General features: G+C 35.5%; 2 protein-coding genes across 25 annotated transcripts; both read left to right on the top strand.

The window, feature by feature from the left end:
• The first annotated feature begins 16,685 nt into the window (after positions 1–16,685).
• On the top strand, positions 16,686–19,784 carry LOC131158166 (pentatricopeptide repeat-containing protein At2g36240). The gene has a single exon (XM_058112832.1). The coding sequence runs from the start codon at positions 16,809–16,811 to the stop codon at positions 18,237–18,239; it is 1,431 nt and encodes a 476-aa protein (XP_057968815.1). The 5' UTR covers positions 16,686–16,808; the 3' UTR covers positions 18,240–19,784.
• A 22,320-nt stretch (positions 19,785–42,104) lies between these two features.
• Positions 42,105–48,111, top strand: LOC131157950 (E3 ubiquitin-protein ligase At1g63170-like). 24 transcript variants are annotated; one of them, XR_009137364.1, is made up of 8 exons: positions 42,160–42,253; positions 42,721–42,751; positions 43,242–44,032; positions 45,336–45,461; positions 45,552–45,849; positions 46,398–46,519; positions 46,990–47,268; positions 47,537–48,111. XR_009137364.1 is itself a non-coding variant. In XM_058112426.1 (6 exons), exons 3-6 carry the CDS (start codon positions 43,353–43,355, stop codon positions 46,452–46,454), a joined length of 1,296 nt encoding a protein of 431 aa, XP_057968409.1. In that variant the 5' UTR covers positions 42,139–42,253; positions 42,721–42,751; positions 43,151–43,352; the 3' UTR covers positions 46,455–46,749. The 24 variants fall into 24 exon arrangements, 14 of the variants coding, with proteins under 14 accessions (XP_057968404.1, XP_057968411.1, XP_057968401.1 ...); XR_009137356.1 differs by having other exon boundaries at positions 42,180–42,253; positions 46,263–46,519; XR_009137360.1 differs by having other exon boundaries at positions 42,195–42,253; positions 43,151–44,032; positions 46,263–46,519.
• The last annotated feature ends 23,978 nt before the right edge of the window (positions 48,112–72,089 follow it).

Raw genomic sequence — 72,089 nt, 5'->3', positions numbered from 1 at the left:
ATCAAATGACTGTGGCAAATTAACACATTTCAAATTATAATTTTCAATAAGAACATTACATTTAAGCACATGCCATACATAATTCAAAACAGATCTAAGCCAAAAGAAAGAGTGTCGGAGAGCATAACAAGGTAGGATTTAATTTTGGATGCTCCCCTTATCGATTTGAATTCATGCTTAGATACAGTGAACTACTTATACTAAACAAAAACTAATTTCATTAAGTATGCCAAGTAGTATAAGGAATCTTTTTTTTAAGTCTTTTAAAACGAATATACTGGATTAAGATTTATTTATTTTACCATTCGACCAATATAATCATCCTTATAGGTCACACATGCATCAGAAAATATATATTAAGGCATGAAATAAAGCACATAACCAAGAACAATCCATATCAAAACATAGCGCTTTAAAAGCGGGATATGATGTTTAGGGTTCTTAGAAGAGCCTCAATATTCAAAAAAATAAAGCATGATGCATATGAGTTCTTTATACTCTTTCTCTAGGGATGGAGCTAAGCTCCTCTAGCTATTCGATGATTATGTTAGGATGAAATTTAATATTCAATTAGTTTTCACCCATCCTTTCAAAAATGTTTTTATCATTTTATTTTAACATAATCATCTTTATACAAGGTTTTACTTTGGGAAAAAAATCCTGTCAAAATTTCGGCAGCATGCTGTCTGTAAATCAAACATTTTCCCATAAAACCTATATCTAATAGTTGATTGTTCTTAATAGAATGTTTATATAAATTATGCAACAACCTAAAATCTACTACCGGCATTTAATTCACATCAACTGCATCCGTCATGTAGGAGGCATTTTAGATTAAGCATGCAATCAAGTAGCAATCAACAAATGATACAAAAGATAAACTATCCATTAGAAAATATAATCATTTAATGCATAATGAATAGTTGGAATTCAGTGCTTTTCTTATGAAGGCATATGGGCATATAAGATAAAATCATGAGAGCATTTAATATAAATAGTCATGAAATAGTAAGACTCCCCCTGAGTTATGCACTTAATCATTTTATGTATTTTTCATATTTTTTTCAAATTCTTTAGCCAAGTGATCTAAGATTTTCAATGATTTAATCTTGGCTTTGAGTTCTTAGGCTTATTGAACCAAAAAGTCACAATGAATATTCGTTAAGATGATAAGCCTATGTCTACCTCTTTTCTTATGAATCTTAAACGTACGAGACACTAGATGGAATGACTTTCGATATTAATAACATGTGCATAGGTCACTTTGAGATATACGCATTCATCAAGATTAGGACCTAGAAAACCAATTTATCCATTCAACTCAATTTGAAGAAAATGAAGCTCTAATAGATTTGACTTAAAGTTTAAGAGCCTATGAAAGGAATTTGATCAAATTTATGTTAAGTTTGGTTGACCTAACTAGGTTTTTTAATCTTATTTTAATCTTATTTTGATGTTTGTCATGGAAGCAAGCTGGAAATCAAAGAAAAATCAAGTGAAAGCTTCTCCGAGTATAAAAGCATTAAAAGACAAATGAAAAAGCTTAAAGACCTAGGGGACTTGAAGTCAAGATGAAGATCAAAAGACTTGAAGATTTAGTACTTAAAAGTCATATTTAGTAAATTTGTTTGTGAGTACTCCAATTCAAATATAATTTAGAAATATGACACTTTTTAGGAGAAATACATGGACTTAGAGACCTATTTTAAAACCTCAAAAAATATGAAAGATCAAAGCAATAGAGAAAAACTAAATTTGAAAACCAAAAATGAAAAACCAGAAAGAGGACTGGTCAGCTAAACGACCAGAAATAAAATGGGTTTACTCAGTTAGCTAATAGGAAATCAACAGCTAAGTTAACCGCCCAGGCGACTGACCCTTTTTGAACTGTGTCGAGCTAGCCGACTGACAATTATTTAGGTTAATTTTTGGCAGACAAAAGGGTGTCAGCCACCTGTCCAGTCGACTAACCTTGTGGAAATATACTACTCAGTCGCCTGTCCAACCAACTGATTCCACGGATATTGATTTTTTAAACTCCAACGAGAAAATTTCAAAAATTGGCTTTTCAATTATGAACATTATAAAAACTTGGTGGACACTCCAAGTCACTTGGGGAACAAGGAAACTAATCCTAAAATGATTATAAATACTCCTTTAATCCCAAGAATTTAATTACCAAGTAATCACACAACACTCTTGCATTCAAGCTTACAATCTCTCTCAAAGTTCTCTATTGCTCACACTCCATCTAGGAGATAACTTCTGAAATTGCTGCTGAAACATCAAACTACTGTTCTAACACTGAGTTTTCTCAATCACTTAACGAACTTTTGGTGATCTCTATACTTGAGCTTCATACTTTCTTTACTATTATTTGATTGAAGTATATTCTGTGCTCTAACGTGTACAACTCTACTCTATATTGAGAGTTTCTTTGTACTCAGATTCTAGAAGCCTTCTCATTATATTATTAACGGTTCAAGGCTAATTTGGATCGTTGTACCAAGCGGGGGTTGATTTCTTGGAGAAGTTTCTCTTCCTGAAAAAATGAAATATTGTAAAAGGCTTGCTCCACCCGAAAAAGGAGCATATTTAGTGGAATCCGTTGGTGGAATTGACCAAAGGCGTAAACGTAGGTTGGGATAAGCCAAATCTCGTAAATCTCAGTGTTCTTCTCATCCCTACTCTTTCTATGTTCTGCACCATATATTCTTGTGTATGCTAAGTGCAGGTTGCAGGGCTTAAAATCAAAATTCAAAGAAGACTCTTGATTTTAGAAAGTACGTTTCAATTAACTGTTTGTGGAAACCCACAAGGGAGTACATTGGATAATTTTCGAAAATCTTGATTAAAAGAAACGCAATAAAATTCCATCCAAAGTAGGGTTTCCAAATAACTGCAGGGCTGCTACCAAAAAGCGTAAAATTCTTGAATGATTGATTGTTTTTTATATTTTGGTTTGTTGGATTGTGTTTTTAATTTTTTAGTACTTTGTGGTGTGATTTGGTTGTGATCATAAGTTGATTGATTTACTTTCTTGTTGTTGCATTAAAACAAGTATGAAGTTGAAAAGAAATTAAAATTTTTAATTAATCCAATTCACCCCCCTCTTAGGAACTCTATTCTAATTTCAAGTTCGAAGAGTATTCATTATGAGTGGACATGATTCAAGATATTTGCATTGAATAGAATATGTCCAACCGCTTAGGTAAAGAGCATTTATGAGTATATGAATTTTTAAACACTGCTCTTTGGTGATTGGAAAGTATCCTTAAGACATGATCACGATTTAAAAAAAAGGATACACCCCAAGGAATAGAGAAAATCTTTACCTGATGTGATCATAGAGAGGTAAAGATTTCTTGTCGATGAGATAAACCAAAACTAGAGGATTTATGATTTAAACTCAAAGGGAAAAATTTAATGATATCTATATGAAGACTTGATTCCCTAGTGGATGCCCCTAATTTGGTTGAGAATGGATGTCTCCTAATAAGCACTCAATTCATTTGTCATTTATAATCTATAGTGCTATAAGCCTAGAGTGATGACTGAGATTTTGATCAAGGCTTTTATGACAAACAAGTGAGTTTAGGATTAAATGATATATAGCATAAGATAGACCCCCTAAACCGCAAACTTGTGTGATGGACAAAATGTACTTAACTTAAGATATCCCTATTTAGATATTGGTTAAGCATTAAGAATTATTCACCTAGAAAAGATGTCGTGTCCATTTGGAAGTGGATGCGTATACTAGGTTTTTACATTTTAAACCTAAACCACTTCCTAAGCCTTTTAGTTACCTCTAACCCTAACCCCAAGAACTAAGGAAGAATTTAAAAACATTTATTTAATTCCTATAGAGATTCGATCTTCCTTTGGTAATATAGGATTCGGCATCATCATAACCCCTAACCCTAAGATTTAATGATGGATTAAATGAATATGTAATTTAAATTTGAATCCATTCATCTTTTGGTTCTGAGAGGTTTGCCTTTAGGATTACCCACATCATTTTCTTATTTAAGCCTTTGACACTTCTACATTTACAAGAAGATTTGATGTGCCCTTTTTATTTTTTTGTAATACAAGCAAGTATTATATGCATGTGAAGAATTTTGCTTACATCTCTTATTTTCATTTGACGAGGCAGTTGAATGACTATGGGCATTATGAATCAAGCCTGAACCCTTTTTAAAGTGATTTTTCCATTTGATTCCTAAGGGTTTATTATGAATCTTCTTTTAACTTCCTTTCAAGCAAACAATTTTCAATATCTTCTCAATCTTTTTCTTTTCTAAGACAACACGATATTCTTTCATTTTTTGAACTGTATTGTGAGCTTCTTATTTCCGTTCTTAAAACGATTTTTCTGCTTAGACACACGAACTAGAAACTTGTGCATTTTAAATGAGGTCTTTTCTAGTTCTACGGAGGAAGGCATGCTTTCAATAGCAAATTCAATAGATGATTCATTATGACATATATCAAAATAAATGACACATGAATCATTGCATGCCTTGTTAACAATATCATCACAAGATTCAATAAATGATGTATTACAATATTCAACACAAGAAACATCGCAGCATTCTCAATAGAACTATCATGATTTTCAATAGATTATTCATCATGTAATATATCACAGAATTCAGCATAAAAATCATCTATAGAGGCTGAGTAAGGATCATATACCTCTTTGTCTGTTAGTTCAACTACCCTGTCATTTACCAATTCCTGAGTGGTGGTCTCATTCTCTTGGGATTCTCCATATTTCCTTTCAAGTTCATCCCAAATATGCTTTGCACTTGTACATACCATAATCTCAGGAAAAATATTAGTATCTGAAGCGCAAAACAGTAGATCCAGGCCATGTGAATTAGCATACGTCAAATTAATATCATTTTCTATTAGCATACAAATTCCCTTGACGATCACCTGCTAGGCCCTCCAATCCATTGATTTTATAAAAACGCTCATTCTAATTTTCCAGGTGGTGTAATCAACACCACAAAATAATGGAGGACTAGAAGGTGATCGTCCCTCTTCGAATGGGGATACACAAACGTGAGTCATTGTGATCTTTTACAAAAAAAAATTTAAGTCAAGGCAATGAGGCTCTAATACCAATTGTTGGAATTGGTGTATTCCTAAAAGGGGGGTGAATTGGGTTTTTAAAATTTTCTTCCTAGGTTAATTCAAATTCCAGTAGCAGTATTATACAAGCCTAAGGTCTTTCTATACAATCATAAACTTAATCAAGAATTAAATGCAAACATTCAAGTGTTGAAATTTAAATTGTAGAAATTAAAAGTAGGCACAAGAAATGTTATCGAAATTCGGCCAAAACTGCCTACGTCCCTGCCTCAAACTCCAAAGTAAGAGGATTCCACTAAGGCTCGCTTAACGGGTGGAGCGGCACCTAATACAACACCTTAATAGGATAGTGCACCTAACTTTCCTAACCAGGTCAAAGTCAATCCGGGACTTTTCACAGGGCAAGTCTACCTCTTCCGACCACATGTCAAGAACACAACATATAATCAAATTTGTGTACAAACAAATATGTTTCTTACACTAAGCAGATACGTACCATTATGCTCAATCAATTAATGCACTCACATATGATAGAATATTAAGCTCAAGTGAGATTATTTTAACCAATGTGTTAACTCTCAACAATATGTATGTCAATGTGTATATGTGAGAGTGAGACTTTTGATATCAAGCTAATATGTTTGTAATGTGAATAGTCAAAAAGTCTCTACAACCCCAAACAAATATCACCATAATATTTCTCAAATGTAAAGCACAATAGATATTAGGGTTTGAGCTTGCTAAAAATATTTTTGTCAAAGCATAAAGCAAGCTTATGAACCTTGCAATGAGGATGCAAGATCTTAAGCCAAGTAAGAGTTTTTCCCAATCAAATATTTATGAATGAAATATTATGGGAAAAACCTTAAGCTACTCTCCAAAAATCAATACACAATCAAATAAAAGTGAGGGAGAGTTTGAGCTTGTAGGATGAATATGAAAAACCAATCTCACTCAAAATAAATGGCTAGATGAGTATAGGAGGTAGAATTAGGCAATATATTTGAAAAGATATGGCAGTATGAATGATTTTGGCCAAAAAACTTTTTAGAGAAATTTGGCTAATCTAAAACCCTAATCATGACTTAATTGTGACAAATGAGGAGCTATTTATAAATTTGGGAAAAATTATAGTTGTTACGGACACGCTGGGTATTTTGGAAAAAAGATTAATTGATTTTAATTAAAAATAACTTAGTTTAACCTCAGTAAAAATTGAACAACTCGAGGGTTTCAGTCGACCATATTTAAGGTTCGATTGATTAGATTACTTAGTTCAGACGACTAGGGCATTTTTGAATTGAGGTTTCGGTCGACCAGATATGAGGTGATTTTGGACCTCCAAGGTTCGTTGACTAGGTTAAGTTTTGTTGAATAAATTTCATAGGTTCGATCGACCAGGTCATATTATAACTGGAGGTTTGGTTGACCAGAGCGTTGGGATTTCCCATGTGCCAGTTCAGTCAACCAAAGCGTTGAAGTTCATTTTAAACTTGGTTGACCAAATGGTCAACTGTTGACCCTGGCGAGGTTCGATTGACCGAAGGTCTATGTGTGTTCTAGTTCGATCGATCAAATGCACAAAGATTGTGTATTTAAGTTCTAATTCCCTTTTGAAGTCACCCCTATTCATATGATTATTACTTCTAAGATATAAGAGACTTTTTGTAAGGTGTTTGGGGACCTAAAGTCAATCTATGGCCTAAGCTTTTAAATTAAGCCCAAAAATCCAGCATCAATCAACCGAATCCCTAAGGTCAATCTATATTCTTGAGTTTATAAATTTTTATATGCATGATATGCAAATTATTACAGACCGGTAATTGATTACGCGTCAACATTGCGTAATTGGGCATTGTTATCCAGGCTTTACGGTTTATATTTTTAATTAAATGTCCAAAATTATTCAATATTTTAATAAAGTGCCAAAATCATCATTCTTGAATTTTATTGCACTATTTATGAAGTTTTGGTAGGTATTTTTTTTGTTGCAGGAAAATTCCCGGGAACCAAAACTGACACCTATTCGTATTTCATGCATAACTTTTCCGTCCGAGCTCTGATCGAGACGATTCAAATTTTTGAAGAAATAGGAAAGGATTATCTACAACTTTTGTGTTTTTAGTTTTGTGAGATACGGGCTCCAGAAGAGTCAGATTTTCGATGAACAAAGAACAAATAAAACGAGAAAATAAAAAAAATATATTTATGAATGGGTATTTGATGTGACTCGGCCATGCATGGCCGGGTCGAGTTGGCTAAACCGGGTAGGGTTCAATTTTTACCTCTTTATAATCATCTTCCCCGCACAGCTACAAGGAGAAGAAAAAAAAAATCCTTTTTTCTTTTTGCTCCCATTCACTCCTCTTCTCTTCTCCTTCTTCTTCTTCTCTTCTTCTTCTCTTTCCCTTTGATCCTTTTTCTTTTCTCTCTGGCTCTCTTCTTCTCCTCTCTTTGTTTTTCTTGTCTCTGTTTTTCTCTCCTTCCCCAAACTCCTCTCTTCTCTATCCCCTGTTCTTTCCTGCACATAGCAATCTCCAAACACCATTACAGCAGCAGCAGCTTCACGGCACAGCAGCAATACCAGCCAAGCACTCTGCTGCTGCCATAGCAGCAGTCCCATACCAGCACCCACAGCAGCAGCCCGTGCACCAGCTTCCCCTGCTCCAGCTCTCCTCCAGCAGAGTAGCAACACAGCAGCTCCAAACTCCCACACAGCAGCAGCAGATCCTCCAGCAAGCTTTGCAACTTGCTGCAATTTTCCGGCCACAGCACTGCCTCGGCCATAGCACAGCCCCTGCTTTCTCTTTCTCTTATTTCGTTTCTATTATTTGTTTAGTTTTCTTTTCTTTCCAATTTGTTTTTAGTATTGAATAATTATTAAACTTTGTTTTGTGAATTTTAATTAAAGCATCAATTTTTAATTCCCTCTCTTGGTTGTTATTATTTAAATTAAATTGCATTTATCCTTATCTTATTTTAAGAGTATTAAAGTTGTTGTTAGTTTGTTTTTTTTTAGAGTTTGGTTCGGTTTCTCGAAAAGAAAAAAAAATGTTTTTGTTTAAGGAAATTAAGTTAGTTGCTTTTTCAAAATTTAGTCTTTTTATTGAAGCATGGTTTAGTTAGGGTCGGTTTGATAAAAAAAAAAAATTCAAGTTTTTATCATATTTTGTCATTGTTTGCGTGTTTTAAATTCTCGTTGAGTTTGTGTTTGCGTTTAAAATATGATGTTTAATTTAATTTTCGTAGTTTTGTTAAAGGTTCGATTTTAGCATGTGCGTTTGTGTCTAATTGAGTTTCCATTCTTGCATGTTCTAGTTCCATGTTCTAGGTTTCCAGTTTTTATTAACGCGTGTCCCAATGTTTCCTTAAGTAGACGTAGGGTTTCTATTCTTGTTTTCTTTTATTTAGTGCATGTTAATTTTAGGGTTTAAATTGCGTGTCATTTAATTTGTCAAAAGTGAAATTGAACCATCTTGAAAAACCCAAATCTGAACTGAGTTCAGTACAATTTTGTTTTCGATTGGACGAAAGTAAATTTTGAGATTAAACGCATTCCCTGAGGAGACGATCTAGCCCTTGGGCTTAATATTACACGACGTAACTCCTATACTTGGGATAGCTTCCGAACTGCTCATTTTTCGAGTGAATCAGTAATATTACAGACCCAATGAATTGAATATGAATTACAAAGAAATTAGACACTTTGGGTCTTCTTTTTCTTCAAGCCACTGTGTGGCGCCATATGATTTTACCAATTTGATCCTGCACACAAACTCAGCAAACATTAAATATCTTGTATTGTCATTATCAAAAACAGGATAGGACTCAAAAAGTCAACATCCAGTTTGTGGTGCCGCATCTAGAGGGTAGCTCACACTTAGTGCGCAAGTTGATTATATGACTGTCGCGCTGGTCACGGCTGTGTAGATCCTGTTGACCTTATAGGTCATACCCGATTTTGATTATGACAAATACTCTGGTATTTAATGTCTACCAAATTTGTATACAGGTTCATATTAGTAAGATCATTTGATGGCACATGTTAACTTGAAGCAAAACAAGACTCAGAAGATTCATTTTATTGTAATCTATATTATGTTTAATTCGCGTCTGTATTAGTAATATAGGAAATATTTGTAATAATATGCATATTATGCATGATACGAACTTATAAGGTCAAGACCATAGATTGACCTTTGGGTAAGTCGTCTGATGCTAGATTTTTTCGGCCGACTCAAAAGACCTTAGGTCCTTGCACATACATATAAGATAGTCCCCAATATCACATATATTATTGGGGGAATTAATTGAATTAACTCAGGACTTAAAGGGCTAAAATAGTGAGGTTTCAGGCGACCGAACTGTGGTGTTCAAAACACCTTGGGCAACCGAACCTTGACCAGTCAACGGATTGACCTGACTTCAGGCAATTGAATCCAAAAGGACTTCACTGTCCATGGTTGACCGAACTTGTATCTTGTACTTTTCCATCATCCTCGGGCGCCTAAACTTATAGTTCATTTTACCCTTAGGCGACCAAACTTGACAGTTTGATAAGATGATCTATGGTTCATATGATCGAACATCAGATAGAATGGAAATCGCCTTTGGTCAGCAAATCGAACCTAAATTCAGGACTCGAACTTCAAAAATCACTTATTCTGTTGTTTCTGTTCAGGCTATCGAACCAAGGGTCAAGCGTCCGAAACTCTCAGGTTGCTTAATTTTTAACCGCGGGAACTCGGGTTAATTAAGGATAAATTAGTTTTAAAATTAATTAAACAAATTTAATAATACCATTTATGTCCTAACGGTCATATTTTTGTTGAAAGTTATACATATACCTTCATTTGCAAAAATTAAAAAGAGATTAGGGATTTGATTAGCCAAAAATTTCCTTTGAAATTTCCTAAACCCTATTTCTTTATACACATTTTATACACTCATATACTATCATTCTCTTGAGAAATCAAAGCCTTGCGAGTGTTTATTAATTGTTCTAGTGTGCTAAAAACCCTCATTGATTTATTGCATATTTGATTTTCGGATTGAGGGTTTAGCTAGGTTTTTCCACCGATTTTATTTAATAAATATGTGTGTGGGAAAACCTTATAGTTAAGTGAGTCTTTGCATTATTATTACAAGACTTATTGGACTTGTATTTTTGGTTGTGCAAACATATTTTTACAAGCTTATATTTGAATATCTCTTTGTGTCTATATATTGAGAAAATAATTTTTGAGATATTCTAAATTTTTCTTGGTAGAAATCTTTGAAACCCTAGAACCGTGATTGAGATTTATCTTTATATAGTTTCAAAGATTAGCTTATAGAAACACTCTTGTGCTTAAATTTGAGATAATCATTACTTTGAGTGTTGATTGCACATATACACCATTGAGCTTATAATTCTCACATTATTGGTGTGCATTGATTATACTATGCTAAATCGGTACATAGTCTGCTTTTTTGAGAAGCATATTTCCGTGTATACAAAAATTACATTATTTGTTGTATTCCAGGCGTGGGCTTGAAGAGGGAGACTAGCCCTGTTGAATAGTCCTGGATTGGCTTAAACTAGGTAAAGAAAGTTAGGTGCACCATCTTGGTAAGGTGTGGTTATAGGTTGAGGTCAGCCCCATTAATTGACTTGGTTGTAATCGGTGCCGCTCCACCCATTAAGTGAGCATTAGTGGAATCATCAGGCTTGTGAGCTAGAGGTAGGGACATAGGTAGTATTGGCCGAACCTCGATAACATATCATGTGTGCGCTTTACATTTCCACAATTTATTTACTGCACATGTATGTTATGTTATGAATGTTACGCATGATTTAATTTCCACATCTTACCTTTATCTGCGTATTTTGATTTATGAGTATATAGACAGACCCTAGGTTGAGAATTACTGTTGCTAATTCTAACATACGTAGGAATAAATTTTAAATATCCAATTCACCCCCCTCTTGGGAATACACCAAAGTCAACAAATTCGAATGATGGTTGTCAGGGTCATAACCTGTCTGAGCTGGATGAGGGATCTGCTGCCTTAACCCAAACTGCCGCAATACACGGTCTGGTAAGTACCACTCCATGATATGAAAGAAGATCATAAGAGTGCGAGCAAGCCAAACTTCTACGCCTATTGTAGAGACCCGAGAAATTTAATTGATAAAAGAAATGAAGAGGAGTAAAAAGGGAATTTTTGAAAGGGAGAGAAAACAAGGCTTTGTCGACGAACACAGGATTTTCATCAAAAAATGTTCCATACATTTCGATGGCAAGATACACGTGTCTCATCGTCGAGAGATTACCGAGAGAGTTTTTGGGACTTTCAGGTTTGTCGACAAAATAGACCCCACGCCGACGAAGTGCCTTCATGGGTTCGTCGACAAACCACTTGAATTCATTGATGAACGCCGGGCTATAAAGGCTGGAAACCCTCATTTTCAGCAGACAAAACACATGCAAACACTTTCTCTCTATAAAAATTCGTCTCCCTCACCTTCTCTCTTCGATTCTAGCTTCGATTCTCACTGAATCGATGATCAGGAGGTACCATGTTATTCCTGAGAAGATTCTCTACAACATAGGCGGAGTAGATTTCTAGTTTGGAGTTCTGGGGCTCATCCCGAAATCAAGGTAAGTAAGAGATTTAAGGGTATTATGAGTTGTTTGGAGTATTTGAAATGTAGGTAGTATTATACTGAAATTATTGTGGGAAATGAGTTGATTGATTTGGTAAAAATATAATTTTTAGGCTTTTGAGTTGGGGAACACCGAGGATTGTCAAAATTGGGTGTTGTTTTGGGCATCTCAGTAAGCTAGGTAAGGGGAATAAATTATAGCAGCATTTTTATGGAAAATATGGGTTGAGAAATACGTGAAAATGGTATATGATATTTTACCCAAAATTTATTTATGATATAAATACCAGATGAAATTTGTGTGGCATATGAAATATGTTGAGAAATGTTTAAATTGGGTTAAATGAATTACTCTATGAAATATGGGATATTGAAATGTGCTAAGATATAAGAATTGAATTGTGGGGAAATGATGAAAGTGAAATATGCAGGGAATGTATTTTCTGAGAAAATGAAGAAATGTGAAATATGTGAATGTGTTTTGAGAAATACTGAATATTTGTGAAATGAGATATATATATAGTGATGAAATGAATCAAGAACTGAGGAAGTATCATTGAAATGATAAAATGTGTTGAGAATACTGATTTTGAAATGTATATATATTGCAATGCAAAAATTCTGCAATATGAATATGAGGAGATATTTGAAATATGATGATAAGAAATGTGAATATGGGAAATGAAAATATTGCAATGTTAATTTTGCAATATGAAAATATGAAATATGATTATGGGAAATGTAAATATGTGAAATGTGAATATTGTACCGTTAATTCTACAATATGAATACTAAATTGTGAGAAATGAAATGTGGAATTCCGCAAGGTGAATACAGACATGTGATTGATGAAATGCTAATACCACATAATGATTGTTGGTATGTGGCAGTGAAAACCCTGATGGATGCATATGGAAACCCTAATGATAGGTTGTGATATTGAAAGCATGGTATCGTTGCTAGTGGAGCAGTGCAACCACACGGGCTCATGGAGTGTGTGGCGTGATAGTAGGTTGAACCATATAGTAGAGTTGTTGTGCCCCTTGAGTCCGGATCAGGGCTTTGGCCAACCAGTTATACTACAAACATGAGATATATGATGACATTTGACCTAACTGGGTTGGCCAGCCAAGGTTAGGTTCAGCCTTCGGGCCGCACAACCCTATTCTTGGGGAAAAGCATGATGTGGAGCGAGATCCTCAAGGCAACCATGTGTATAGACATGTATACTTCAATATGGTGACACTCATGAGCTAGATATGGAAATGGAAATGAAAAGGGAATGGAAAATGAAAATGAAAATGGAAAATGGAAATGAAATGAGAATGGAAATGAACATGAAAATGGGAATAATAATGAAATGAGAAATGAATAGCATGAGTTAATAAATAATTAAAGTGAAGTAAAACATACCGCTTGAGGACTTGCTGAGTAAGGTGAGTGCTCTGATAAGTATCAGTTATAGCTGAACCCGAGTTAATCGAGGTAGACTGCAAACGATATCAGGGTAGAGGGAAGCTACTTGTATGGACAGGTAAGCTTCCCTAAACTTCGTTGGTAAATTTGGGTTATATTGAATTATTTTGAAAATGAAAGTAAAATCTTTTAAAAGCTTATCTTGTATATCTGTTTGATGATAAATGTGAAAAGGTATATTTTCTCAGAAAATACTAACATTGGTATGCGTATATGTTATGATATAATGAATCTCATTTTGCCACACACTATAGATAATTTATTCTGTCTTACTGAGATGTGTCTCACCCAATCATTTAAATATTTCAAGAAATCGAGATAGACCCGATGATAGAGCTCCAAGATAGAGGGGAGCAGATACCCTGAGTAGTCAGGGTGAGTATTTAGAGCTAGGGAGGTTTGGTTTCCCTAGATATTTTGTATTAGACTTGTATTTATGGATGGTTTTGTACTCTGGTATATGTATGCGCTGTGAGATGTATATATGAATATGAAATGACTTCCACTCTTAGGATTATGTATGTGTATATGATGTATACCCGGTCCCCTCTTGCAGGTCTGGTTATGTATTTTGATATCAATGATTGACGTGGCCGATATGTGGATATATGTATTGTTAAAAAAAATTGTTATGAAAATCGAGATGTTACAATTTGGTATTAGAGCCCAGGTTTGCTAGGTTCTGCAAACTTTAGTAAATAGAGGAATACAATACCGGAGTATAGGAATGGATATTGATGAGAAATAAGTCAGATGTTGTTAGAGGATGATATTAGAATTTAGGGTTTTGTCTTGCGACCTGGAGGCAGGAGTTCCGTGGTTGTGTCTATGTTTTTCCTAGGGTGATGACTACTGTAAAACCATAGATACTATCACTGGATCGTGTTTCTATGTGGTAGGATTGAATCTTAAATGGGGATAGAGAAATGTGTATAGTGGAATAATTTGTGGATTTTGGTATGCTGGGTGTGATAGTGAGTTATGATGATAAAGTTCTAAAATGGTTTTATATCCTCTATAGGATGGATCCAGGGAGTAGTAGTGCACAGGCTGGAGGTGATGATGCAGGGCTTTTCAGTATAGGTGGAGGAGACCTAGATGTTGTACTACGTAGTGTCACCCAACAGGTGATGGCCGAGATGGCTAAAGGTTCAGGGGAGCAGAGTTGCATGATTAAGCAGTTCACGCGGACGAAACCCCCATCATTTTCTAGAGGAGCTGACCCACTAGTAGGTGAGAACTGGTTCCAGGACATAGAGGATATGTTGGCAGTGTTGATGTACAGATGAGCAAAAAGTTTAATTTGCAACGTTTAAACTTACAGGGGAGGCAAAGCGTTGGTGGAGATCAGCAAGGTTGTTGGAGGACCAGAGACCGGACCCTGTAGCGGTGACGTGGAGCCGCTTCAGGGAGATATTTTTTGAGAGGTACTTTCCCACTATTGTTAGGAGTGCAAAGGTAGCGGAGTTTCTGCTTCTGACGCAGGGACTGATGACAATACAGTAGTATATGGCAAGATTTATCGAGTTGTCTCGGTTTGCTCCATATCTAGTACTTGATGAGAAGAGGAAGGCGAGAAAATTTGAGGAGGGTTTGAGGCAGAATCTATTCGAGCAGGTTATAGGCTTTCGGGCTCAGAAATTTGCAAAGGTGGTAGACAGAGCTGTCGTGATTGAGGGTGGCCTTTAGAGAGGCATCGTAGCCCAAAGTCAGGGAAAGAGGCATGCATCTTATTGAATGATTCAAATGAAATAAATACGGTATTACGTAGTCCTCACACATCATATCAATGTCATATCAATATGACTACAGAGTATGCTAAGGGACGTGCGCGGCATGAAATGAAGCTCGCCATACCACAAGTGGGAACGGGCCATTGTCAAGATCAACAGGTAGATGTGGCAAGCCAACTCTAATTGGAGCAAGAAAGGGCATGCACTCCTATGCCCAAACCAACATGAGGAATAGCGCACCTCCAACTGATTGTGCCTGCACACGACCAACCTAACACATCTTTCTGTACAACCATGCATGTGCAATGCTACCCCAGTTATATGTCGACGCCCTCTCTAAGTCACTCAACAGAGGGAGGAACATCAGCGACGCATAGTATTGCGACTTATTCACGAACAATAAGTAGCACATGAGACGTAGTATGTACCCTCGAGCGTACAGCAATACGACCTCCTTAGATGCTTCATCAGTAAGATCAGGTAAGTTCCTGTCCATCCATGTCATAGGCAAGGACACCTCGTTTCGTCCACTCCGGCCTGTGGGGGTTTGCATCCAAGTAGGCTTTGACACAACATCTCCTAGATTTGATGCATCGTGCTCGTAATAGCGTCGTCATTAACAGGTAATCCTGTGATTATTGTGACATATTGTAACATTATCGTCACCTCGCTGTAAGGAAAATGAAATGTGTGCATCCCAGGCCTCCAATGCTCCAGCAATGCACTAATTAAATAATGGTCTAAATGAATGTACCGAATATGGTACAATGGATAGAATCCTGCTCATTGAATCCGCAACATACTTTGGAGATGGGCATGCCACATAGTTTCTAATGTGCAGGCACACTGACACCCTTTAAATGAGTCAAAATGATCCTCCTCCCATGCCCTATAAGAAGGATGTATGGTCCCCAATGTCAATACAAATGGATCAATTGGACCAAACTCCATGTTTATCGAAGTATTAATTCTAGTGGGGAGTATAGACAGAAGAAATATTTTAGACAAAAAGCTAATATAAGCAATGCAACTGTAGAAGTTAGAGTGGATGAGTGATACTGGAGGATGAGAAATGTACATATAGAAAAAAAATTTACCAAACTGATTTTTCAAAAGTCGATTTTTATTTTTTATTTTTTACATACAAATCATGCAAAAATGGACAAAATAAAACCTCCAAACCAACTTTCCAAAAGTCGGTTTGGTCATTAAAAATTAAAAACATCCCATATATATATATATATATATATATATATATATATCTCTCTCTCTCTCTCTCTCTTGCGTCAGGCGAGCCCCCCTCCTTTTCTCTTTCTCCTCTCCCCCTCCTGACACCTGTCCCCTCACCTTTTTTTTTTTTCTTGCAAGCAGAGGTGACCCCCTTGCCAATTGACACAACCCCCCCCCCCCTCCTTCCTCGGCGAGCTAACACACCCCTGTCCCTCCTCGACAAGCAGCACCCCCCTTTCTTTGTTTTAATTGTTGCTGACAATGAGACTAATGACGATGCTGATATTTTTTTTTAAGAAAAAGCCCCAACCGACTTTTGGAAAGTCAGTTGGGTATATTTTCATAAAATTTCCCCATTTTATCTATTTGTGTGTGTGTGTGTGCTTTTTTTTTTTTTTAATATATATTTTGGTAAAAAACTCCTTTTGATCATCGGTTCATTGGCGACGCGGCCGCATTCTGCCACCAAAAGGTCCAAAACACACAAAGCAGTCGCGGGTAAAAGGAGACCGCTTCTTGGACGCTGCCCACCTAATTCCCCGACGCTGTATTGGTCATCCTTGTCGTTTTTCATTGACCACAGCACCAGCCCAGAGCTCCTCCTGCAATGGCAGAAAATGACCTTTAGAAAAAAACCCTTTCGACCTCCGTCAGCTCCGCCACCATCCCCAATCCCACCTGAACCATCAACCCCTGCTCCTCTCCCTACTCTGAGTACTCTCTCTCTTTCCCACGCCTCTCATCCCCAACTCTTCCGACTGCTCAAAACCCACCTAAAGCCCACGTTCACGCCTCAAGCCCTCCTAGCCTTCCTCAAGAACAAGCTCCATCACCACCCCAACTTCTCCCACTTTGACCTGCACATCTTCCGATGGGCTTCTCGCGTCGACTCCTTCCGCCACGACCATTTCACCTTCGACTGGATGGTCCGCACCCTCGCCGTCTCCGATCGGTTCGACGGCCTCCGTTCCGTCCTCGAAGGTATGGTCTCGAATCCCTGTCCGTGCTCCGACGGGATTTTCTCCTGTCCACAGACCGAACCCATTTTTAGATTCGCCATTAACTCGTATTGTAGGGTTGGGAGATTGGACGATGCGTTGTTTGCTTTTGAGAATATGCGCAAATCGATTGATGGGAAACCTAGTGTGGCCGTGTATAATATTTTGATTCATGGGTTTGTGAAATTCAGGGAACATGCGAAAGCTTTGGAGTTGTATAATAAGATGCTCAAGGAAAGAGTTAAACCGGATGTGTTTACGTTTAATATTTTGATTAGTAGTTATTGTAGGAATTTGCAGTTTGACTTGGCTCTAGAAGTGTTTAAATTGATGAGGGACAGGGGTTGCAGTCCGAATGTGGTTAGTTTCAACACTTTGATCAAGGGGTTCTTTAGGGAGAGGAAGTTGGAGGAGGGAATTGGGATGGCATACGAGATGATTGAGCTGGGGTGCGAGTTTTCAAGTGTTACTTGGGAAATTTTGATTGGGGGCCTTTGTGTAGAAGGAAAGGTTTTGGAAGCTTGTGATCTCTTGATTGACTTGGCGAGGAAAGGAGCGTCGCCAAGTAGGTTCGACTATTTTAATCTCATTGAGGGGCTTTGTGTGGAAGGAAATGTTGATAGAGCACTGGAGGTGGTGGATGAGTTGTGGAATATGGGAAATGCTCCAAGCTTGATTGCATGCACTACTCTAATAGAGGGTCTGAGGAGATTCTACAAGACAGAAGAAGCATTTAGATTTACTGAAAGAATGCTCAAAGAGAGTATTGTCCCAGATAGTGTGACTTTTAATTGTCTTCTTCAAGCTCTCTGCAATGTGGGAAAAACTGCAGAAGCTGATAGGCTGAAGCATTTGGCTTCTAGTAAGGGTCTGGAGTTGGATGGCATGACCTTTAATATTTTGGTTTCTGGCTATACAAGAGAAGGTAAAAGAAAGGAGGGGGAGCGTGTTATTGATGAGATGTTGGACGGGGGATTTATACCTGATATTGCTACATATAATAGATTGATGGAGGGGCTTTCCAATCAAAGAAGCTCTCTTCGCCGGTAAGAAATTATTAGATATGAATAGAATGGGAACATTTTCTGGTTCTTGTAGAACGACAATACTATAATTGATTTTGGACCAATGGCTGTATCTTAATTTGAGGAGCTAGATATTCTTTGGAAACTTCAGTGGAGGGCTAATGGCTTGATCTTGAGTGAAAAAATTGCCGCCTCACTCAAACAAAGGTTTACCAGTCGTTTGGGGATGCGGGAATGATCTTTGTGGAAAGTTGGCTTGATTACATCAAAAAAAGGTTTTGATTTGATGAGAACTGTGTCACTGATTGAAATTTGAATTGGGATAAGCACCAGGTCTTCAGGTTGTTGAAGAAAACTAGAGCTTCAGAGTTTTCTCCCTTAAATATCATTTGAGGCATTAATTTGTAGGGCTTTGCTGCTTCTCAAAAAAATTCTCCAGAAGTCTTCAAGGCACCTCTATTTATAGAGGAATGGAGAGCGGAGTCCTGCTTTGGTTTGACTTCATCAGATGACATGTGGCCAACTCTTCTTGAAGAGTGGAAAAGGGATGGCAATGGTGAGGATGTTGTGCCTGCCCCTGAGCAGACTATGGGAACACGGAGCTGTTATAGATGCCAGCAATGACAGCTTCATGTCTGCTCAAATCGCTACTATGGCATCAGGCCTATATTGTGACAGATGAATGGTCGTGTCATTGATTGCGATGTGCCTGAGAAGGCATATTGTCAACAGGAAATGAGAGATGAGCCACATGAATTACTGAGAAATGCTTTCTTTGTTCTTGTTCATTTTCTTTTCTAAACATGCCTTTTGAGTTCAATCTGCTTTTTATCCCAAATATGATATTCGTGTAGGTTGGAGGCATCTATGTAAGACTATTCTTGAAAGACACCAAGTTTTCCGTTGGGAATCCAAAGAGATTCTTACAAGGACTAATGTACCAGTATCTTTCATCCATTATTGCAACACACTATGGTGTGCAATCCAATGACACTGAGCTTCCTTTGCCTCTGCCTGCTGCATTGGTGTCATTATGCAAGTTCATCCTGCCCTTGCTGATCATGCTGGATATATTGGATACTTGCCCCGACTTGTAGCTGCAGTTGCTTTTGCCGTAAGACGAGAAACAATGGCCTCAGAGGACGTGAAAACCAGCAATTATGCGGATGGACATGTGAAACTGGGTACGGATCAGCACAGCAGTATACCAACACAACAGAAATGTGTTCAGCTCAGTTGTTTGTGTCCATCAGCTTGCGTCTAGCATCACATGTGCTGAGGCTACTGCAGCAACTAGTGTAGGAACACCTCAAGTATGTTTGCAGTTATTTGTTCTTTCATGGATTCTTGAGCAGACAATTTTGCCTCAGCATTGATGGAAGCTTTTGGTTACTGTACCCTCAGAATTTTAATTTTCTTAAAACCTTCTAAATTGTGATTTAGCATCCTGGGAGGCCGTTAAATTTGCATTCAAGTGTTGCTTCCTTGTGACCTCAGGTGGTTGTGTATTAGTGTCTGGATGCTTCTATTTTACAATGACCTACAAATTTCTGGTTGGCTGTTTCTTTAAGCCTGGAATTATCTTCTTTGTTCAGTTTGCTGCTTGCTGATGAGAATTGTTTTGCACAATTTTTAACAATTAAAATGATTTCATGTTGTTAAAGTAACTCTCTGATAATGGGTTTTCTTTCAATCCTAGAAAGTCGGTTCTTCTAATTGAGTCTGGCTTGTAGTAAGAAATATATATTTTACTATATTTAAATTTAAATCCAAGGTCCAATTACATGTTCATTAACTTACAATGCATTTTTATTTTTCAAATTAACTTCATCTTTTTAAAATTCAGTGAGGTTCATGAAGATTTTAATGGACACTAAGAAATGACAAATTTACATGAGAAATGTTGGCATCGTTTTCCCAAAAGTTTGTCCAAAGATGAAATTTGGAAGACCAATATTTGCTTTTTGGAAGAATATTTTTAATCAAGGGAGGAAAATATGAAAGTGGAGGATGTTAGGCACTATTTAATATTTTTTAAAAAAAAATTATGAAAATAAAAATTAAGAACTAGAAATAAAAAAAATTTTCAATGTTGACGACCTATTTGATTAATATTTTTAAAATTAAAACAAATTTAAAATTTGATTAAATAAATTTTTTATTTTTTTTTCCCTTGAATCAATTATTAGTAGAAAAAATATGATGAAAATAATAAAACTAGAAAATAACATAAATTAAAAATATTGTAGTAAAAATAAAAAAAATATTATAATTATTGTACTTAATTATTATATTTAAAAATTCAACTGACAAAAACAATCTTATTGTACATGAAAAATTTTTTAAAAAAAAAAAAGTTAAAATCTTTAGCAAATTAATTTTATTATTTTTAATTTTTTTTTGAAAATTTATGAACATTTTTTTTTTATTAAATTCATATGATAATTTTATTTTGATATTAGTTAAAAGTATGTACAAAATGAATAATTTAATTTTTAAAAAAAATTTTAAGTTTGGACATTAATATTATAAGCAGTCAAATTTTTATTATTATTTTTTTTGCGGGGTAAAAAACTAACAATAAAAATAGAAAAATAACAATGTAAATATTTTCATAATTTGTTTCTTCATTGTACAAAAATTACAAATGATGCTAGCTAGGCCTCTAGCTTTTCCTATTGAGCTGATCTTTGTAACCCCCATTTGGTTTGTAGAATTAGGCTTAGCATGGAATCAAATTTTAAGAATAGAATTGTATTTCTACATTTGGTTTGCAAAATCAAGGAGAGAATCGTATTCTAACTATAAAATACAATTCCTGCGAATTGGAGAACCCTAATGTCGGTTTAGATGAGCAAGGATTGATCTTCATTTAAGAGAATCTGACTCATTTTAAAATTAAAAAATATTTTTAAAACAACAGGAAATACTAATAATACATATTATTATCAATATTATAATAAAAATAATAACAACTAATAATAATTACAATAACAATAATATTTTTATTATTATGAAAATAATAATAACAAACAGAACAATATTAATAGTAAAAAAGGCTAAAATAATGATAATTATTTTGGGGATAATAATTGTTATGAAAAAATGAAAAATAATAACAACTAGTAATAATTTCAATAAGAATAATATTTATTATTGTAATATAATAATAAAAACAAGAACAATAATAATAATAAAAGGCAAAAACAATAATAGTAAGTATTATAAGGAGAATAATTACGATAAAAAATAAAAAATAGTAATAACAACAATAAAATAATAATAATTGCACTAATAATAATCACTATTATGACTAATAGAAAAGATAATCAAACATAAATAACAAAAAATAATAATATTAATTATTATTATTATAAAAATAATAACTAATAATTATTACAATAACAATAATAACAACGAATAATAATAATATCTATCACTATTAAAATAATAATAAAAAAAAGAGCAGTAATAATAATAAATAATAATAATAATAATCATTATTATTATTATTATTTTAAGGACTAATTATTCTAAAAAAAATAGAAAATAGTAATATCTACCAATAATAATTAGAATGGCAATAATACTGATTATTTTAAAAATAATAAGAACAAAAAGAACATTAATAATAATAGAAAGGAAAAAAATAATATAATTATTATTATTTTAAGGACTAATTATTCTAAAAATAATAGAAAATAGTAATATCTACCAATAATAATTAGAATGGCAATAATACTGATTATTTTAAAAATAATAAGAACAAAAAGAACATTAATAATAATAGAAAGGAAAAAAATAATAATTATTATTTTAAGGATAATAATGACTAGTAAAAAATAATAATGATAACAACAATAAAAATAACATTAATACTAATAAAAATCACAATCATAAAATGAAAAAAATAATAATAAATTAAATAATTGTGCCTTAAAGGTTTTTATAAAAAAATGACTTCTTTTTCATTTAATTATAGAAGTCATTGAATAATATTAAATGTTGTAAAGAAATTAAAATTGAATTCTTACTATCATTTTATGTTATTAATTAAAATACTAATATAAGAAAACACTTATCTAAAAGAAGTTTGATATTATTTATTATAAGTATTTTTTAAAAATAAATACAATTTTTTTAAAAAAATTTACTTTCTCAAAAATGCTTATTTTTCTTAAAAAAATAGTTTGGAAAAGTGCTTTTTGAAATAAATATTTATTCAAGTGTTAACCAAACACTACTTATTGACACAAGTACCAACAAAAAAATGCTTTTATGAAAATGTACTTACTTTTTAAGACGTTCCAAAAGGTGGTTGAGAGCAAAACCGATGATGAAACTTTAGCTTGGAGCCGTAAAAATCTAGTTGGAATTCAAATCAAATGATATTTTTAGTTTCTTTTAAGGAGACACTACTCATTTTCCCACTCTTTTAGGACCGTGCAACTGACTTATTAAAATTTGAGAGGTAGTTTTGCATTCGAATTCAAGAACTAAAGGGAAGAGGGTTTAGGGTTTAGGGTTTAGGGTCGTATCTTTATCTTTATTTTAATTTTTATTTTTTTAGATCAGTTAATGGTAAATAATATTGATCAAAATGGATATGTACAATATACACTAGGCACCCCCAGGCAAGGGGAAGCCAAGGTCCCAATCAGAAGATCAAATCAAAACCAAACAATGGCAAGATACAGATCAACCTAGGCACACCTAGGGGCCAAGAGGTCTATTGACTCTATGAGTCCAATCCGGTTTTGAAAATGACAAATCACCTGGTATTTGATCTGTGCACTGAGATTGTGAACAGGAACACTATTTAGCATGCACGGAAAGATAACAAGTCATGGAAGCCTTGAAGATTAAAGCATACACATCTTGGCAGAATTCATGGAATTAAAAGAGTTGAAGAATGAAGATGCAAGCGAAAAATTCAAGAACGTCATGGGAATGGTTATTTATAACTGAATGTATTCACATTTCAGATGATTTAATTTGAGACTCAACATACTCTAGAATGACCTTAGGACTTATGCATCTCATGAACATCATTAGGTGACATTCATGGACTTAGAGATATTTTTAAAATCCCAAAAAATGTTTTATAAAAGAACCAAGAAAGAGAGCAAAATAGATTTTTCAAGTTAAAAAGAAAAATCCAGGAATTGGTCAGTTCAGCAGACTAAACTTCAAGTTCAGTCGTCTGAAGATTGCACTTTAGAAAACCGAAGTTAAGTTTAGTCGTCTGAAGAATTTCTTCAGAAGGCCAAAGATTAAGTTCAGTCGTCTAAATAATTTATGGTGGAACACAGAACTTGACAAAAGCACCTCAGAAGACTGAACTCGGACTTTAGTCGTCTGAACCCGACACATCAGAAGACTGAATCCCAACTTCAGTCATTTGACCTTGTGTCCAGGTTAATTTTTCAAAGCTCTATGGAACTTCAGTCGTCTGGGCCTTAATCCTTAGTCGTCTGAACCAGCGGGAAAGTTTAAAAATCTAATTTTTAATGAGAGAACATGCGAACTAATTTTTGATCCAACGGTTAAGATTGATTTTAAGGGTAAGGTACCTATATATTCAACATCTAAACCCTAGTGCTTCAGACTTTTGAAAGAGAATTGAGAGACTTGAACATATTGCTATACGATTGTCTGCACTCCAATATATACTCATCAAGCTTGGGCAAATCAACTTAGAAAAACAAAGGGATTTCACTTACACATCTTGATAGCTTCCTTTGGTGATTGAGGTTTGGTAAACAAGGGATTATTTCATGTTTTTCAATATATAGAAATCTTGAAGTTTGTTCATATCGCATACTCATATATGTATTACTCCTATTGAAGAAGAAAAATCTTTGTGTTATTTCATAAAAATTTATTTGCGAAAGGTTTTTCTTAACATTGAATCTTTGGTGATCTTCAAGTTCTTATTTTTATTCAAAGACTCAATATTTTAGTTATTCCAAATCTACTTGATTGAAAAGTCTAAAGGTTATCTATATACACTTGAGAGAAATATTATTGTGACAAAGTGTGTTTCAAATCTTTGCAATCTTCAAAACTTTCTATGTATTCAAATATTTAACCTAAGTTCTCCAAAGCATTGACTTATATATATATATATATATATATATATATATATATATATATATATATATATATTTGGGAGATTTGATAAAAGGGAAATTTAGTGAATCATATTATTGCATATAACGATTATATTGTTACTTACATATTGAGCTTTAAGTTTGATCATATGATTATGTGTTAGAAATTTCAATTGTACTCACTAACTTTGTTAGAAGCAACGTTGAGTGTTTTGCAGATTTGATATTATATTATAATCATGGTTCGGGTTGTGAATCAGGTTTGAGGAGAGAGTTGTATCTTTTGTAAGCAATAGATTAGGAGGAAATTGTGCCTATTGTAAGTAACGGATGTAAGGGAAGCTCCATCCTAGTTTAAGGAATAAGGATATAGTGGAATCCTTGAGTTGGTTGTTCAAGGCGAGGACGTAGACCTGGTTGGCTAAATCTCGAAAAATCACGTTTTCCTTCTCTCTTCCCTTATCTTTTTATTTTCCGCACTGCATTTCATTACTCGTATTTCATGTGTGTATATTTGAATAACCTCACACGCACTTGATTGGGTAAAAAGAATTCATTGATAAAATAAATTTAAATCAGCCTAAAATTCCTGCAATTAATTTGTTAAACATAGAAATCAGGATTAAGTGGTAAAAAATCTGAAAGATTTTAAAAATAACCAATTCACCCCCTCTTGGGATTACACCTAAATCAACATTTGGTATCAGAGCGGGTTTACATAGACTTAATAGTTCATTTGTAAAAAGATCACATGGCACACATCAGTGTAACTCCATTTGGGGAGGGACACTCGTCCACCAGACCACCAATTTTCTGTGGTGTAAATTACACCTATTGGAAACGTTGGATGAGCATATACCTGTAAAATGCAAATTAGGAGGTATGGGAAATAGTTACTAAGGGAAATCATGTTCCTATGAAAGTAATTGATAAGGTAAATGTACCTAAAACTAAAGATGAGTATACTAAAAAGGACTGGAAATTGGTACAAATAAATGCTACTGCGATGAACTTGCTTTTCTGTGTATTAGATGTAAATGAATTTAATAGGATAATGACATGTAACTCTACTAAAGAAATTTGGGAAAAATTAGAAGTTACATATGAAGGCACTAAGAAAGTAAAAGATAGTAGGATAGACATGCTCACTAGTGAATATGAAGCATTTAAAATGACTACTGGTGAAACTATTCAATCCATGTACACTAGATTCACACACATCACAAATTCTTTAAATGCACTTGGAAAAACTTACCCTACTTATGAGTTGATCAGGAAAATACTCAGGGGACTACCTCTAGTTTGGGAAGCTAAAGCTACCGCAATAGCAGAAGGGAGAAATCCCAAGGAGATGCATGTTGACGAACTCATTGGATCGCTCATCACCTATGAGCTTGCAATAAATGAGAGGAAGAATGAGCAAAGCAAAACAAAGAAAGCACAGCGCTTAAGGCATCATCAAACAACTCTAGTGAAGGAAGTGATTCTGATACAGAAGACGATATGGACCTGCTAACAAAGAAGTTTGGGAAGTTCTTGAAGAAGAATAAGAAGTTCAATAGAAAATTCCGGCACTCAAAATCAGAAAGAGGACAATCAAACATGAAGAAAAACAAGGAAGATCCACCAACATGCTACAACTGCAGAGAGGTTGGACAAATCAAGCCCGAGTGTCCCAAACTAATGAAAGCCTCCAAGAAAAATAAGAAGGCGCTAAAAGTCGATTAGGATATGCACAACACAAGTTGTTCAGAATCTAAATCCAATGATGACGAGATTGCCAATCTGTGTCTAATGGCACATGATGACCTTGAGTCATGTCAAAGTGCTAAGGAAATATGGGAAGAACTCGATAGGAGATTTGGGGAGACCAAAGGAAAGAAGTCCTCTACTTGGGAAGATTCATACTCAAATGATCAGGTAGTAGAAAATTGTTGCTTAATTGCATTAGTTGATGAAGAGGTACACTCTACTCATTCTACTTCTCATTCAAATTCTCAAAAAGATTCATGCAATGACTGTGATACATCTTGTGATAATTCTGGTAGTGAATATTATGATGAATCTGATAATGATAACATGCCATCTTATGAGGAATTACAAAAGGAATTTGCCAAGGCCTATAAAATGTTAACAAAGATGTCCAAAAAGAAAATAATGTTGGAAAGTAAAAATAAAGACTTGACAAAACAGTTAGAAGATTTTCGAGAGTCTCATACTTCTTGGGAAAAAGAAAAGACTCAAAAGGAATTAGAAATTAAGAGATTAGTAACCAAGAATGAGGCATCACTAAAAGATTTAGAATGAAAAATTAGTGTTGAAAAAGAAAAGGATTTGAAAATCATAAAATTAGAGAACAAGAATGATGTGATGGAAAAAGAGCTGAAAGAGTTAAGATCCAAGTTTTTGAGTGATAATGCAAAAGAATTTAAAATTTATGAACTTGAATGTAAAGCAAAGAAAATGACCGACAAACTGGTAAAATTACAAGTTGATTGCAAAGGTTTAAAGAATTTAAAAATTCAAGACCTATAAAGAAAAATAGAGGATCAAGCTAAGATCATCCACACATTCACTAAGGGAAAAAGAAAATTTTGACAAGCTCTTAGTGTAACCACCTGCTAATTTTTTTTTTTTTACTTTATGTATAAATATTTTATGAAAGTTCATTTATCCGATACCTATTAATATATGTCACAAACAACCTAAGCAGCGAGAAGCTGTATACATAAAACAGATCCACATATATTCACAATACTAGAGTGTTAGAGTATTCCCCAAACTGTACATACACAACAATTCTCAAAAATACTCTCAACTCAAGACTAGGGCTACACAAAAATAACCTCCCAAAATACTCACCCTACAGATAGGGCAGTACTGTAGCCCTCCTCTATCTGCGAGCTTGATCTGCTCGCCTAACTAGATCACCTGAAAAATATTAAATCACTGGGATGAGACAACGCTCAGTAAGACGAAACATGTTATTGCTAGTGTGTGGCAAATGAGTTACATTTCTGTAAAAATATAATTTAAAAGAATCATGGATAACCGAATCTGAGAGTACAGGTAAAAATAACATACAATATAACTTCTACCTATGTTACTTAACATATTTGTCTTTATAAATTTTCTATACATAATACTTCTAATATTCATAAATTCATCTACTGTTTCCATAAATCTGTACATACATATAGTAACTGAGAAAACTTTCCTGGATGGATAACTGTATGTCATGATTTAACCCCTTATGACAGGGTTGTGCGTCTCGTAGGCGAGACTTATCACTAGCTAGCCTACCAGGATAAATCACTATACTCCGAAAGTCAGATCGGCCTCCTCAACCCTAACTAACGGGGAGCCTGTCCACAACATAGGCACGATCGACTGCTGTAAATCCCCATACTATCTGAGTTATATGGTTGCACTCTAAACTGTATATAGCTACGGTACCGTGCTCTGTAAACTGAACTGTAATGGTTCATCAGGGTCTCATACTATATAATACATTTCTATATAAAATCTACTCGCTGTACCATGATTCTGTAATAACGGTACCACTGTATTTCTATATTAACTGTATTTTTGTATGTCATGGTTCTATGATCTGTAAATCATGACTCTGTAAAACTGTATAATCATGGTACTATGAAAAATTGTAAAAACATTTTCCTATCTGTATATACTGTAAAACACGATCCTGAAAATATTGTAAAACATCTTTTTGTATATATACTGTAAAACATGATTCCGTAAGTACTATATAGCCATGACTTTGTAATAACTGTGTAAACTGTATATCATGACACTATAAAAACTATATAATCATAATTATTTAAAGAGTTGTGTAAAATTTTGTACTATATCAATATTCTCATGCCACACAATAATTAAAACACATTAAACATAGTTTTTAAACTATATAAACTCCAGTTTATAAACTATCTAAACTCCTGCTTTAGAAACCCATGAACATATACTATATGTTACTGGTAAAAATCTTTATTTTAATTAGCATAACATATTTCCCTTACCTAATTTTTGAAAAGCCCCTTACAGTGACTAGTCTTACATCCACAGGGTTCCTTGTTCAACACCCTGAAAACAACATTTTTCAAAACAAAACTTCAGTATTTCTTTGACTACTACATTTCTTATAACTGTAAGTAAGCCCAATATCGAATTAAAGGACTTACCCTGAATTTGGGATGGAATTCAATATAGCCCCATGAACGATCCACTCCAGTAGATTTGAAGAGAACTTCCATAGGAGTGTCGTGGCGGCTTCGGATCGTCAATCCGACAAAGAATGGGCCCATAATCTTAGAGAGAAGAAGTGAAAACCGAAGAAGAGGGAGAAAGAGAGAGTTTTTCTTGAATAATCTATGTAAAAATCCGAGTTTAGGACTATTTATACTCTGGGCTTCATCAACGAGACACGTCACTTCGTCGATGAGGCCACGAAGGAAGTTCGTCGATGAATACCTACTCTTTATCGATGAAGTCCAGAAACTGATATATAGTCTCTCGGTATCTTCTCATCGACGAGACACGTCCTCGTCAACGAGCCCCTCATGTGTGCTCATCGACGAATCCCCTATGTTCGTTGATGAGACCCTGTTAAATTCTTTTTTTAATTCTTCCTTCCTCCCCTCCTTCTATTATTAAATTATGATAATTATTCGGGTTTCTACATTCTCCCCTCCTTATAAAAATTTTGTCCTCGAAATTTGCTATACATATGATTCATCATCCTTTAAAGATAAATGGTCAACTTATTTTATTACTTACCCTCACTTGTGGTGGAGGAATACCGTGGTTACATTTTGAGTTCTGGGAGATTACAAATATACCCATAAAAGAAAATTCTCGCAAAAGTGAAAAAGTCTACCTATCCTATACTCTACATTACAATTACACCTTTATTACATTATATTAAACAAAATAAAATTATCATTACTTTAATTTACAAATCATTGTTATATCCCACTAAACAGGTGTGGGTATTTTTGTCTGATTTCATCTTCAAGATCCCAAGAAGCTTCTTCTACCACTTGATTCCTCCACAGGACTTTCACTAGTGGTATTTTCTTACTGCGTAATACCTGTTCTTTTCTATCTAAGATCTGCAGTGGAGCTTCCTCATATGCTTGAGCATCACTGAATTCTAATTCTGCATAACTGATAATATGGGAAGGATCTAGGACATATTTCCTTAATATAGAAACATGGAATACGTCATGTATTTTGTATAGAGCTGGTAGTAAAGTTAGCCGATAGGCAACTAGCCCAATTTTCTCAAGTATCTCAAATGGACCAATAAACCTAGGGCTCAACTTACCTTTCTTCCCAAATCTCATGACTCCTTTCAGTGGTGCTATTTTTAGGAACACATGGCCACCCACTTCGAATTCCAATTCCCGGCAGCGAGTATCTAAGTAGCTTTTCTGCTGACTCTATGCTGCACTGATTCTATATTGAATAAGTCAGACTTTGTCATACATTTGCTACACTATTTCTAACCCCAAAACTCGCCTCTCACCTAGCTCACTCTAGTATAAAGGAGAAATATACCTCTTACCATAAAGTGCTTCATAAGGTGTCATGCCTATGCTAACTTGATAAGTGTTATTGTAGGCAAACTCCATTAGGGTCAAATACTGGGTTCAGCTACCCCCAAAATCCAATACACACGCTCGTAACATATCCTTAAGTATCTGAATTGTTCTTTCTGACTGACCATCTGTTTGAGGATGTAAAACGGTGTTGAATGCTAAGTGAGACCCCAAAGCCTCCTACAAGCTCTTACAGAATCGTGATGTAAAACATGGATCACAGTCTGAGACTATAGATACCGGTACTCCATGGGGTCGAACAATCTCTTAAATATACATTTCTACCAATCTGTTCATAGAGTAGCTGACTTTAATAGGTAAAAAGTGGGTTGTTTTTGTTAGCCGATCAACAACTACCCAGATGGCATTTTGACCACGCGGTGCCGGTGGTAGCCCAGAAACAAAATCCATGGATATGTGATCCCACTTCCACTCAGGGATGTAAAGGGGCTACAACTTCCCAGCCGGCCTCTGGTGCTCAGCCTTAACCTGCTGGCACGTCAAGCATTGTTGCACAAATTCTACAATCTCCCTCTTCATGCCAATCCACCATAAATACTCTCGCAAATCCCTATACATTTTGGTACTGTCAGGATGAACCATGTACAGAGATCCCTGAGCCTCCTCTAGAATTTTTCTCCTAATATCATCATCCGCTGGTACACACAATTTGGTGCGAAATCTCAAAGCCTCGTTATCAGAAATGTTGAATTCCTCTCCTTGACCTCCTGTACTCTGACTATCACTTCCGCTAATTCTGGGTCATCCCCCTGAGCATCTTTAATCTTTTCATATAACGTAGGCTGCACAACCAGGCTGACAATAAATGCTAGAGGATCATCCTCCACTAACTCCACGCCGAGCCTTTCCAAGTCCATCTGAATTGGGTGTTGAATTACTGCTGCTAACTGTGCTGTACTTTTCTGATTTACGACTTAGTGCATCAACCACCACATTTTCTTTACTAGAGTGGTAGCTGATGGTGCAATAGTAATCCTTGATGAGTTCTAACCATCTTCTTTTCTGCATATTCAACTATTTTTGCGTGAAGAAATACTTTATACTTTTATGTTAAAAAAATATTTCACATTTCTAATCATATAAATAATGTCTCCAAATCTTCAGTGCGTGTACCACTGCAACCAATTCCAGATCATGAGTAGGGTAGTTCTTTTCATACTTTTTCAACTGTTTAGAAGCATACGCTACCACCCTACCATGCTGCATCAATACACAATCATGCCCTTTCAAAGACACGCCACTGTAAATTACAGAGCCATCACCTCCAGATGGAATCGTCAGTACTGGTGTAGTGACAAGCCGCTGCTTTAATTCCTGAATACTTTGTTCACATTCATCATCCCATGCAAATTTGGAATTTTTCCTGGTCAAACGCATGAGAGGTCTTGATAAGGCTGAAAACCCCTCAATAAATCAATGGTAATAACCTGCCAGTTCTAATAAACTCCTAATTTTCTAAACGTTCTTCGGTCTGGCCAAATTCACCACCACATCAATTTTACTGGGATCCATGGAAATACCATCCCTTGGGATCATGTGACCCAAAAACGAGACTTTCTCCAGCCAAAATTCACATTTACTAAACTTGGCATACAACTTCTTCTCCCGGAGCATCTACAGTACCTGCCTCAAGTGTGCCCCATGATCCTCAAAACTCCTCTAATAGACCAATATATCATCAATAAAACTATAACAAACTAGTCTAAATACTGGTGAAAGATTCCATTCATTAAGTCTATGAACACAACTGGGGCATTCGTCAGACCAAATAGCATAACTAGAAATTCATAGTGCCCATACCTGGTCCAGAAGGCTGTCTTTGAGACGTCCTCTGCTTATACCCTCACTTGATGATAACCTAATCTGAGGTCAATCTTAGAATAAACTTGTGTACCCTAGAGCTGATCAAACAGATCGTCTATATGGGGTAGAGGATATCTGTTCTTAATAGTGACCTTGTTTATCTCCCTATAATCAATACACGTTCTCATAGACCCATATTTCTTCTTTATAAATAATACAGGAGCTCCCCACGACGATACAGTGGGTCGTATAAATCCCTTATCAAGTAAGTCTTGCAATTGATCTTTTAATTCTCCCAATTCAGCTGGAGCCGTATGGTAAGGAACCTTAGGGATTGGCGCTATCCCTGGAGGTAAATCTATAGCAAAATCTACCTCGCAATCAGGAGGCAACCCAGGTAGCTCCTCTAGAAAAACATCTGAAAATTTCCTTACCACTGGTGTACTCTCAAGCTTCGATTCATTTTCTGACACCTCCTTTACAAAAGCCATAAACCCCTAACTTCCGTCCAGGAGCAATCTACTCGCTTGCATGGCTGTCACCAACTGCGACGAAGCACGCACACGTGAACCAACAAATTTGAATTCTTGCTTTCCAAGGGGTCTAAAAATTACTTGTTTCTGATGACAATCAATACTGGCATGATTAACTGCCAACCCATCCATACCCAGTATTACATCAAACCCACACATATCCAATACAAGCAGATCAGCTGGTAACACTCTCCCTTGAATTTCTATTGGATAGCCCCTGAGTACCCTTTGACACCTCATTACTGACCTTGATAGTGTAGCTACTAACAATTCCATATCTAATAATTGGGTATCAAATATAGACAATTTGACATAGGTCGCAGAAACAAAGGAATGAGTAGCATCTGAATCAAATAAAACAATAACTTGATATGATAAAACAGTAAAAGTACATGTCACCACATCTGTTGTAGTCTCAGCATCACCCGGTGTCAAAGTGTAAACCCTCACCAGAGCTACATTCCTCTGTTGGCCTCCACGAGGCACCTAATAACCTCCCTGATAGGGTCTAGGAGTTGGGACCTGGATCGGCGTTCCTAGGCATGCTAGTGCCATGTGGTCGGGTCTTCCACAACGATAGCATACATCTCTCCCTACTCAACACTCCCCCAAATGTCGTCTCCCGCACGTCTGACATACCAAGTAGGTTTGCACACCCTAATTCTCACGAGGTCTTGTCGTCTGTCTTTGATCTCCCTTATAACGGTCTCCTCTCCATGGGCCACGATTAGAACCTGCCTGAAAGCCTTGAGGCAGAGGCCTCTTCCTCTAACTCTAAGCTGCTATACCTCTCTGTATGCCACTCTCAATCACCGCAGCCCTATCTACGACCTCTATAAATGTTTGAGCCCAAAAACCTATAACCTGCTCAAACAAGTTCTGCCTTAGACCTTCCTCAAACTTTCTTGCCTTTTTCTCTTGGTCTTGTGCCAAATGTGGGGTGAGCCGAGATAGCTCAATAAAATGAGTTGCGTACTGTGATACTGTCATCTGCCCTTGTACTAAATGCATAAACTCAGCTGCCTTTACACTCTGAACGATAGCATGGAAATATTGCTCAAAGAACAGCTCCTTAAATCAACTCCATGTCACCGGCACAGGATCCGACATCTGCTCATCAATCAGTCGCGCTGATCTCCACCAGCGTTTTGCCTCTCCTGTCAATTTAAACGTTGCAAATACCACTTTTTGTTCATCTGTACATAGAAGTACTGCCAACATCTCCTCAATGTCCTGGACCTAATTTTCAGCCATAATCGGAGCATCTTCTCCAACAAAAGATGGAGGCTTCATCTGCGTAAACTGCTCGATAGTATAGCTACGCTCCCCTAAGCTTGTGGTCATCTCAGTCATTACCTGCTGGGTAACACTGCGCAATATAGTATTAGTATCTCCACCACCCATGCTGGATGGTCCTGGTCCATCTCCCCCAGCATTTGTACCACTGCTTCATGGGTTCATCTTGAAAAACAAAGAACACACTTTAAAGACCTTATCTCCCATACAAAACCCATTCTATTTCATTCAACTGAAGTCCTATATTCACACTTAACTACCCTCCCCGATCTTAATTCAAAGTCCAATTCTGCAATTTAGACACACGACCCGACAATAGTTTACTATGACTTTCCTGAAATCGTCACCCCAGGAAAGGTACAGAAACCACCACGAAAATCCTGTACTCAGACCACAGAACAAAACCTCAATCCTTTCCTATACTCTAGTATTGCTTTCGCTACACTCTAAAGTCTACAAAACCTAGCAACCTAGGCTCTAATACCAAACTGTAATGACCTACTATTTTTTTTTTACTCTATGCATAAATATTTTATGAAAGTTCATTTCTCTAATACCTATTAATATATGTCACAAACAACCTAAGCAGCGAGAAGCTGTATACATAAAACATATCCACATATATTCACAAAACCAGAGTGTCAGAGTATTCCCCAAACTGTACATACACAACTATTCCTAAAAATACCCTCAACTTAAGACTAGGGCTATACAAAAATAACTTCCCAAAATACTCACTCTATAGATAGGGCAGTACTGCAGCCCTCCTCTATCTGCAAGCCTGATCTGCTCGCCTAATTGGATCATCAGAAAAATATTAAATTATTGGGATGAGACAACGCTTAGTAAGACGAAACATGCTATTGCTAGTGTGCGTCAAATGAGTTATATTTCTGTAAAAATCTAATTTACAAGTATCATGGATAACCGAATATGAGAGTACAGGTAAAAATAACACACAATATAGCTTCTACCTATGTTACTTAACATATCTATCTTTATAAATTTTTTATACATAATACTTCTAATATTCATAAATTCATCTACTGTTTCTGTAAATCTGTATATACATATAGTAACTGAGAAAAATTCCCTGGATGGATAACTGTATGTCATGATTTAACCCCTCATGACTGGGTTGTGGAGCCCATAGGTGAGACTTATCACTGGCTAGCCTACTAGGATAAATCAATATACTCTGAAAGTCAGATCAGCCTCCTCAACCCTAACTGACGGGGAGTCTGTCCACAACATACGCACGATTGACTGCTGTAAATCTACATACTATCTGAGTTATATGGTTGCACTCTGAACTGTATATAGCTATGATATTGTGCTCTGTAAATTGAACTGTAATGGTCCATTAGGGTCTGATACTATCTAATATATTTCTATATAAAATCTATCTGTTTTACCATGATTCTATAATAACCATATTAACCATGACACTATAATAAATTCTATTTCTGTATCCACTGTATTTTTGTATTAACTGTATTTCTGTATGTTATGGTTCTATGATCTGTAAATCATGACTCTGCAAAACTGTATAATCATGGCACTATGAAAAATTGAAAAAAATATTTTCCTGTCTGTATATACTATAAAACATGATCTTGAAAATACTGTAAAACATCTTTCTGTATATATACTGTAAAACATGATTCCGTAAGTACTATATAGCCACGACTTTGTAATAACTGTATAAACTATATATCATGATACTATAAAAACTATATAATCATAATTCTTTAAAGAGTTGTGTAAAATTCTATACTATATCAATATTCTTATGCCACACAATAATTAAAACACATTAAACATAGTTTATAAACTATATAAACTCTTGCTCTGGAAACCCATGAACATATACTATATGTTACTGGTAAAAATCTCTATTTTAATTAGCATAACATATTTCCCTTACCTAATTTCTGAAAAGCCCCTTACAATGACTAGTCATACATCCACAGGGTTCCTTATTCAACACCCTGAAAACAACATTTTTCAAAACAAAACTTCAGTATTTCTTTGACTACTACATTTCCTATAACTGTAAGTAAGCCCAATACCGAATTAAAGGACTTACCCTGAATTTGGGATGGAATTCAATATAGCCCCACCAACGATCCACTCTAGTAGATTTGAAGAGAACTTCCCCAGGAGTGTCGTGGCGGTTTCGGATCGTCGATTCGGCGAAGAATGGCCCCATAATCTTAAAGAGAAGAAGTGAAAAATCCAGAGGAGGGAGAGGGAGAGTTTTTATTGAATAATCTGCGTAAAATATGAGTTTAGGACTATTTATACTTTGGGCTTTGTCGATGAGACACGTCACTTCGTCAACTAGGCCATGAAGGAAGTTCGTCAATGAATACCTACTCTTCATCGACGAAGTTCAGAAACTGACATATAGTCTATTGGTATCTTCTCATCGACGAGACACGTCCTCGTCGACGAACCCCTCTTGTGTGCTCGTCGACGAATCCCCTGTATTCGTTGACGAGACCCTATTAAATTCTTTCTTCAATTCTTCCTTCCTCCCCTCCTTCTGTTATTAAATTATGATAATTATTCAGGTCTCTACACTTAGGTTCTCAAAAGACGACTTTAGAAAAAGAAGGTATAGGTTACAATGGAATTGAAAATAGGAGAAGAAAGAACCTATACATGGGGTATTTTGTTAAAGCGACAAAATTCTATGCTAGTACCTCCTCCGGTCCGTATGCACGCACCACCTGCTTATTATGTAAAAATAAAGGACAAATTAAATTTGATTGTCCATTTAAAAGGAAAGGTGTGAAGCTCAAACAAGTTTGGAAAGTCAAAGAAAAATGAGTACCAAACAAACCCCAAAACTCCTCTATTAGACTTTAAGATTAAGCATTTAGTGAAGTCAACCACATAAACAAAAAGGGGTCGTGATGACTAATAGGCTTAGGGATTAGTATATGCTTAAAATGTAAATTCTTAGTATGTGTATTTACTACACTATTATTATACTAAGAATCCTACAAGAAAGTTAAGTTAATATGATTCCTTTAAGCAATATATCCAATCTAACTACCTAATGCTTATATATCATAATGATTGGGTAAGATATAAAATATTGGTTAAAGCATGCTAACTTCGATTTGTTCAAAGTAAAAGGTTGAAGGATTAACTAGCTAAAATATCAGGAACCTCATATCCTTGCAATGAGCAACATAAATCATAACATTGAAGAATAAATCCGCTTCCAAATGGAATAAAGCATTGTCGTTTAACGAATAATTCTTATTGCTTAACCCATGCTTAAATATTAAAACCCTAAGTTAAGCAGATCATGTCCATTGCATAAGTCTGAGCCTTTAGGAATAGATCATATATTAAACATCATCTAATCCTTAACTCATTCTTGGAGCCTCAAATGGTTAAATTAGTCATCATTCTATCCACAAGCACTGATAAATCATAAATACTATATCTTTCAAGTGCCTATTAAAAGATATCCCGTTATAATCAAATTAGTGGAATTCTCTAAGGGATCCAAATGGTCTATCAAGACATTTTCCCTCTGTGCTTAAAATGTAAAAATCCCTAATTTTGATTTGTGATTAAGAAATATCCCCCACAATAAATCTTTACCATACCATGATCATATCCGGTAAAGATTCATCTATTATATGCTTGTACCCTTACTTAAAATTGAAGACATACTTATAAGGTATCGTCCAATAATTGGATAATCAGAAATACCTAAAGAGCAATATTCAAAAATTAATATTCTCCCAAATTATTCTTTGGCCTATGTAGTTGGATATATTCGCTTCCACGAAATATTTTGAATATTGTCCACTTATAATGAATATTCTTCTGAACTTAATGATAATTAAATTGTTAAAAGTATTTCCAAAATCTCACTTCACAGACTTTCAAACTTCAAGTCAAATCTATTTGAAGATTTTGAATATGTCAAATGGCTAAGTTATATGCAATAGGTTTCAATCTATATGATAATGCAAATGACTAGGAAACCTATGCGTTGAGATCCATAAGAAAAGAAGCAATATAGGCTTGTGACCTTGAAGTAAAATTGTTTATGACTTTTTGGTCCTCTAAGCTAAAGCAGGTAAAGTCAAGTATAAATTATTCAAAATCTTAGAACACTCAGTTAAACTAGTGAAGAATGATTATAAGGAAAAGACATAAAAATATGATAAGTGTATAACTGAAGGGGAGCAAATTAACTTGAAAATACTATGGCTCTAAAACATTAGCATAATCACATTTAGTATCATATTTTGTATTTACATCTGGTATCAAATCATGAATGGTATGTGTAAATTCTTGTGTGCGTATTTGATATAACATGTTAACCAAATGATTTTTTTTTAAAACTATACTGAACTAAATTTGTTGCATGCTTGAAAATATTTAGGGGAGCTGAGCTCCATTCCTAGAGAAAGAGCATAAAGAACTCATGTGCGTCATAGTATCATTATAGTTGGTCTAAAATATTTTACAATGATGCTTATATGGCTTTGAACTAGTAGTGACATTAATCTTTGATAAGTATAAGCATTTCATTTCATCTATGCAAGTATTAAAATTCATAGGGGAAGCATCTCGAAATGATTTCCTATCTCATTATGCTTACCAATATTTTTTTTGCTTAGATGTGCAGTGAACTTTCTGTGGCATGCACTCAATTATGATGATTCTATTGAATACACTAAATGAAAAATATATTGTTTTGTCACAAATTCCTTCAGTTAATCATTTGATCTTGTTTTGAAATGCATTGATATAATTAGGATCTATATGGTTAGTCTTTTTGGTTATAATTCTTTTCAAAATGTACTTAAAGCAAATATGCATAGAACAATTTGTTTTGAAGATCCACAAGGTGAGAGATATGTACTAGAGTAAATTTTTAATAAAAACTAAAGGGGGAGAGATACTTTTTTAATTGCATAATATACAATGTGTATGAGCTTAAATAAATAAAACATGGGAGAGGTTTTCTGAGCTAAAATAAATATAGTTGTCAAGTATTATATTAGATGACATAATTCAAGAAGAGCAACATTACTTAATTTTCACAATTGGTTAAAAATTTCAATGTTAGTTCATTTGTTCCCATTCGATATCCCATTAATCAACATTAGTTAACATTTGGTATCCGCACATAATCTTTGAAATTTGTCACACTGTGTATGTTCATAATGCAATTTACATTCAACAACACAGTTTTATGCATTAGCAAGGGGGAGACGTAAATTTTTCAAATCTGATGGTTGAACAAGTTTAAAACATTAAGATTTCAAAGGGGAGAAGAACATAAGATTATGTCCACTCATGTATTATTATTATATACCTTTTTGTTGATGTCAAAAGGGGGAGAAAAATCAGGAGCAAAAAAGCAAAAATTGTGGAAAAATCAAGAGCAAAAATTGTGGGCAAAACTAACTGTGTTAAGGGGGGAGAAAAATCAGGCTATAAGAGAAGAATGAGGCTATAGCAAAAATGTGCAAAAATGGTTTAGCAAAACTAATTGTGTAAAGGGGGAGAAGAATTAGGCTATAAGAGAAGAATCAGGCTATAGCAAAAATGTGCAAAAATAGTTTCACAAAACTAAATGTGTATGGACATGAACATATTTTATTTGACATGAGCATATTTCATTTATTGAATATTTGATGCATTATTTGAGGGGGAGCCTTGTTAGGCGTAACCCATTGTATATTTTTACTCGTATATTTGTCATCATAAAAAATGGGGAGATTGTTGACTCTATGAGTCCAATATGGTTTTGATAATGACAAATCACCTAATATTTGATCTGTGCATTGAGATTGTAAGCAAGAACAATATTTAGCATGCATGGAAAGATAACAAGTCATGGAAGCCATAAAGATTAAAGCATACACATCTTGGCAGAATTCATGGAACTAAAAAGAGTTGAAGAATGAAGATGCAAGCGATAAGTTCAAGAACGTCATGGGAATGAGTATTTAGAACTGAATGTACTCACATTTCATATGATTTAATTTGAGGCTCAACAAACTCTATAATGACCTTAGGACTCATGCATCTCATGAACATCATTAGGTGACATTCATGGACTTAGAGATATTTTTAAAACTCCAAAAAATATTTTATAAAAAAACCAAGAAAGAGAGCAAAACAGATTTTTCAAATTAAAAAGAAAAATCTAGGAATTGGTCAGTTCAGAAGACTGAACTTCAAGTTCAGTCATCTGAAGATTGCACTTCAGAAAATCGAAGTTAAGTTTAGTTATCTGAAGAATTTCTTCAGAAGATCGAAGATTAAGTTCAGTTATCTAAAGAATTTATGGTGGAACACAGAACCTGGCAGAAGCACCTCAGAAGATTGAACTCAAACTTCAATGGTCTGAACCCGACACTTCAGAAGACTGAACCCCAACTTCAGTCGTTTGACCCTGTATCCAGGTTAATTTTTCGAAACTCTAAGGAACTTCAGTTGTCTAAACTTGTAGGAAAGTTTAAAAATCTAAATTTTAATGAGAGAACACGCGAGCTAATTTTTGATCCAACAGTTAAGATTGATTCGAAGGGTAAGGTACCTATATATTCAACATTTAAACCCTAGTGCTTCAAACTTTTGAAAGAGAATTGAGAGACTTGAACATATTGCTATACAATTTCCTGCACTCCAATATATACTCATCAAGCTTGGGTAAATCAACTCAGAAAACAAAAGGATTTCACTTACACTTCTTGATAGCTACCTTTGGTGATTGAGGTTTGGTAAACAAAGGATTATTTCATGTTTTCCAATATATAGAAATCTTGAAGTTTGTTCATATCTCATACTCATATCTATTACTCCTATTGAAGAAGAAAAATCTTTGTGTTGTTTCATAAAAATTTATTTGCGAAAGGTTTTTCTTAACATTGAATCTTTGGTGATCTTCAAGTTCTTATTTTTATTCAAAGACTCAATATTTTAGTTCTTTCAAAATCTACTTGATTGAAAAGTCTAAAGGTTATCTATATACACTGAAGAGAAATATTGTTGTGACAAAGTGTATTTCAAATCTTTTTAATCTTCAAAACTTTTTATGTATTGAAAGATTTAACCTAAGTTCTCCAAAGCATTGACTTATATAAATATTTTTGGGAGATTTGATAAAAAGAAAATTTAGTGAATCATATTCTTGCATATAACGATTATATCATTACTTACAAGTTTCAAGTTTGATCATATGATTATGTATTAGGAATTTCAATTGTACTCACTAGTTTTGTTAGAAGCAACTAGCAATTCTCAAAGGAAATCCTCCGAAATCCCTAATCTACTGATCTTCCCGATTCAAATTCGTAATCAGCGCTAAACAAGACTGTAGACGGTTTCAGAAAACCGTCGACGGTTTGACACAAAGACTAAATTGTGTAGGTTGAAACCATCGACGGTTATCTCCCGAGGGTAAACCGTTGACCAATCGGTCAATCAAACTATCGACGGTTTCCTCTTACAGCCTAGCTTCCTTGTTCTTGCTTCACTATGCTTTCTCCCATACATATATTCTACTCAATACGAGCCATGCACACTCCAACAAATTATGTTAAGAAAATTATAAAATATGTAACCTAAATAAATATCCCATGCATAGAATGAAGTTTTTAATTATCTATGTGCTTATAGTGTTGACCTTTTATTTATCTAAACTAATATGTAAAAATATCCATTGAACAAGAAAGAAATGGCTATAAAAAATTATGCATATTATATAGCTAATATATGGTAGCTCACTCATTATTATCTATAAATTTTTTTACATCTATTTTTCAATAATTTTTACGTCGAAGGTTTTATGATTTATTTAATAAATTTTTTTTAAAAAAAGTAAATTAAGTTAGTGAACAAATTAAGTGAAGATATTTTAAATTAGTATGTGTTTGGTGGCTAATTGTAAAAAATTACCATCAAAATAAATTTATACTTCATATTTTTAGATACTTTTCACGGTATATAGTCTGAATTTTGTATTAAAAATTGTATAATGACTAAACTTTGATAATTTATTATTTAAAATTATTTTATCATGTTTTGAGTTTGGTCAACTTTATGCATCATTAATTGATATAATCCTTCAAATTTAGAACTTAGATTTTATAAATAAAGCCTTTATTCTTTTATTTATTTTCATAATCCAATATCATTAGGCATGATTTTATAATATAAAGAATCCTATACAAAATACTTAACAAATTAGCAACTAAATAAAACCCCTATACCATCAAAAAAATAAAAATAAAAAACCCAATCAAAGAATAATCCTATATTTTGGACTCTTGAATTTTAGGACTTAAATTTATATTTATGTAGATATGAATAAAATATAATATAAAATTTTATTTAAATTAACATAAATTTAAATTTAAAAGTTAAAATATACTTTTAAAATATTTTTTTTAACCCCTAAAATAATCCCACTTTTTTTTGTGCCTTGTCTTTACTCATTGCCTTGTGGACCTTAATGGCGTTGAAGTGTTTTTTGGTGCCTTGTCTTTACTCGTTGCCTTGTCGACCTAAATGGCGTTGAAATAAACGTCTCTCTCTCTCTCTCTCTCTCTGATATTCTAATTTCGGCCGGCGAAGCAAGACGGAAGCTGACGCTAGGAATCACGGGTAGGTTTCCTATCTTTTGTACATGAACTTTTCAAATCAATATTCTTCTGAAATCAGCGTATATCTAATCGCATCAGTAGTTATTTCATTTGCTTTATATTTGATGAATTGTTGAGTTCGTTGTAAAATTTTCGAAGTTAGGGATTTGCTTTAATCCATCGACGTTCGTTTGGCTGCTGAGGAAACAGAACAGGAGGAAAGAAAATCATAGAAATGAAAACCAGAAACTTTCAAGTTTTGACTTTCGTGTTATTTTGATTGCCAATAATGAAAACCGCACCTCAATAATCCTAGCTGTTCTATTAGACTCTGGCGGTTTTAATTTTAATTTTCCTGGGTTTCAAACGATAGAAACTTGTGAGGATGGAGAGTCTTTGATTTTGCACTTTGATTGCTTTTTATTTCCGCGATCAAATGAAGCATTACTTCTGGTTGTTGCTTGCTGACTAGCGTTGTTTTCGTTCTAGACTCTGGACATGAAGGTCAGTTGAAACTAAGGTATTGCTTGGTTAACTTTGTCATAATCTTTTCTGAATTGTATATCCCTCGTTTCATCTTCGAGTGAGATTGGTACAAGATCTTAAGTTTGGCCTGTTTTCCGGGATAGATTCTCAATTTTTCCTTTTTCTGGGTTTTGGGAATATATTTTGCATGCATTTTCATCAGTAAACTTGAGATTGATTAAGATTTTCATTGGTTGAGCCTATTTTTAAAACAAATAGAATTAAAAGATTCACTAGTTTGCTGTATAGTTTCGTACTTTGTTAATCTAATTATAAAAATGGCCATATGTTGATTTAGTGATAATCTTCGGGAGTGTTTTTCCTTATTGTAGCGTGTTTCTTTTTCCACAAAAAAAGGAACTAAAAAGGTATTTGGGCTCTGATACTGTGGCAGCTTGTTTTTAAGGTTTTCAGTGGAATAAAATTGTGAAGTCCCTGTCCTTCTGATAATGTGCATTATGTCTCATTTGATATAATCTGATCAGCTCATTAGTGGGATATATTGCTGAATATAAGTTGGGAAGAGCTGAAGAAAGGAGCCGTATTTATTGCCAATATTTTTATGGTTTTTTCCCCTTCAACTCTATTGGACTACAATGGCTGTTACCTCTCAAGAACCAGTACGTGAGAATCAAACTGATAGGCATCCCTTGCTCATGGAGCAGCCAGAGAACAATGAGAGTCATGAGCACATTGTTGATGTAGTACGGGGAACTGATGCTTCCTCATTGCGCTCATCAGATGATCACTCTCCTCATGAGTCAAGTGTACCCCATGCTGAAGAAAGACAATCAAGTCACATTCTGGTCCCAATAAACCAATCATCTTCCTCGTCTTCCAATGGATCTAACTCTAGGGTTTCATCTTTAATGAGGAGAAGTGATGAGTTTGGCCCTCGACAATGGAGCCCATTTAACTGTGGTCTATGGATTTTTATTGAATTTGTTTTCACCATTAGCCAGATTATAGCATCCATTGTTGTTTTGTATGTGTCAAGACATGAGAAACCGCAAGCTCCATTATTTTCCTGGATCGTGGGTTATGCTGCTGGACGTGCTGCAAGCCTTCCAGTTCTTTATTGGCGTTGTCTTCGTCGCAGCCAGCGTATTGAGCAAAGTTCAACTCAATCTCATCAGGGTTCTTCTCGAGACCACTCTAGGTTGGAACCTAATTCTTATATAACTATTTCATTGACGCCATCTTCAGAAGAGGAAGATCGTCAGAATGCATCTACAGCCACTTCGAATGGTCAGACCATTGGTGCTCCAAATCCTAGGTAAACATTTGTTTGCTTTTTCTTATTACCTGTTTGAATATTATATATATATATATATATATATATATAATTGTTAAATATTTTTAAGTCATTTTTTGTAAATATATTCTCATTTCAGCTGATTGAACATGCTGGTTTTTTCCGTATTTTTAGTTGACTATTTTAGTTTCTTGCTCAGGATTTTTAGCTTCTTATGGTTCTTTCACAGCACCTAGACATTTGGACATGTTTTGGTTCTTAGAAACTGGAATTTGAAAATATGATAGAACAAAATATAGCATAATGTGGTTTTAAATATTAAATTATGGACCATAGAACGATGTGCTGGCCCTGCAGAGTTCAGTTTTTTGTGTTTACCAGTAATTTTTTGTTCAGCATATGTTCTTTATCTTTTATCCACCCGTAAATTCATCATCTTCGATAAGTCCAATATTATGGAAAGGAATAATAATTTTGATAGATTCCAATAGGCCATATATGCATGTCATCAACTATCTGCTGAATTTATATGACTGGATATTGGATGAAAGAATTTGTTATTTGAAATGTAATCCAAATATATTTAAATTGAAAAAGGAGATCAAGTGACAGTTTGAATATTATTCTACCTTAGATTTTTGAAGGTAATTGAAGGATGTCTATAATGAATTTGCAAATTTTTCTCAAAGTTCATGTTGTGGTTATAGTATAACCACTGTATGTGGTCCGAAGTGGCTGCAACTCAATAATAATGCAGGAGGAACTTTCTGTAATTCAAGTGAAGCTTAACAAATGTGTGACCATGCAGTGCATGTATACATTATGTTAAAATTCATGCAGACCTATGTAACAGGAAAAGGGTGCAGTATCTCCCTTTTTTCCAATTTCTGCTGACATGGAATCATTGGAACGGTACCTGGGGGGGGAGGAGACGGAGTGTCTGGTGTCTTTATTTGTTAATTTGTTCTTATAGCATATAATGTATGAGTTGGATACAATATATCAGACATCTAGCAATCAGGCATGTTTGACAAAAGAAGGGAGTTAGATGTCTTTATTTGTTAGTAGTTCTTCACAGTGCTCATCTGTTACTGGTCAATGGAAATTTTAAAATGAGTCAACTACCTATATTTACAGAATGTGCTATGTAAGAACTTGATTCTACCAGCTTAGCCATGTGTCTTTAAGAAATTAATCCAATGCCACAACTGTCACTCTTAGTACATGTTTGTAATGCATTCATCTAAGCTTGTTTTCACATAGCTTCAGACATCATACGAATTTATGAATGAATGATGCTATTCACTTGATTTCTTTCCATTAGACTTGGCGCTCTAATGGATCACTACAAGATGGCCTTGGACTGCTTCTTTGCTGTGTGGTTTGTAGTTGGCAATGTATGGATATTTGGAGGTCATGCTTCCTCTTCTGATGCTCCCAATTTGTACAGGTCTAGTCTATGTGCTACATTGATATGTTTTCTTTTTATCAGTTTCTCATTGTATGAAAATGTAATCTGTTATTGGTGGTTCTTTTGCAGGTTATGTATTGTGTTTCTTACCTTTAGTTGTATTGGATACGCTATGCCTTTCATTCTTTGCGCAATAATATGCTGCTGCTTGCCATGCATAATTTCTATCCTGGGCCGTGAGGACCTGAATCAGATGAGGGGAGCCACTGCCGAATCAATTAATGCTTTACCAACCTACAAATTTAAGTTAAAGAAAGTTGGTAGTGGCTGCGGCAGAGCAAGCAGCGGAGAAGATGATTCAGGATTTGAAGGTGGGGTTGTGGCTGCAGGAACAGAAAGGGAGCGGGCCATCTCGGCGGAAGATGCTGTAAGTTTTGGAGTGCTTGTTTATAGTTTATACTCTGGCAATTAAGTTGTCTCTTAATTTGTTGCTTCATATCAGAAACATATCTCGCCATTTTATCCTATGTGTGAAGATGAATTACTAGCTTCTGGGGCATTAACCCTGCATAGCAGGTTATATGAGTTGTGCATATTAGGCCCTACTCCAGCCTGTCTTGCTCCCCCTTTGCATCTATACAAGATGGCAATAGGTGGCAGTGAGTTCCATGACCACTGGGAAGCCTTATGACTTTAAGTTCAGTTGCCATTAAGGGGCAGACCTGAGTAAGCCATTGTCCACCAAGTAGTGAACTGCGCCCATTTCATCAGCATCTAAACTTTGATCATCTTGTGAACAATTCGCTTTGTCCAAAATTGGGTGCTTTTTACTTGGTGTAGGTTTGCTGCATTTGCTTGGCAAGATATGTAGATAATGATGAGTTGAGGGAGCTACCTTGTTCCCATTTCTTCCATACAGAATGTGTGGATAGATGGCTGAAGATCAATGCAACTTGTCCCCTCTGCAAATTTCAGGTTGGTGAGGGCAGTGAAGGCTTACCGGCTGTGGAGGACACCACTGAGCAAATGTGAAAATTTGAAAAATTCAAATCATGGTGAAAAGCAAACATAAAATCTGATCAGTTGCCAGGATACAGGTACCCCCCTTTTTTTTTTGTGGGAATACGTGTTACTGAATTATAATTATACCAATCATTTCTGCTGCTAAGGAGATCAAGGCTGTACAGTGAGGCAAAAAATAGAGATTCAAGTACGAGGCTTGTATGATTATGATAAATTTGAGTGAAATCAAATATTGAGATTGAGGGCTTGGGTTGTAAATATCTACTACTATTATCTTCAATGAATGAAATGATTCAAAAGGAAATTCAGGTGATTGTGGTTAGTGCTTAAGTTGGGCTTTTAGATGTTTCCTGGCATTGTTGGGAAGGTTTTTTATTTTTATTTTTATTTTCCCCACTCAAGTTTTGATTATCTTTTCAGTTCTTTCTGTTAAAGGTTGCCCTTTCTGAATATTTATTTTGGTTAAACGTTTATAATCCATCACAAAGTGGTCATTACATGAGAAACCCTGTGTTTATTTTTGTTATTGTGAAAATAAAACCAGCACTAGTGGCACCAGTGGGCAGTGGCAAACCCCACCAGCCACCTGCCAGAAAGTTTTGTGGCCCTCCTTCCTTAACAAGGCATGGAGGGAAAATTGGCGGCTCAGATGAACCACCATGCAATTGAAGTAATCATCATCCAAGTCCAAGCAACCTTGAATTTGCTCGTGAATGCTGCTTGGGATTGCCTCAAACCAGATCCGAAAGAAGAACAAGATGATTATCCAGTTAAGGTAGAAGCAGAAGCTGGTGGGGAGTCTGCTGTGATAGTTGCATATCAGGTAAGCTGCTTTAAAGATATTTGCATTGGAGAATCTGGCGGTACTTCTGTATAGCTGGGAAAAAACAGCAAAGATGGTTCTGTAGATCATCTTACAATGATACTTTTTTGCCTTGAAATTACTTTCAACATGTACTAGGAGTTTCTACCCAGCAGTATTGCTGTAGTTAATGATCATTTGAAGAAAACAAGCCATCCCAAGACAGCAGAACATTTCTGCAGTCTGAATAAAATCCTAAATAAGAGAGTTTTGGCTGCTGTCTTTGCAGCGCAGTTGCATGTGTTTCTTTCCCATACTACGGACGACAGAGTGCAGGCTCGCTGCAAGATGTGTGGACTTATTGGCACACTCTTTCTCACTGTCTTCAATGTTATTGTTGCAAGCTTGCTGCCAACAAACAGAATGCAGGGTAGGCTGCAAGGTTTGTAAGCTCATGGGCACTCTTCCTCACAGCCTTCCATTGTTCTTTTTGCATACTTGCAGCTGCTATTGTTGCAGACTTGGAGCCAACAAATGAAATGAAGGGTAGGCTGCAAGGTTTGTGCTCATCATCACTTTCTTCCCCACTGTCTTCCATAGTTCTGCTGCAATTAACGCCATAGCTGCTGACACCAAGCACCATCATCTTGCTTCTGTCCATTTTTCATCATCTTTTATTTTGTTTTTTGGTGTTTAAATTAATGTGCGTGTGGTCTATTGGCAATTGGTTGTGTTTTCTACCCACTGCATGTTCTTTTGGTTTCTAGTCCCCCGTTGATTTTGGGCTGGGGAATCAATTGGAATCAATCTTTGTGGGTTGGATTCAGTGCAATTTGGAGCCTGCCTAAATAGATCGGAATTCAATATTTGAAAATTTGCACAAGGGTTTTGGTTTCCTGTGCGTATTCATATGGAACCAACCTTGTAATTAACCCACCAAAACCAATTTTAGAACTGGTCAGACTGGTTTTTAAACCAACTTGCTCAATCTACCCGAGCTTTAAAAAAATTCTGAAACCAATTGGCCAAGTCTACCCAATCCTGTAAATTATAAAAGATAAAAAAAAAAAAAAAATGGGTCTGACCAAGATTGAGCTGAACGAGTATTGGATGAGAAGAACTGCAAGACTAATGGCATCCGATGCCTGCTTGTAACTTCATAAAATATTATTTATAACATACTCTGATATATCTAAAAGAGAATGAAAAATATTATTTATTTGAGAATTGAGAAGTTCAAATATTGTGGTTTTTCCCCTTTTGAATTATTTTTTCAAAAAAAATTTGAAAGAATTTTTATTTTTGGAAATAGTCTTTTTTTTTTTTTTTTCTTTTGTCAGGGTCGTTAAATTGATCGGTTTGATCGTTCGTAGGAATTGGTATGAAATTTAATGAGACAACTCAATGCTTAGTTTTCTGAGCTACAAACTCTCGTGAACAAATGATGGTCATTCCTTGATCCGGGGGATCCTTGCACAAAGGAAATACATGGGGAGTAGAGTGAGCATCCAAAAAAGTTCTCAAATAGGTAGGGTGACCAAAGAAGAGGCACAAAAAACCCACTTAGGAAGAGCTCAGGGGTCTCTTGGACAAATCTGATATATCTAGATTTGGCAAAGTGGATTGGGTTGATTAATCTATGGCAGATTATCGGATGAGGAAATTATAATCTATTTCTAACTCAATTAAGTGATAGATTTTTAGCGGTTTAGATTAGATATTTTGTGGAGGATAATGGATAATCTGTTATTCTCATACCTAATATATTTTTTTTCACCATTCAATGAACAATTTATTTCACAAAATAATATTTTTATTATTTTTCAAATCATGGATTTAAGGCTTTTATTTTGATAACGAGAATTAAGTATTTGGACTTGAGTTTGAATGTGGGCATGAAGTAGACTTGAGACTCATGTAGGAATGCAAGAGTTGGCAGTGTGGGACTAAATGTTTTTTAATTGGGCTTATGCTAGTTGGACTGGTGCCTAATAAGCATATGCATATGTATTATATATGAATTTAGACAATAAGTTGTTAATGGATAGGTGGATATTCATTGGATAAAATTCAAAATCAGTTAACCGACTCATATAAAAGCGAATAAAAAATGCTTCAACCATATTCGACTCATTTAATTTTCGGATTGGTTAAGAGTTGGTTTAAGCGGGTCGGATTTAATTCAAATTAACAAATTTTTCATGTTGCTAGGTCTAAGTGTAGCGGATACTAAGGATCTTACACCTACATTGAGGATATTCCTTAGATGAGACACAACTTTCATGTTCCCTTTTCCTTTGAACTTCACCTTCACAATCCCAATGTGTAGTTGTATAATAAGCAGCCAGGGGAAATCTGTGTATGATGACGCTTTTCGAGGTAGACTTTGCCTTCCCCTCCACCATCTTTTTAGCTAATGACTTGAACAAATTTTATTTTACTTCATCCCAATTTGTCCTTAATACTTGGTGGACTCTTTTAGGGTACACCATCCTTGCAACAAGTGTAAACTTATTTCCACCATCAAATAATTTTGTTTCCTTTTCTTCATTAGACAACCACCATATGGAGCAGAGCGGGTGGTATTTCTATGTGAATCCTAATAAGCGCTTCCCGCTTGGAATCTAATTGTATGACTATGGCTATAGGGGCAAATATGCCTTCATTTGGTCTATCGATACCTAGCTCATGAACATCTAATGGACAAATCCTATTAGAGACATTGGTCTCAGCCCTAGTTAAAACAATATAGAAATATGTCATATTAGGTTGTTATGCTCTCAGGACATCCCCACTAGTGTTCTAATCACCAAGTCCAACCTTGTTCAGGCAAGAGTTGGTCATTCCATCATGTACCTTCTAGGGTAAGTGTATCTAGCTTCAAGGTTAGCCTTGGTTTTGCTCTTGCTCTCTCTCTCTCTCTCTCTCTCTCTCTCTCTCTCTCTCTCTCTCTCTCTCTCTCTCTCTCTCTCTTTTGTGTGCAGTGTTTCTAACTCCTTTGTTTGTAAAAGTGTAAATTCTCCTAAGAAGATTTCTTCATCCTTCTCCAATTCCTTTAGTTCATCTAGCAAGATAACCTTTGATACCTTTACACGCAAGGCTCTAATGTGGGCTTTTGCTTGGAAGGCTATAAAACAACAAAAGGTGGTTGAGGCCCTTGCCCAAGTCGGGGAAAGTCACTAACAAGGTTGATCCTCCTGCTTGGATGTAAGTACATTCTATGTTTCACATTAGCTACCTTAAGCCATTCAATGTTGACATTGGAAGATCCAAGCAGAAGCTAGTGAGCTAGAGATTGCATAACTTAACTAGAGAGAAGTTGAAGTCATCTTTGTAGACAGAGAGTTTACACCATCAAGGAAGAAGCAACACAAGTTCTTAGTAAAATGGAAAGGCCTTGGAGACAAAAAATCAGTTGGATGTTAGCAAAATACATGGAACCATTTGTGAACAAAGTTGAAGAGTGCTTAGCATCAAAATCTACAAATTCATGGACCGCATAAATGGAGGAGAATGTCACGAGCCAAGCTTGTTCACAAGACCGAAATTTGAAAAAAAGAGATGAAGGAAAAACCAATCAACCAATCTACTTATCTCTCAATTTCATTTTAAAATCAAAGAATGGGGCTGACACTTCATTTTTATTTTACAAAAAGGTAAAAAATAAAGAAAAAAACTTTGTTACAAAATATTTTGAGTTTAGTGGTACAATTGTGAACAAGGAAGGTAATTATATAATCTTCCAAAATGAAAAATTAATTAATTACACATATTCAAAGAATGGTTATCAAATTGTGTGTCTCCCCAAAAAAAAAAATTTTGAAAGAAATCTTTTTAAAAAGAAAAAGAATAGTGAGAAGGATAGGGAGCAATCGACCACCTATGGGGTCTGGACGCCTATTCCACCCTTCTAGAAATGTCGGTTCACCATCTATATGGAGAAAATGTAGAATTTTATTTTGTTTTCAAAAATCATTTTTGTCCTTCCAGTCCATAAAAGAATGTTTCATGAAATTTATGCAAAGAAATGGAGACTGTACTATATTATTTCTCCATTTTTATTTATTTACACAAAGAAAAGGTATATGCAAAAGAAATATTTCATGTAGTTTATGCGGAGGAACAATTCGAACCCATGAAGAAATTTTCATAAAGTTTATGCAGAGGAACGGAGACCCCACTACTTTATTATTTCTCCATTTTTATTTATTTAGACAAGAAAAAGAACATACACAATACTTTGGGAAATGATATTTTTTTATTCATTTAAATTAGATCAGATCGGACCTATCTCTCTTTTAAGAGATAGGCCACCTATATATACCCATTTCTTGGACTAAGTCAACCATAATTACAACTTTTGAAAATTTTTTAGGAAAACTTTTTGATATTTTGATTTCTAAAAATTATGAAAAATACTTTTAAAAAATCTGATTCTAAAAATTATAAAAGAAACCTAAAAATACCCTTGAAAACTCATTTGAAATCTTTGGCTTTTTTTTTTTTTTTCAATAGAAAAATCAAGCTCAAAAGCTTAATTTGAAAAAGTATTTGAAGCCTCACTTTCATAAAGGAAGAAAACAACATTATTTATTTATTTATTTATTTTTACTGTTTCATTAAAGTCCATAAATCACAGCAAACCACAACACTTAGCAAACTCAACACCACATAAGCATGAAATGGTTCATTGAAAAGAATAGAAAACACTCCAATAGGTTGCTGGTCCAAACATTCTAATAGGTTGCTGCTAGCTGACATGCAAACGTAAAGCCAATGCAAACATGCAAATTCTTCTTATAATTAAATCATGCTTTCACCATGACTACACAACATGCGTACAATTTATTTCAAATGACTAATGAAAGTAAATAATTAACACAAGAGATCAAGTGGAAGACCCTCACTTTGAATGGCATCCCCAAAATATCCTTCGAAGGAATAGGAGTGATTTCTCTTCTTTCTCTCCTTTAAATGACGACCGCTAGAAACTCACTATTTCCTCTTGAAAAACCCTCACTTTGCCCCCTCTTCGATCTGCCTTAATGTCCCACTGAAAATGTCATTTTCTAGACCTTCAAAGGATGGAGGGAAAATCATTTTTTTAATTCAAATTTCAAATTTTGAATTCAAAAATAACTACCAATAACTACTAATAACCGCCACCTATTAATTGCCAATGTCGGAGGTTGACATGCTGCTTTAATAGGACACATGGTTGGCTAAGAATCTCCATCCAATTGCATGAGGGCACATAAAAAAATTCAAAATTTTCGTAGGCTTATTAATCTCCTTGAGGGGTTGGTTGACCACCTGAAAATTTTGGCCAACACTTAGTTTGGAGGAGGGCTAGTTGACTGCCCTAAGGGACTAGACAACCACCCAATGCAATGCTTGGCTTTTCTTTTCATTTTCCTGGATTTTTACATCTTCATTCAGGTCAAAATTTGACTATCGATAGTTGCACCTCTTTTACTAACACTTTTAAATTAAAATGTTAGTAAAATATAAAGATATCATTTTTTACCAAAATCCAACAAGAAAGATATAAAATACCTCTCATGACTTTATCATTATTTTAGCCAAGTAATTCCTAGGAACTTTTGGAGTCATCAAAACTTGTTCATATCTCAACATTCTTTTTATATACTTCTCTAAGAGGTCTTTTGCATTTGAGTTCTTGGCATCACTAACCCCTCTAAACACTTTGTAGCACAAATTTGACATTACTATTCTAACCTCATACAAAGTTTCTCCTTTTGTTCTACCTTATTATTCCAACATTTGTTTAGCAATTACAATGCTAATTTTTACAACCTCCAGTTTTTCATTACAAAATATTGAATCCTTTGGTTCAAATTGAATGTAGGGTACCATATTTGGTTGAATCACCCCAATGGTCTCATCTCCTTTCACAACAACAAATGATCACCATGAATGAATTTTAACTTTTAATGCAATGAAGATATCACCGCCTCATCTATATGGATCTATGGCCTACCCAATAACAATTTTAATGAACGCTCAATTTCTGAGACTTTAAATTCAATTGGAAGATACGAAAACCAACCTTAATGTCAACATTGATCTCTCCCACAACTTCTAGCATGGTTTCGTGAGAAGCCTCAAATGTTGTGTCATTTTCTCTTAGTGTGGACTTGTCTATTCCCAATTTCACCAATGTTGAGTATGGACATATGTTAAGTGTTGAACCACTATCAACCAAGACTTGTGGTATGATCTTCCGTCCATTCCTTAGTATTATGTATAAAGAATTCACATGATCTCTTCAATTTTGTGGAATTTCATCATTCGTATAAGCAACATTATCATTGCCAACATGATATTGATTGTATTCTCAAATTTTTTTGCTAATACTTTCTAAGGTATAGTAGTTTTCTTTAATACTTTTATAGTATGACATTTTTGTGACTCTCTGAAGCTACAAGTAAATTAAATATGGAAATTCGAGCTCAAGTTTTATCCAATTGCTCAACAATGTTGTAGTCATTGATCTTAAATAGTTGTAGGAACTTCTAAACTTCTTCATCATCAACTTCATTATTCTTCTCTTTGTTTGCTTCATTTGTTTTTTTCTCTTCATTCATTTTCACTTCAACCTTTCTCTTTCTTCCCAAATCTTCTGAAGTGTAGTAATGACCACTTCTTGTCATACCATTGGTACCAGATAGATTAGCCACTTTTAATAACTCACTTGCTTTCAGTACTTCTATTTTGTATTTCCAAGGCACAACTCTGTTTGAGGAGTATGGAAATGAATTAGGTGGTTTAAGAATCAAGGATTTATTGTTGGATATGGATGATGGTTTGTATTGGATGACCATTGGTGTGAACTTAATGATAATGGGAGATGTAGAAGGTATGGACCAATTGATGCCTTGGACTTCACATATTTCAAAAGCATTGATGGTTGTGCTACTGTGATCTGGCAATAGATTTTTTCACATTAGGATTTGAGCATTTTTTTTAACTTGCTAGAATTTTAGTGGCATCAATAAGATCTTGAATATTATGTTTTAGAGCTAGATAATCGTTAGTAGTATGGCCAGGTGCATTTATATGATATTCATAATTCTGTTTTAGATAAAAAAAACTTCATACTTTGCTCTAGTTTCATGGGTACTAGTACAATCTTCCTTTGGCTTGATTTGGTTGTGAGTTGATAGTGGGTTAGGCGATATAGGTGCAAGTGGCTTGATTATGTGCCTTGTTCTTAGAAACTGTATTTATTTCTCCTTCAACTTTCTCTTTCTTGACAAATATTTTCATCCCAGCAACTTGTTTAATTGATTTCAAAGTAGTGTAATTAGTCAGCTTCCTTGATTTTTAGCCCATTTTCAATTCTTTTCTCGATAAGCATGATTGTTGCGAAGTTGGATAGACATTTTGGAATTAATTTGTCAAATTAATGTAGACTTCTTTCAATATTCCCACAAAAGTTATTACCATTTCTATAACGACCTGCCTATTTTACTATTTTTTTTCACATAATAACATACATAATAATCTTGATATCCTGTTAAACAGTCATAGTGGTGATCAACCTGGACCCATGGGTACCAGGGATATACCTAATATACAACTCTAATACCTAAGCAGTGGAAAACATAAAATTACATATATGTCATACAATACTAGAAACCATACCAGAATTCTACTGAATCTGTCATATATATACAATCATCCACAAGAAGACCCAAAAAGTATCCTAGGGTCGTATTCCCAAAAATCCATTTGACCCTAACTTACCTACTTACCATTATGACAGGGTAGTTCGGTCAACTTCTACTACTATGGAGTTTTATCTGCCCTTCTACCTGAATTTCCTGAAATGTTTGTATTACTGGGGTGAGACACCTGTCAGTAAGGGAGATAAACTAATATTAGTGTGTGGCAACATGAGTGTTAACGTGACCTAAACATGAATGTACTTAATGGTATAACATGTAAAACTGCCTGTATAGTATTCTCATGATAAATGTAAACAGTACATAAATCTTATCTAGTAAAAACTATTTGTATGATTTCTCAATAAAACATAACATATCATACTGTATTTCTAAATTATGTAAATCATTTTATATAACTGTACAACACTTGAAATATTATCTAAGATGGATAGCTAGCTGATGTCATGTCTTACCCCCCACATAACAGAGTTGGGCGGGCCAAAGGCGGGACCTAGCAATGGCTGGCCGACCACACTAAGTCAACATAAGTCTATAAGTATGATGGGCTTGCCCTCACTTGGTCCGGATTGTCAGTGGGACACTTGCACTACCATGAAGCCACATCGATTGCCATTTCCCACACTCTATCTGAGATGTGTGGTAGTACTAACATAATTGTTAGCTTTGGTGCAATCCCAAGAGGGGGGTGAATTGGGTATTTAAAAATTATAGCCTAGGTTGAACGAGATAAATGATATTACTTAACTTAGGGTCTATCTATGCAAATGTAAACTCAATCATTCACAGTATAACATACATGTGCAGTAATTAAATTTTTGGAAATGTAAATGAACACGCACGATATGTTATCGAGGTTCAGCCAATAGTGCCTACATCCCCGCCTTGACCACACCAATACAAGGATTACCACTATAATGCTCACTTAAACGGGTGGAGCGGCACCTACTACAACCAGGTCAATTCAAGGGGCTGACCTCAACCAACACGCCTTAACCAAATGGCGTACTTAGTTTTCCTAACTGGGTCTAAGCCAGTCCGGGACTATTTCAAAGGGCTAGTCTCCCTCTTCAGGCCCGTGCCTGGAAATACAATAGATTTGAAATACAATCAAATGGTACAATGATTGTACTTTCGTGTAAAGCAAATATGTACCAAATACGCATAGTATAACTAATGCACTACCAAAAGATAGGATATGATAAGCTCGGTGTATTCTAAGTGTCTACTCTCAATTATTTAAGCAAATATAGCAATCAGTGTGTGAGAGTGTAAATGATAGGATTTTTGTGTCAAAATAATATTTCAATCACAATGCACCAACAAAGATCAGAAGCACACTTCAAATATCTCAACAAATAATATTTCTCAATATAAACCACAAAAGATATTTAAAAATGGATTGCAAAATATTTATTTGATCTTTGTAATAAAAGATAATCTCAATCAAAATGTGTAGCAACAAAGATCTTTTAGCACTTAATAAAATATCTCAAAATAGATTTCTCAAAGATACGCACAAGAGATATTTTTGAAAATGATGTATAATATTTTTGCAATCAAAACACAATATGAAGTCTTGAGTATTGCAATGAGAATGCAAAACTCAGAAGCCCAAAGAAGTTTTCCTACGGAAGGCTTATTTACGAAGCCCCCTAGGAGAACTTGCAACTTACTCTCTATGAAATATAAATCTCAAATAGAACAACCAAAAAAGAGTTTAAGCTTGGTGAGATAAGCACAAGAATACTCTTATAAAGAGATATTTGCAATATGAATGAGTAAGAGTGGGAGTTTAAAGCTTGAATATGAAATATAGACTTTTTGAGATTGAGAGGATATTGGCTAATTATATTTTCTAATCTCATACTAATTATTCCAAATGAGGGGGTATATATAGACAACCTCTAAAATATAACCGTTAAGGACACATATGGAATTATTAGGAAAATTTTAATACAATTTAATTATTTTAACCCTATTTAAAAAAGTTAACCACGGTAAAAATATTGGGGCAACCTGAGAGGTACGGTTGACCAGAACAAGTTTAGTCGACCGAAGTTCTTGAGGTTCGGTCGATCGGGCAAGAAATGAACTACATGGTTGGTCGACCGAGCATCAAGGTTCAGGGGCGATTTTCTCAGTTAGCGCGGTTCGGTCGACCGGGAGTATTTGAACTGCAAGGTTCGGTCGACAAGGTAGTTGGGACATCTCCCGAGGACCCTCGGTCGACCAGACAGTTGGAGTTCATTTTGGGCTCGGTCGACCAGATGGTCAACAAGTTGACAAAAAGGGAGTTCGGTTGATCGGGCATAAATGAACTATATCAGTTTGGTCGACCGGACTGTGGTCAAATTGTTGACTTGGTCTGGGTTCGGTCGATCGGTAACTTTTGAACTAACAAGTTCGGTCGACCGAGCTGTGGTTAAACTGTTGACCTGATCCAGGTTCGGTCTATCAGGTGTATTTGTACATGGAAGTACAGTCAACCAAAAATACCTATTTAAAGCATTTCAGTCCTGTTTAAGCATGCAAACACCCTATTTAAATGATAATTCATATATATGCATGAGTGAGTGTAATGGGGTCATTTCTAGGTTCTTTTTAGTTTGAGAACAACGAAAAAATCCGGTGTCGATCAACTTTTAGTTGACTGAAGGGTGTTCCCTAAGGTCCATCTATGGTCTTGAGCTTATCCATCCTACCATACAGGTAAGACATTAATTATTACAGACCATGTTCTCCTAAATACTATTACAGACCCAAATAAATGATTAAGTTACAATACAACATAAAGAGGGTCTTTAGGTCTTCACTTCATGTGCTGTGTGTGTGCACCATATGATACGTTCGATTGGTCCTGCACACAAACTCATCAAACCATTAAATACTAGAGTATTTTTCATAATCAAAACAGGGTATGACCTATAAGGTCAACAATAATCATGAACTTGAACATATAGCTATGGTACCGTGCTTCATGAAACTAAACTAAGCCATCCGGGTTCGGATAACATATACTACATTTCATGATACCGATACATAACTATTTCATATTTCATAGAAATATCTGACACGATAATATCTTTTATGAAATCTGGCATATCATACATAATCACGACATCTACGCTGGCATATTATAACTTGTAAGTGACGACATTTGCGCCGACCATATCATATCGTAAAAATCACGGCATTTGCGCTGACATATCTTATCGTATAAAGCACGACATCTGCGTCGGTATAAAACATAACATACTGAATCATGATACTTTTGTACTGTTAACATATTATTTAAAAACCATAGTTCATGTACTGGTTTTATGGTTTTTCTGAAAAATATCATAACTTGCTTGTTCTGAGAAATCATAATATTTCGGTATAACATAATTTCATGGAAAATCATACTTATGCCACACAAGTGTAAGTGATGTTTTAACATGAAATCTAAACTAAAATCATATTTCCTGATAAAATAAATTAAAACCATTTCCCAAACACAGTTCTATATCATTCATATTTTTCTAAAAATAAATGTTATATAATAATAAATAATTTCATGAAATATGCTGACTTAGTTTATCATCTTACCTGACTTACTGAGAAGCCCACAAATTTAACCAAACCTGCACCTGTGGTGTTCTCGGTTCAACACCCTGAAATTCACATTTTCCTAACAAAATTTTGGTATTATCTCACCTAATACATTTTCCCCAGTTCAGAAATACCAAATAACTTATAAAGCCTAAAATAATCAACTTACCCAGATTTTGGGATGTGCCCAAGTTGGCCTAACCAACAATCTACTCCGGCAGGCTTGAAGAGAATCTTCCCAGGAGTAACGTGGCTGCTTCCGATCGTTGAACCGGTGAAGAACAAAGTCAAAATCGAAGAGAGAAGGTAGAGGGGATGAACTTCTAGAGAGAAAGAGAGGGTTTCCATGCAAAATTTCTTGCTGAATCCCGAGTTTGGTATATTTATACACCTGGATTCGTCGACGAGACACGTCACCTCATCGACGAGCTCATAACCTTCGTCAACGAATTTTAGGCCCGACTTCACCACTCTTAGTACATTTTTGTCAATGAGACACGTGGCGTATGAAGAACTAGTGAAGGAGTTCGTCGACGAACCCTGCTTTGTTCCCTTTTTGAATTTTTTTTCCTTCTACCTATTTTCTCTCTCTTTATTATTTAATGGCTATAAATTTTTGAATCTCTACATTCTCCCCTCCTTATAAAATTTCGTCCTCAAAATTTACTATCTGTGTTGAACACCATCCTATGAGGAAAATATGCTACTTATTTTATTACTTAGCCTCACTTGTGGTGGAGGAATACCGTGGTTACATTCAGGGTTCTAGGAGATTACACATACATAAAAGAAAATTCTCTTAAAACTAAAATACTACATACTAACTAAAAATTATTACATGTACTGACTAACCTACATAAAAGAAATCTTACATATTTACATGAATCTTTTCCCAATTACTGTTGGTCCCCACTGAATAGGTGTGGGTCTTTCTGTCCTATCTCTTCCTCAAGCTCCCATGAAGCTTTTTCATCGCGTGATTCCTCCACAAGACTTTTACTAATGAAATTTTCTTACTGCGCAATTCATGTTCCTTCCTGTCCAAGATCTGCACTAGGATTTTCTCATAAACCAGTGAATCTTTGAGTTCTATCTCTGCATAACTGACCATGTGGGAGAGATCTGGGACATATTTTCTCAGCATGGAAACATGAAATACGTCGTGTATTCTAGATAAAACTGGTGTAAAGCTAACTGGTAGGCAACTGACCCATCCTCTCAAGTATCTCGAATGGACCAATAAGCCTAGGACTTAGCTTACCCTTCCTTCCAAACCTCATAGTACCTTTCGATGACTTTATTTTCCTAAATACATGGTCTCCCTCTTCGATTTCCAACTTCTAGTGACAAGTATCTGCGTAGCTTTTTTGCTGACTCTGAGCTGCGCTAATTCTTTCTTTATTGGACTTTATCATACGTCTGATGTACTAATTCTGGTTCCAACACTCGCCTCTCTCCCATCTTGTCCCAGTATAGTGGAGAACGACAGCTCCTACCATATAACGCCTCGAAAGGTGCCATGCCGATGCTGGTCTGATAGCTGTTATTATATGCAAACTCTACCAACGACATATACTGGGTCCAAGTACTCCCAAAATCTAGCACACATGCCCGTAGCATATCTTCTAATATCTGAATCGTCCTCTTTGATTGCCCATCCGTTTGAGGATGAAATGTCGTGTTGAATGCTAATTGAGACCCCAGAGCCTCTTGCAAGCTCCTCCAAAATCGAGACGTAAAACGTGGGTCTCAATCTAATACTATAGACACTGGTACACTATGTGATCGTACTATCTCTTGAATATATAATTTTACCAGTTTGTCCATGGAGTAGTTGATTTTGATAGAGATAAAGTGAGTGGTCTTCATCAACCGATCTATGACCACCCAAATAGCATTCTGTCCCTGTCGCGCCGGCGGTAAATTCGTCACAAAATCCATAGAAATGTGATTTCATTTCCATTTCGGGATGTAAAGTGGCTGCAACTATCCTACTGGCCTCTGGTGCTCAGCCTTAACCTGCTGGCATATCAAGCACTACTGCACAAATTCGACAATCTCTCTCTTCATGCCGATCCACCAAAAATACTCTCGCAGATCCCTATACATTTTAGTGCTGCTTGGATGAACTTTGTATAAGGATCTATGAGCCTCCTTTAGGATAATCTTTCTGATATCCACATCCGTAGGCATGCACAGCCTGGTACGAAGCCTCAGAGCTCCGTCATCAGAAATACTGAACTCCTCTCCATATCTGCTCTGTACTTTAACTATCAGCTCTACTAATTTTGTATTATCCCTTTGAGCAGCTTTAACCCTTTCCTGTAGGGTAGACTGCACCACCAATTTGGCAACAAATGCCTGGTGATCACTCTCTACTAGCTCTACACCAAGCCTCTCCAAGTCCATCTGGATCGGGCGTTGAATTTCTTCTGCTGACAATGCTGCCATCATGGACTTTCGGCTCAGCGCATCAGCCACCACGTTTGCTTTACCTAGATGGTAACTGATAGTGCAATCATAATCCTTGATTAGCTCTAACCATCTTCTTTGCCGCATATTCAACTCCTTCTGCTTGAAGAAGTACTTTAAACTTTTATGGTCTGAAAATATTTCACATCTCTCTCCGTACAGAGAATGCCTCCAATTTTTCAGTGCATGAATCACTGAACCAATTTTAGATCATGAGTGGGATAACTTTTTTCATATTCTTTCAATTGTCTGGAGGCATATACTACAACTCTGCCCTATTGCATCAATATACAGCTGAGCCCTCTAAAAAATGCGTCACAGTAGATCACGTAACCATCATCTCCCGATGAAATAGTCAATACTGGTGATGTGACAAGCCTCTATTTCAAATCTTGGAAGCTCTGCTCACAACTGTCATTCTATTCAAACCTGGCATTCTTTCTGTTAGTTGTGTCAGAGGTCTTGATAATGCTGAAAATCCTTCTACAAACCGACAGTAATATCCCACCAGTCCCAAGAAACTTCTGATTTCCTGTTCGTTCCTCAGCCTAGCCCAATTCACCACTGCCTCTATCTTGCTGGGATCTACTGAGATTCCATCTCCTGATATAACAAAAACGCAAATTTCTCTAACTAAAATTCACATTTGCAAAACTTGGCATACAATTTCTTTTCCCTGAGCATCTGAAATACTGGCCTTAGGTGCATCCCATGCTCCTCAAAACTCCTTGAATAGACCAGTATGTCATCAATGGAAACCACTTCGAAATGGTTTAAATACTGGTGAAATATTCTATTCATAAAATCTATGAATACAACAGGAGCATTCGTCAGACTAAATGACATAACTAGAAATTCATAATGCCTATACCTGATCCTGAAAGTTGTCTTTGAGACATCTTTAGCTTTAACTTTTACCTGGTGTTAACCTGACCTGAAGTCGATCTTGGAATAGACTTGGGTCCTCTATAGTTGATCAAATAAATCATATATACGGGGTAGAGGATACCTGTTCTTAATTGTTATTTTGTTTATTTCTCTGTAATCTATGCACATCCTCATAGATCCGTCCTTCTTTTTCACAAATAAGACTGGAGCTCCCCAGGGTGATACACTAGGTCTGATAAACCCTTTATTTAATAAATCCTGCAACTGATCCTTTAATTCTCCCAATTCTGCTGGAGCCATCCGGTAAGTAGCTTTAGAGATCGGTGCCGTCCCTGGAAGTAAGTTGATAGTAAAATCTATCTCGCAGTCGGGAGGCAACTCGAGTAATTCCCCTGGAAAAACATCTAAAAACTCCTTTACCACTGGTGTATTGACAAACTTCAATTCATTTTCTATCATTTCCTTTACATAAGTCATAAACCCCTGACATCCATCCAAAAGTAGTTTTCTCACCTACATGGCCGACACTAACTAAGGTGGGGAATGCACCCGCGATCGCAAATATTTGAATTCCTTTTTCCCCAGTGGTCTAAATATCACCTCTTTCAAATGATAGTCGATACTAGCATGGTTAGTAGCCAGCCAGTCCATACCTAGTATTACATCGAATCCATGCATATCTAGCACAATTAGGTCAGCTGGTAATACTCTCCCATGACTTTCTACTGGACAGTCCCTAGGCACCCTTCGACATATTACTACTGACCTTGTCGGTGTTGCTACCGACAATTAAACATCTAATAACTGTGTCTCAATACCAGACAATTTAACATATCCCACAGACACGAAGGAATGAGTGGCACCTGAATCAAATAAAATAATAGCTTGATATGATAAAGCAGTAAAGATACCTCTCATGACGTAGCCTATGATCTCCACATCTCCCAGCATCAAAGCATATACCCTCGCTGGAGCTACATTCCCCTGTTGGCCTCCACGAGGCACTTGATAACCTCTCCGGTAAAGTCTGGGAGCAGGAGCAGCACCAAGTGGTGTAGGACAATCTCGTACCAAATGTCCTAGTCTACTACAGCAATAGTAGACACCTCTCCCCACTCGACACTCTCCCAAGTGTCTCTTCCCACATGTCTGACATAAAGGGTAAGTCTGCACTCTTTGAACCTCACAACCCCTAGTCTTCTCCTTCTATCCTCTGCCATAATTTCCTCTCCTCCACTGGCTCTAACTAGAGCCTGCTTGAAAGCCTGAAGGCGTGGACCTCTTCTTCTGTCCCTGCTTCTCTACCCCCATTCACTCACTGGCCTCAGCCACAGCTGCTCTGTCTACTAATTCAACAAAGTCCTGTACTCTCAACACTGCTACTTGCTTATAAATTTCTCACCTCAAACCTCTTTCAAACTGTCTCACCTTCTTTGCTTCATCAGGAATGATATATGGGGCAAAGTAGAATAACTCTATAAATCTCGCCACGTACTGCTGGACTGTTTTCTGTCCCTACTTTAAATTGAGGAATTCCTCCACTTTAGCTTCTCTGGTAGTGGCTATGAAATATCTGTCAAAGAACAACTCTCTAAACTGGCACCAAGTCATAGCTACAGGCATCACCCTCTGTTCCTCCAATAATTTTATCGCAGTCCACCATCTTTCAGCCTCTCTTGTCAGTTTATAAGTGGCAAATAAAATCTGCTTCTTTATACACTGCAGCATCGCCAAAACCTTCTCAATTTCCTACATCCAGTTCTTGGCAACTGTAGGATCATTCCTCCTGAAAATGCCGAAAGATTCATCTTGGTGAATTTCTTTATCGTACACCTGTGGCCTGCAGACGGGCTTCCTTGCTCTCTGGAGCTCCGTGCAATCTCAGCTATGACCTTCTGAGGTACATTGTGTAATACTGCATTTGAATCAACTTCGCTTGCATCCGAGGGTCCTGCACCCTCATTACCGCTTGCATGAGCACTGCCACCCCCATGGTCCATCCTGAAAAGACAATAAACATCACTTAGGGACCCTACCCTTATAATTTATGTATCTAATCAAAACTCTTAGTATCCCTTCTATCTTGACATCCTTATCATAATTCAAGATTTAGTCCTACACTTTCGAAACACAACCTGACAATAGTTTACTATGACTTTCCTGAAATTGTTATTCCAGGAAAGACACAGAAACCACCACAAAAGTCTGCCTCCAAACTACCAAACAAAACCTCAAATCCTTTTCCAATATTCTGGTATTGTTTCCGCTGCACTCTAGACTCTACAGAACCTAACAACCTAAGTTTTGATACCAAACTGTAACAACCTACCTATTTTATCATATATATATATATATATATATTTTAACATAATAACATACATAATAATCCTGATATCCTATTAAAAAAATCATAGTCGTGATCAACCTGAACCCATGGGTACCAAGGATATACCTGTCATACAACTCTGATACTTAAGCAGTGGAAAACATAAAATTACATATATGTCATACAACACCAGAAACCATACCAGAGTTCTACTAAATCTGTCATATATATATATATATATACAATTATCCACAAGAAGACCCAAAAATTGTCCTAGGGTTATATTCCCAAAAACCCATCTGACCCTAGCTCACCTACTTACCCTTCTGATAGGTTAGTTTGGTCAACTTCTACTACTGCGGAGCTTTATCCGCTCTTCTACTTGGGTTTCCTGAAATGTTTGTATTGCTGGGGTGAGACACCTCTCAGTAAGGGAGATAAGCTAACATCAGTATGTTCCAACATGAGTGTTAACATGACTTAAACATGAACTATACTTAATGGTATAACATGTTAAACTGCTTGTATAGTATTCTCGTGATAAATGTAAAAAGTACATAAATCTTATCTGGTAAAATTTTTCTGTATGATTTCTAAATAAAACATTATATATCATACTACATTTCTAAATCATGTAAATCATCTTATATAATTGTACAATACTTGAAATATTACCCAGGATGGATAGCTAGCTAATGTCATGTCTTACCCCCCCACATGACAGGGTTTTGCGACCCGAAGGTGGGACCTAGCAATGGTTGGCCGACCACGTTAAGTCAACATAAGTCTGTAAGTATGATGGGCTTGCCCTCACCTAATTCGGACTGCCAGTGGGATACCCACACTACCATGAAGCCACATCGACTGGCTATCTCCCACACTCTATCTGAGATGTGTGGTAGTACTAACATAATCATGAACTTGAACAATAGTTACGGTACCCTTCTTCGTGAAACTAAACTAAGCCATCTGGGTTCTGATAACATGTTAGCTTTGGTGCAATCCTAAGAGGGGGGGGTGAATTGGGTATTTAAAAATTATCACCTAGGTTAAACCAGATAAGCAGTATTACTTAACCTAGGGTCTGTCTATGCAAATGTAAATCTAATCATTTACAATATAACATACACGTGCAGTAAGTAAATTGCGGAAATGTAAAGAACACGCACGATATGTTATCGGGGTTCGGCCAACTGTGCCTACGTCCCCGCCTCTAGCTCGCAAGCAGGAGGATTCCACTAATAGCTCACTTAAGGGTGGAGCGGCACCGTTTACAACCAGGTCAAATTAACACAGGGCTGACCTCAACCTTAACCAGGTCAATTAGCGGGGCTGACCTCAACCTACACGCCTTAACAGGACGACGCACCTAGCTTTCCTAACCGGGTCTAAGCCAATCCGGGACTATTCTAGGGCTAGTCTCCCTCTTCAGGCCCATGCCTGGAAATACAACAAATGTGTATAAAATTTGTACACGGAAATATGCTTCTAGAAAAGCAGATGTGTGCACCAATACAGCTCAATCAATAAAGCAAGCACGAATGATATGTAGATATGCTCAGTGCTTTAATGTGTGCTAAACACTCAATCAAGTATGATAATCAATCAAGATCTAGAGTGTGTATCTAAGCAAGATTTGAAACACAATATTCGAATATCACAAAATCATATTAGGGTTTCAAATATGCTAAGCAAGATAGATCAAACAAACTCAATACGATATTTCAATTTCTAAAGCACAATGGAGTTGTTCGAAAGATTAGCTTTTCACAAAAGGATTTTTGCACACAAAATCTAGGTTTAGGTATCTTGCAACAACAATGCAAGAACCACAACCCTCAAGATCTTCCCCCACAAGATTTATCAAATGAAATCCGTGGAAGAACTTTAGGCTATACTCTCAAATAAAATCAATCAACCTTTATACCAAAAGAGAGTATTAGCTAGAAAGATTACGCACAATAGCCTTATAGAAATACTCACAATGCTTAGAGAAATAAAGATTGAAGAGTATGTGAGTGTTTGCAAGAAGTTTTTGGCTAATATAGGGTTTTAAGAGTTGAGAGAGTTTTGCCCTAATCAAGTTTGCTAATCCTTGCTAATAATGATAAATGAATGGGTATATATAGGCAAGGAGGTATTTTTGACCGTTGGGGACCTATTGGGTATTATTAAGAAAGATTAATGATGTTTAAAGCATTTTAACCCTGTTTAAAAAATATTAACTGCGGTAAAAAATCAGGGCAACCCGAGAGGTCCGGTCGACCAAAAATGGTTCGGTCGACCAGGACTCAAATGGCTCGGTCGACCAGGGGACTTTTGAACTGAAAGGGTCGGTCGACCGGAGAGGGCGATTTCCCAATTTTCCGAGTTTCGGTCGACCACGGCATTTTGAACTGCCTGGTTCGGTCGACCAAACCGCTGGAAATTCTCCCGTGTACCTTCCGGTCGACCAGGTAGTTGTAGTTCAAAAGCTCTCGGTCGACCGAATGGTCAACTGTTGACCCAGGAGGGTTTCGGTCGACCAGGGCCTTTTGAACTACAAGTTTCGATCGATCGGGTAGTTAAAATGTTGAAAAAAATGAGTTTCGGTCGATCGTAGTGAAGGCTCGGTCGACCGGGGCTGAAATCAGCGAGTTTCGGTCGACCGTAGTGAAGGCTCGGTCGACCGGCCTCTACTTTTCTGCACAGACACTGTTTAGTATTTTGGCCATAACTTTTTCTATACAACTCCAAATTGGATGTTCTTGATACCAATAGAAAGGTAAGAGAAAATCCCACAACTTTCATGTTGAACACATTTTAAGATAATTTGGCTTGAGAAAAATGTCCATCAATGAGATGGAGGAAACATGCAGGGAGTTTTTCTCTTACGGACACGTTTCAGTGTTTTGGCCATAACGTTTTCTGTGTAACTCCAATATGGACGTTCTTGGTATCAAACTCAAGCTATGGTAAAATGCCACAATTTTCATTTTGAACATGATTTGATATGACATCCAATTGAGTAAGAAAATTGTTCATTTCTAACATTCGGTCGACTGGCCGGTTGACCGACCCCTTTAAAAATTTTAGTTTTTGCCTTCTTTTAACTTTAAAACCATTGAAAAACCTTTGTATAAGTTAGGAATTTTATGACAAAAGTTTTTCATATTATTTGGAGGTCTTATGGTCAATCTAAGGTCAATTTGAGCATACCTACCTATCATGCATGATGTAAATTATTACAAGCCATATGAGTGCACAGTCCATAATAAAATTACATCCCAGAATGAAGAAACTGAAAAATAAATACAAATGTAGCACAAGATTCTTCATTCATCGGCACGAACACCGCACGCCATCATAATAAGTCTTTTAGTCCCGAAGAGCGCACAAGGTGATCCTGCATACAATTCTCAGTACAACCATTAGTACCAAGAGTATTTGTCATAATCAAAACTAGGTGTGACCAATCAAGTCAACATTCTCCCCCTTTTTGATGATGACAAATACTTGCCTACTTCTCCCCCTTTTGGCAACAACAAAAAGGGACTCAAATAAACATTTAAGCACATAGGGAAATGATCATCTGTAAACAAGTGATCTAATTGAGTAATATATATTCAACACGTTTACAACTACGTACTCAAACAGTCCAGTATTCTCAAAAACATTTAAATAGAAGTATAACTTTCAGTCATTCAAAAGATAGAATAGTCATGCATTTCATAGCACAAACAAGTTCATAGAGTATAAATTAATGACTGGTTTAGTAGTTATGCACACAAACTACATAACTGGTTATAAAAATGATTTAAATGACATGAAAAACAAAATTAGACCATGAAAATGCACAAACTATTTGGAATTTAAACATATCATAAGACCCGTGGAAGATTTGAGTTAATGGCACACGGCATATGATACCAAACAGGAAGTTTGAGCATGAACACAATCTAACTAGTTCGCATGCATTTTAATGTGTAGGTATAGAACCAGTTATGCGACTTTAAAACAATATATGTATATAATAATAATAATAATGAAGCAAGAGAAAAAGTTTAAGTTTTGAAATTAGTTCTTGCCATAAAGTAATAAATATATATATGTATAAATATATATCCCCCTTATGATGTTTGCAAGATGGTGCTGGGGGTAGCTTGCAGAAAGGAAGTTTTAATTTAAAACAAGCAAGCATAAATTTTCTGGTTTGTCAATTAAGTACATACAATAGTATATCCAGAAAATCACAACCATGATGATCCTAAAGATTTAATAATTCACATGCGGGATCATACGGCAAACACAAACAGCATGTGGCAAAGGACTATAAGTCAATGTAAGATTTTTACCAACAACATATCAGTTAAGCACATGCCACATTTGATTCGACACCATATCTAAGCTAAAAAGTTGGTGAGCATAATGTGATAGTCATTTCAATTTTAGATGCTCCCCCTATCAATTTGAATTATTGCTTAGATACTGAAAATTACTTATACTTTGAAAGGGATTGATTTCATTGAATATGCCAAAGTATAAGTGAGCACACAAACCATTCTTCAACAACTATACTTGATGTCTATTAACAACATTCATCTCAAATTAGTATAGTCACACCTATAGACAACAAGTGTATCAAAAATAGATATTAAGGCATGCAATGCAACTCATGATCCAAAAACATTTCATATAAAAAACATGGGACTTTACGTGCAAGATATAATGTTCAGGGATATAGGAAGAGCCTCAATATTTCAATAAACAATAGTGATGCATGTGATACCTATAAATTCTTTCTATAGAGTAGGTGCTCAGCTCTTTAAGTGTTTGATGATTATATGAGGATGACATTTAATTTTCAATTAGTTTTCACTCATCCTTTCAAAAATATTTTAACTTTAATTTTATTATAGTCATCCTTAAACACAAGGTTTTATATGTGAAAGTCCTAGCAAAATTTCGGCAGCATGCCGTTTGTATATAGGACATTTTCCCATACAAATTGTACCTAATAGGTTCAAACAAGCAATTTATATTTCAGTTCAAGGCATACGAGAACCTATAATCCACTACCAGCATGCAATTCACAACAACTGCATCCGCCATGCAGGAGGCATTCTAAACTAAGCATGCAATCAGGTAGTATAATCAACCGTCCATATAAAATGTAAACCATCCAACTAGATACTATGAACAATAAATAACCATGGATAGTTAGAAATTCAGTGCAATACCCATATGGACATTTAGGCATGAAATAAATATATGAGAGCATTTTAATTTATATAATCATGAAAGAATATATGCTCCCCCTTAATTATGCGCTAATTCATTTTATGCCTTTCCTTATTTTTCAGGTTCTTTAGGCCAAGTATATTAAGATTTTCAGTGTTATGTGCTTGGCTTTGGATGAATAGGCTTAGAGGACCAAAAGGTCAAAAGATATATATCTTTAAATAAGCTAAGCCCATATTTGCCTCTTTTCTTATGATTTACAATACATGAGAGGCCTAAAGTTCAAATGACTTTTCATTTTAAGGTTCATGCATAGGTTTCTTTGAATTTTTGTTCCATCATATAGATTAAAACCTATATCAATTAAATTAGCCATTTTAACTTAATTCATGAGAATGAAGCTCTTTAAATGATTTTATATAAAGTTTGAGAGCTTGGAAGAGAATTGAATACTCTTAAAGATTAAGCATTTTATTTAGGTTTAATAGAATATTCAAAAGTAGGACATTGTATAAGATAAGCATTTTGAAGAATATGTCTTAACTTATTTTGGCAAAGAGCATTGTGGAGGATATGAATAACTAGGAACTGATGCTCTTTGGTGATTGGAATGTATCCTTTAGATATGATCATAATTTTAGAGCAAGGATACGAACCAATGAGAAGGATGGACCTTTACCTGATATGATCGTGGTAAGGTAAAGATTCCCTATGGAAGGATATCTTTTAATAAGCACTATAAATATTTGGAATTGATGATTAATAGTGCTTCAAACCTAGAGTGATGACTAAACATTTTATTAGGCATTTAAATTTAATGAAGGGTTTAGGATTAAATGATATATAGTGTGAGATGGATTCCCTAAACCACAAGCTAGGCATTGGACAAAATGTATGCTTAACTTTAGATATTCATATTTACGCATGAGTTAAGCAATTTGAAATTTTAATACAAGACAAAATGTCATGTCCACTTGGAAGTGGATTTTCATTCAAGCAGTCAATACTTTCATGTTTCAACCAAGGAATGTATGCATTAAGTTCAGATTGGTTGTATGCTTGGATTTGCAGATTGGCTTGATTTTTCAAAATACTTAGTATGTAAGATTTTAAATAGTTGGCATATACTAAGATTTTACATTTTCAGTCCCGAACCATTTCCTAAGCCTTTAAAAGACACTACCCCCCATGGCTAATCCTAAACAATAAGGAAGAATTATGTGATCATGTAATTCCTGTTTGAGCAAATTCTTCCTTGAATATCAAGGGGTTTTCTTTCTTAACAACCCATATCATTTTTCTACCTTTTATTCTCGATGGGTTAGGACTAGGTGGTACTTTGACTCTCCAGACTTGTTTGGGTTTCACACCTTTTCTTTTAAATGGGCAATCAAATTTTGTGTGCCCCTTCTTTTTACATAGAATGCATATGGTGTGAGTGTATGGACCGGAGGAGGTACTAGCATAATGTTTTGATTCTTTTACAAAGTACCCCATGTATAGGTTCTTCTTTTTCTTATTTTCAATTCCATTAAAACCTATACCCTCCTTATCTAAAGTCATCTTTTGTGAGCCAAGCAATTTATCAAAATTTTCTTTGCCTCTAGTGAACGTGTGGATGATCTTAGATTGGTCTTCTATTTTCTTCTCTAGATCTTGAATTTTTGAGTTTTTCATATCTTTGCAAACACTTTGAAGTTTCATAAGTTCTTTTGACATATTGTTTGCTTTATTCTCAAGATCATGGATATGAAGATCCTTTTTATCATCATTAGAAACTTTGGATTTCAAAATAGTCAATTCCTTTTCTAATGATTCATTCTTACTTTCCAATCTTTTAATTTTCAAATTGTTTTCTCTTTCAGCAAGAATTTTTGAGTCACATTCTTTCTCACATGCCTCATACTTGTTTTTCAAAGCTGTATATCTTTTATTAGCTTTAACAAGTGACTTATGAGTTCTAACATATTCAACTTGCAATTCCTTATAAGTAGGCATGCTTTCACTATCAGTACTATCACATGATTCAATATCAGATGCATCATTCAATTCATCACATGAATCATAATCAGATTTATCTACTAAAGCAGAAGGAACAGAGATAACCTCATTATCTATTAAGGCAACAAAGCACTGGTTACCTCCTTCAAGATTAGAAGGACTTAAGTCACAGGGAGAGATCACAATGTTTTGCATGGGTGCTCCATATCTCCTCTCAAGTTCTTCCCATATCTGCTTAGCACTACTACAAGCCATAACCTCACATAAAACATTAGAATCTAAAGCATGCAGTAAGGTATTCATAGCATCAAAATTTACCTGTACTAAGTTCCTATCATGGTCATTCATTTCACACTCAGATTTAGGAACATCAGTACACCCAATAGATTTCGTAGGCACACAATCACCCTGGTCAATGACTCTCCAAAATTTCCAATTTAAAGCTTTCACATACACAGTCATTCTAAATTTCCATATAGCATAATCATTACCACAGAATACAGGTGGGTGTGTGACCAATCTACCCTCACATGCAAAGGATGCACTAACTTGAGCCATCATGATCTTTAACTAAATAATGTTTAAATCTAAGTTACGAGACTCTGATACCAATTGTTAGCTTTGGTGCAATC

The sequence above is a fragment of the Malania oleifera genome, chromosome 6 (assembly GCF_029873635.1).
Source record: "Malania oleifera isolate guangnan ecotype guangnan chromosome 6, ASM2987363v1, whole genome shotgun sequence".
Lineage (NCBI taxonomy): Eukaryota > Viridiplantae > Streptophyta > Magnoliopsida > Santalales > Ximeniaceae > Malania > Malania oleifera.
Note: the sequence above shows the minus strand (reverse complement) of the source record. Positions and strands in the feature narration are given on the sequence as shown.

Bases quoted from the DNA above. Each gene is read 5' to 3' on its own strand.
- LOC131158166 (XM_058112832.1), top strand. From the start codon at position 16,809: ATGACCTTTAGAAAAAAACCCTTTCGACCTCCGTCAGCTCCGCCACCA.
- LOC131157950 (XM_058112421.1), top strand. From the start codon at position 43,353: ATGGCTGTTACCTCTCAAGAACCAGTACGTGAGAATCAAACTGATAGG. The intron at 44,033-45,335 runs GTAAACATTTGT...TCTTTCCATTAG, and splicing joins ATTGGTGCTCCAAATCCTAG to ACTTGGCGCTCTAATGGATC. The intron at 45,850-46,262 runs GTAAGTTTTGGA...TACTTGGTGTAG, and splicing joins CCATCTCGGCGGAAGATGCT to GTTTGCTGCATTTGCTTGGC.